General features: G+C 33.8%; 2 protein-coding genes, 1 long non-coding RNA gene and 1 pseudogene across 5 annotated transcripts; 3 read left to right on the plus strand and 1 right to left on the minus strand.

The window, feature by feature from the left end:
- Window positions 1-10,142: 10,142 nt before the first annotated feature.
- On the plus strand, window positions 10,143-12,849 carry LOC131636931 (serine/threonine-protein kinase RIPK-like; annotated as a pseudogene).
- A 425-nt stretch (window positions 12,850-13,274) lies between these two features.
- On the minus strand, window positions 13,275-16,738 carry LOC131636930 (pentatricopeptide repeat-containing protein At2g06000-like). Of its 2 annotated transcripts, XM_058907512.1 has the most exons (3): window positions 14,671-16,738; window positions 13,621-13,897; window positions 13,275-13,450 (listed from the first exon to the last, which is right to left on the minus strand). In XM_058907512.1, the coding sequence occupies exon 1, from the start codon at window positions 16,405-16,407 to the stop codon at window positions 14,866-14,868; it is 1,542 nt and encodes a 513-aa protein (XP_058763495.1). In that variant the 5' UTR covers window positions 16,408-16,738; the 3' UTR covers window positions 13,275-13,450; window positions 13,621-13,897; window positions 14,671-14,865. The 2 variants fall into 2 exon arrangements, with proteins under 2 accessions (XP_058763495.1, XP_058763494.1); XM_058907511.1 differs by having other exon boundaries at window positions 13,275-13,897.
- Window positions 16,739-30,163: 13,425 nt separating this feature from the next.
- On the plus strand, window positions 30,164-31,132 carry LOC131636932 (uncharacterized). The gene is made up of 4 exons (XR_009294219.1): window positions 30,164-30,304; window positions 30,540-30,629; window positions 30,799-30,895; window positions 31,025-31,132. It is a non-coding gene; the product is annotated as an uncharacterized LOC131636932 (long non-coding RNA).
- Window positions 31,133-48,564: 17,432 nt separating this feature from the next.
- LOC131636933 (protein FIP1-like) lies at window positions 48,565-58,339 on the plus strand. 2 transcript variants are annotated; one of them, XM_058907513.1, is made up of 14 exons: window positions 48,565-48,789; window positions 48,886-48,977; window positions 49,201-49,305; window positions 50,544-50,593; window positions 50,799-50,865; window positions 51,072-51,144; window positions 51,861-51,916; window positions 55,147-55,243; window positions 55,653-55,734; window positions 55,850-55,912; window positions 56,777-56,836; window positions 57,620-57,712; window positions 57,859-57,921; window positions 58,035-58,339. In XM_058907513.1, exons 1-14 carry the CDS (start codon window positions 48,734-48,736, stop codon window positions 58,146-58,148), a joined length of 1,071 nt encoding a protein of 356 aa, XP_058763496.1. In that variant the 5' UTR covers window positions 48,565-48,733; the 3' UTR covers window positions 58,149-58,339. The 2 variants fall into 2 exon arrangements, with proteins under 2 accessions (XP_058763496.1, XP_058763497.1); XM_058907514.1 differs by lacking the exon at window positions 48,565-48,789 and having other exon boundaries at window positions 48,886-48,973.
- The last annotated feature ends 13,750 nt before the right edge of the window (window positions 58,340-72,089 follow it).

Genomic DNA, 72,089 nt, shown 5'->3' on the forward strand with positions numbered 1-72,089 from the left:
ATAACAACTGCCAACTCTAAATCTTGTGACAGATAAATCCTTTCAAAAATCTTAACTTGCATAAAAGCATAAACCTCCACTTACCCCTTGAACATTCACTTCACTCAACCAAAAACTCACATAAGGAAACTTTGCAAACAACTTCTTCTTCCCAGCACGGACAAAACAATTCTCAAATACTTAGCATGATCATCTTCACACTGATGATACCTATACCTCAAGTCAAACTTGCAAAACAAACAAGATCCAACCAACTTGATCCGTCAAAATATCAATCCTCGAAAGTGGATACTTTTCCTTAACTGTCACTTTTCTCAATTGTCTAAAATCGACACAAAGCCTCATAGAACCTTCCTTCTTAACCAACAAAACACGTGCACCCTACGGCAACACGCTCGAACGAACAAACCTCTTCTCAGGAAATCCTTAAGTCGACTCCTCAACTCTTTCAACTCAAAAGATGGCATCCGATACGGAACCCTCGACACAACAATAGTTCTAGGAACTAAATCCGTCAAAACAGAACTCCAAGACAGAATTCCTCCTTTCGACGATGAATCACTTAAACCTTCAAGAAACACTTATATGAATGCACAACTATCCGCAATTCCCACAATTGCTCTTTCTCAAGAACATCTAAAATCGTCGACAACATAAACAACGTCGTACCACCTTGCACTGACTCATTCACTTCCAATATTATCAAACTAGCCAGATAAGCCTATCACATCCAATACGATTCCGTCTACTATCAACAAGAGATTAAGGGTGATCAAGTCCTCAATTTGTCAGTAGGTAGCCGACAATCATAATAGAGTATAAACTATCAGTACTAATATTAATAATATTCTTTTCCAACTTTTGCTCATAGCACAGAAGCACTATGATTCCATAATTCACAAACCTCTCAAGATCATCTGAACCAGCCAACCCGACGTCTTGTAGCTACGTACCAAAACACTTCAAACAATATCTCAAAACAAAATTCCTGAGATCCTACTCATCTCTTCATACTCCTAATTCTTACTCGAGTTTCAAAACATTTCCAACAACGTCAATAACTCCTACAACAAAGTCTACCACAATACTTTCCTAAATCACTGATCCAACAAAGACACCTCACTCAAGGCTACTCAAACAACAACTTCACAGTCCATCAATAGCGTTAGAGCATCACAACTTTCTAAATTCCATTCTTTAGAAATAACCAAAATATACTCCGAGACACTCCAACTTGATTAACAACCAAAGTCTTAAGTCCAAGTCACCTTCACTTCAGAAAACAACAAATTCCAACAACACTAGTACTGCTGCCCTCAATAGCATACTAACATCTTGCAACTGAAACATATCCGAGAAGCATATCTTCTCCCCCACTTAGCTTCAAACCATTCCTGCATACAACCGGCTAGAGGCACAACAAGTACTGACAGTGCTCCACACACTTATCACATACTGAGGAATTAAACAACATTAGACAACACTGGCCGGACAGACCGACCTGCTCTGATACCACTAATGTAACACCCCAATTCTACCCAAAGCATTTAGGCAAGAAAATATCAGAGTATTAAAATTTCATACAACACAATTAGGATGTTACACTAAGTAACCAAACAAACACCTAGAAAACAAACGGACATCAACGATGCCAAAAGCATACACACCTGCCAATAAAATGATACATAACACACGGAAGATATGAACATATATATATATATATATATATATATATATATATATATATATATATATATATATATATATATATATATACGTATAGCTCTCACTCTCAAAGAGGAGTTTTCCACAATAAAGTGTTTACAATATACAATGGCACGTTATCACATATACATGTTCAAAAGAGTCATATACAAATAAATAACAACAGACTCCCGACTACCCAGTGTTACATATCAGAGCGACCGACAAGACCAACTGGAGAACTACCTCTTCCAAAAGACTCCCAAAGCGGCTAATCTGCAGGATGCCACTCAAGCATCAAATCAGCAGAAGGGTGAGAATATAATTCATAATGAAAGCATGACAATTATAGTAATGCCAACAAGTATCATCAAGAATCATACAACAAAGTATTGCACTCATTCAACCACAATCAATATATAAGTAATGTGACACATGAATGATAACATAAAATTATACAGACAGACAATGATGAATGAGACTCGACTATGCATATGCATGTGGTACCAAATCCGGAGTAAAACTCCTCCTTGTCATTATGACAAATACACCTTTGCCGAGCATTATGCTGGGACTTCTTTCCCTCAGGAAAATACACCTTTGTCGAGCAGTAAGCTACGACTAAATGTCATCGAGCATTTAGCCCCCACTGATGACCTCTTGCCACTCGGGCAAATACACCTTTTTACCGAGCATTAAGCCCCCATTGGTAATAATTGCCAATTCAGGCCACCTGTTAATAGCATTCCGCCATTAACGTAATGAAATGTTATGCTGTGCAAATATATGACTCTATTACACGACAACAACATCATCAACAATATAACACGGTCACATACTCACGTTACACCGTTTATATTCTATCCAAAAGGATACATCACCAATTAATAACATCGTTATCAATTATATCACACCATAATTACCACACAGGCATTAATAAGCACACAGCACACATTCAACGTCAAAACATACTAGCCACATCGGCATAAATGATCGCATAATTGCATCACATCAATTAATATTGGCCATTGGCCCACAACTCCATCAATACATCATCAACAAGTTGTAATAACAACATTTCAACAATGATAATACATCGTTTTCATAACAACAATTACTTGCCATAAGGCCACACATCATGTTAATAACAAACAACCAAACATCGTCACATATCAAGAATGAACATTCATTAATACATAACACATATGAACATGATCTCATGTTATCGACAACTAATCACATACCTCGTACCAATACGATAACATTCACACAACACATCATCATGATTTATCATGCACTAGTTCACAAAACCATTTATGAAAATCAACCACCCACTACTACATCCTACATCATTAACAATTACCACCAAGCACTAGGATTATTTACCAATCATATCGCGTATATAAACAATTATGTGTTTTTCATCAACAACACCTCATAACTAATTAATAACAAGCTAACCAAGCCTATACTATCATATAGAACATCCAACTAGCTTCCTAACACTTCGAACGGCGTACGAAACGGAGCTACGAATCAAAAGTTACAAGGTTTCAAAGTTTGGATAATTGAACATACTACACAACTCATCACTTGATCCTAATAAAAATAATGGGATACTACATACTATTAATCATTTAATTAGATAATAATATAGTTCATTGCGTTAGCTTTCCAACGCTTCGAACGGCGACAAAATCGGAGTTACGGTTCAAGAGTTACGAAGTTTCAAAGTTTTGGAAAAACAGAAAATGCTGTTGTCCGCTTCAGCTCCGCTCAGCGGACCTTCGCAGAGATTTTTCTGCAAAAGAACCTCCGCTCAGCGGACCTGCGTAAACCCAGAAAAAACCAGAACGAACCAGAACGGTTCCAACCCTCTTATACCCACCAAAACCACTCCAAAACATCATTATAACACCAATACAACACATACAAACCATAGAAACAACCTAACATCAAACTTTTCATGGTTGATTCAATCTATCTCAAAACCTAACATTTTATCCACACTCAATCAAGCCATAGAAATGGAAAACAAACATGATCAATCACCATAACACAACAAGGATATCATTTAATCATCATACAATCATTCTCAAACAAACTTAGATCAAACAAAGACCACACAAGAAAATTGTGGAAATTGGAACAAGAAGAACAAGAACAAGAACAAGAACAAAAACAAAACTATAAGAATCATACATCCAAGATAAATTAGATTCACCCCCTTACCTTGCTATTGTGACGATCGGCAATCGATTCGGTTGAGAATCCTCCACTTTCTCTTGTTTTTCCCCTTTGCTCTTCTTCTTCCTCTCTTCTCTTTCTTTCTCTTCTTTTTCTTTCCATCCTTTTTCCTTTCTCACAAATATCTCTTTCTTATAAAGAAAATATTTATCCCGCGGAAATGACCTAAATGCCCCTATGCTCAAATATCGTTCAAACGCCCCAAAACGCGGAATATTACCTTAATGATATTTCTAGTACCAAAAATATGAAAACCTTCAATTAAATATTAGTCCGCCATCCCGAACTAATACCGACTGAAACGACTCCAAAAACGGTAAAATTCCAATAAACGTCACAAACGTCCAAATTAAGCATATACTTATTTTTCCGAGCGTTACAGGTGACTGCTCCATACACTCCACAGCATAATGGTCTTGCTGAAAGAATAAATAGAACTCTACTTAACATGACAAGAAGCATGCTGAAAGAAAAGAATCTACCTCACACATTATAGGATGAAGCCATTGCCACTACAGCATATGTGTTAAACAAATGTCCAACAAAGAAGTTAAAAGAAGCATTTCCTCTAGAGAAGTGGACTGGAAGAAAACAAAGTGTGATCCATTTCAAGGTGTTTAGTTTTGTATGTCACAAACATGTACCTGATGTTACTAGAAGGAAATTAGACGATGGGAGCAAAGTCATATTGTTTATAGGTTACCAATGTACGAGTGCTTATAAGTTTTATTTCCCTACCACCAATAGAGTTGAAGTCAGCAGGGATGTCGTAGTTAAAGAATCAGAAACATGGGACTCGAACAAGTCTTTGTCTTCCTCTGAAGATGATCCTGCCTTTGATGGTGAACTTGCCTCTGATGGTGAACCTGCCTTTGAAGGAGAATCTGATGGTGAACATGTGCAGTTTCAGAGACCACAGAGAATTAAACAGGTACGAAGGAGATTTGAAAATTTTGATATGTTGCATGACAATGAAATTGATAGTGAAGGGGGGTCATTCATTGTGTCATGATGGTGGATGTTGAACCAGTCAGCATTGATGAGGCTCTTAAGATGAAGGTGTGAGTGAAGGCCATACAGGAATAACTTGAGGCAATTGAAAGAAACAAGATATGGGAGTTGACTGCTTTGCCAAAGAATAAGACCGCCATTAGTGTGAGATGGTTTTTTAAGATAAAGCTGAAGCTAGATGGGTCAATTGTTAACCATAAAGCAAGGTTAGTAGTCAGAGGATTTCTACAAAAACCTGGGTTAGACTAATTTGAAGTGTTTGCACCTGTAGCTAGACATAAAACAATAAGATTGGTGATTGCTATAGTTGCAAATAGGAATTGGCGTGTGCTACATTTAGATGTAAAATTTGCATTTCTGAATGGTCCATTGCAAAAAGAAGTATATGTATTACAACATTCTGGATTTGTGATGAACCATAAAGAAGGGATGGTGTACAAGCTACATAAGGATTTGTATAGGCTTAAACGAGCTCCAAGGGCTTGGAATCTGAAGATAGACTCTTTCTTTAAGAAATAAGGGTTCGACAAGTGTGAACTTTAGTATTGAGTGTATGTGCAACATACTCTTAGTGGCAATGTGATATTGGTGTGTCTTTATGTTGATGACATGATGCTGACAAAGAGTTATATCAATGAGATGAACAAGTTCAAGAAGGTGTTGATGAATACATTTGATATGAATGGCCTTGGCAACATGGTATAATTTCTAGGGATTGATATTTTACTCACTGCTACAGGAATCATTCTGCATCAACTAAAGTATGAGTTTGAGTTGCTAAAGAGATTTGAGTTGATGAATTGTAAGTCTGCAATCACACCTGCAGAGACAAACCATAAATTGGATATCCATTATAATGGCTAGGAAGTAGATGCAACCACCTTCAAACAGTTGGTTGGCTCTCTAAGATATCTGTGTAACACTAGGTCTGACATATGTTATGATGTTGGAATGGTGAGTAGGTTCATGAGCAAACCAAAAGGGTCACATTACCAAGTTGTAGTAAGGATACTCAGGTATGTAAAGGGAACACTAAGGCATGGCATTATGTTTCCATCTGGTATGATAGGTGATGTTGAGCTGATATGTTATTCAGATTCGAAATGGTGTGTAAGCATGGTAGATAAACGAAGCACCGCAAGATACATGTTCATGTATCTAGGAGCTCCTATTTCATGGTGCTCAGAGAAGAAACTAGTGGTTGCACTATCAACCTGTGAGGCAAAATACATTGTTGGAGCATTGACTGCTTGTCAAGTTGTCTAGTTCACTAATTTGTTTCAGGAGATAAAGTTTAAGGTGAGAAAGCCAGTGAAATTGATGATAGATAACAAGCCAGCAATAAGCATTGCTAAGAACTTAGTGCTACTTGGAAGGAGTAAACACATTGACACAAAGTTCCACTTTTTGTGAAATCAAGTTCAGAATGGAGTGCTTGAGGTTGTTCATTTCATCATTCAGAAACAACCTGCAGATGTGCTAACCAAGGCAATCAAGACTGAACAATTCATCAAATTGAGGGATAAAATTGGTGTTGTTGATTTTTAGTCTTGAATAAGAATTAAGGGATGGTGTTAAATATAATTCAAATTCAAGACCATATATAACTGAATGTTAGTTGTAATAGTTAGTTACAATTGTAAAAATTTTTTTTTTTTTGCTAATCAATTCTCCCTCTTTCTGCATCTTCCATTTTCTCCCTTCTTGTGCTTATATGGAGTCTTGAACTTGAACAATATCATGTATCCCTATATCAATATCAATATGTTGTTAGATAAAAGATAAGGTCACTTCCATTAGTTATTTGGGTGACTAATCAAAGCATTAGTAAAAGGAGGAACCACAATAGTTGGCATTTTCAGAGTGTGGGGTGAATCATTAATTTGGTTTTGAAAAGTGTAACCTTTTTATGTGAATGGTTAATTCACACTATTAATTTTTTCTATAAAGTATATACGCCAATTAAAGGTGTGACATGACAAACTGAAATTTTTAGTTATATAAATCATAGTCTCTTATTAGACTATAGTCTTCTTAATTTTTTCGGAAATCCTATATAAATTAGTCATAATTTAATTATGAAAAAATAAATAGAAATCATATCTAACCACAATTTAACTATTATGAATATTTTATGAGACTCAATTTAGTCACATAAAAGCTATGAAAGTTTTCAAATTATATGCAATAGTCCGTTTTACATCCCTCAAAGACGATTTTGCATCAGACATATCAACTTTATTGTCAAACTTAAAATTCACCTAATAGATCTTAAAGGTGGATCTCTTTTTACATGAAACAATTATACAGAGAAATAATAAACTCTATCTTTCAATTGTGGATTACTAACTCCTCCAAAAATGATATTCACGTTAGGTATTGGAAAGTACAATTGATTGTGACTTATTTTCATTCAAGCCCTCTCTAGCATTTACATAGCAACTACGTTTACCGCGTGGTGTACTGTAGTATCATAGCATTGTCCAAATATAAACCACATGTATTAGTCTTTTTTCTAGAATCATAATTTAATTATTAATCCAAGTCCTCGTGTTAATCGTAACCGAATGCAAATCTTCCGATCAATCTGCTTATTGATGTTGATTAGTATCATTTTATATACAACAACTTGATTGAATAATTTAAATCATATTCCATCTTCTAGAAACTAATCCAACCAAGCATTAACTACTTTATTTTCAATATCTGAAAAATAAACACGTTAGAAACTAATCTATCAAATAACAAAAATACCCCTAACTATATCATCATGTAATCATCGCATAATTCTTACATAAGACAGACAAGACTGCTGTGTAGGATTTTAAATTTGACATGTCATTTTTGTGTGAATTTAATTGATTTTGTAGATTAAAACTTCTACTAGAAGTTTGCTTTATTATAGAGAAAGTGTTGATTGATGTGCACATCCAAACAATAACCTTGTAATATAAATATTAAATGTCAACGCTAACCCAACAAAACCTAGAAGAAAATGATAGTATTAGAAACTATTTTTGGTTCCGTGTGCATGAAATCTTCAAATTTAGAAATGAAAACTTAGATTCTTGGATGTTATATAAGTTCCAAATATGACATGACAAAAGTTTCATTTTTTCAAACTTGTGAAACATAAATGTGCTAAAGTCAAGCGGTAAAGGGTAGTTATGTCATTTTTGTTTAACCAACTTGTTAGACTTAAGATAACCGGTTCTCCATTAATCAAATTATTTAGATCTTTCTTTGTTTGTTTCTTGTCAAACAAACAACCACTCCCTCTCTTCCTTTTTACATGGCATATATATATTTCAAAAAAATTTAATATTTTTTAATATTATTACTTTTCTTTTTCCTATATTATCTTTAATTATTTATCATTTCATTTATATTTCTCTTTATGATAAATAATTAAAAGTATTGTTAATAAGTTTATAATTAATAATATATTGAACTTTAAAAATAATAAATAATTAGAAATAAAAAATTATGCAAATTTGATATGTAAAAAAAAAAAGAAATGAGGTAGTACAAATCAACTACTAACATGTTTATACAAAATTAATAACTAATATCAATTAGTTAAAAGATTATTGAATTTCTTAAGCATTTGATTAGAGATTGATATTTAATCAAAGCACATTAAAATAGTAACCTTTTATCAAAGAACATTAAAATCTCCGTACTTCAATGAATTAGTTTCTATTTTAAGTTAATATACTCTTAATTAGGTTAGGCCAAAAAGTTACTTTATATAATTATTATATTTAAAGAAGAAGAAAAATCTCAAATGAATTGTCAATATAGCTTTTATTATATATTGACTAATTGTTACCTCTAGTTAATATTTTATTTAATTATATTTTGATTCTTCTATTTTATTTTATTTATATAATTAAGGTCTCTATTTTATATTTAAATATTTTGATTTCTTTCACACATGTTGTTTGTTCTTAAATTGATTATCTTTTTATTTTTAAATGGCATATCACATGTGAAATTTGATAAATTATTATGTAAAAAGATTTATAAAATTTTAAAGATAAAAAAAATATAAATTATTAATTATAAAAAATAATTATATCGTTAATTTTTTAATGCAAATATGTGAAAAGATAATTAAAAAAATCGTTGTGAAAAATTGATAACTAAAAAATAAAAATTATAAGACATTAAAAAATAGAAAAGTTGTTACTTTTCAATGAAAAATGTGAGAAATAATTATCAAAATTGTTTAAATTTAAAATATATGAATTAATTTTGAATTTAGATAAAATATGAAAACTAAAATTATTTGAATTTGAAATAAATAGAATAATTTCGCAACATTTATATTATGTGCATCCTCTTTTAGATTTTTTTTCTTTGTATTTAAAGTATTAGTTTAGAGATTAAAGGTAGTGCACTGTCAGTGTAAATTTATATACACGGTCAGTGGATCACAACCTTTAATAATAAATATTTTATATGTGATTTAAAGAAAAAGTCAAACGTTTACACAAATTAATAGTTTGAATTTTATTGACAGTGTAAAACTACTTTATACTGTCGGTGTATTTTCATTAAATCCATCGGTTTATCTATTTCTTTTATTTATATTTTTTTTAATTTGTGCGAAATTAATGGGAGAAAGAGAGTTAAAAAAATAATCTCTTTATTATTTTTTTTATATGTCATTTTCCGGTTACTTACATATCAATAAAATTAACATATTTTATCATTTTTACCTAATTCTTTTCTAAAACACCCTTAACTACCAATAATTACCACATTTTTTATTTCTTTCTCTCTAATAAGTAGTTAAGAATACTAATAACAAAATATTAATTTATTTTTTAATTGATCTTTAATAATAATAATAATAATAATAATAATAATAATAATAATAATAATAATAAAAATATAAATATAAATATATGCTTGAATTTTTTATCCATAAAGTGCAAGAGTTTGATTTTATAACATTAAAACAAAGTTCAAATTTTATACAAATAGTTATAAAATAATCATTAATAATAATTCTTTCTTTCCCATTTAAAAGAAAAAAAATCATTATATGGTGTATGTGTATGAACAAAGAATAAGATTTACATCGCATAGATGACCAAGACAACAAAACAAAAGAAAAAAACTACAAGAAAAATTCAACGTAGGGAGATATAAAAAGAACGTGAATTCCTCTTTTCTCTTCCAAACTCTTTCCAAATTTTTCATCATCTCTCTTCCTACCTAATTCCTCACAAATTCTCACCAACAAAACCTTCCTCAAATATCTATATATACACCAAACACAAACTACTATATGATTATAGATTAATTCAAACTCATAATCATCAACAACAATGACAATGAAATCCATACTAAAATCGATTCTCCCTTCAACATGTTTCCATGGAGAGTATCCATCACCAAAGCCAAAGAAAGTTGTATCAACAAAGCCAAGAAACTCATCAACCTCAACCTCAACTCATAGGATTTCTATAGAAGATTTGAGCTATCAAAACACGACTTTATCCGAAGAGTTAACTAACTCTCTTTCTCTAGCAGGCTCTAATCTCTATAAGTTTACGGTTGTTGAACTTAAGGCTATAACACAGCACTTTTCTTCGAGTAATTTTCTTGGCGAAGGTGGGTTCGGACCGGTTCATAAAGGGTTTATCGATGATAGGGTTAGGCCCGGTTTGAAAGCGCAGCCTGTTGCTGTTAAACTCTTGGACTTGGAAAGCAAGCAAGGACATAAAGAGTGGTTGGTAAGCACTTTTTTTTTAGCATCATGGTTTAACAATAAGTGCTTTTTATAACTATAAGTTCTGATTTTGTAAGTTGTGATTATTATTATTATTACAGACTGAAGTTGTTGTTCTTGGACAATTAAGGCATCAACATCTTGTGAAGCTAATTGGATATTGTTGTGAAGATGAACATAGGCTTCTGGTCTATGAATATTTACCTAGAGGCAGCTTGGAAAATCAATTATTTAGAAGTAAGATTTTTTTTAATCACTTATCTTCTTTAGTTTCAATATGTTTGTAAGTAGAAAATTAACCATTTTTTTATTTTTTTCTTTTTGTAGGATTTTCAGCATCATTACCATGGTCAACAAGAATGAAAATTGCTGTTGGAGCTGCAAAAGGTTTAGCATTTCTTCATGAAGCTGAGCAGCCTGTTATTTATAGAGATTTCAAAGCCTCAAACATCTTGCTAGACTCTGTATGTATCACATTTCTTCTCATTTTCGATTATTCGAATGTTTTTTTTTGTCTAGTAACCTAATGGTCTGGAATGTTGCATGTTCGAATCTGCACCTTTGCAATTGAATGTCTCTGCACTGTTATCAACTGAACTGGTTTAAAAAAATTACACTAATGGTGTAGGACAATTAGAAACTCTTAATTGAAGCATCATTTCATAATTATTATACTTATTGTTTGAATTTATTTTTTAGGACTATAACGCAAAACTCTCTGACTTTGGGTTGGCAAAAGATGGACCTGAAGGAGATGACACCCACGTTTCAACAAGAGTTATGGGTACTCAAGGCTATGCTGCTCCAGAGTATGTCATGACAGGTAAAAAAAAAACACATTTAGAACCAAATTTTACTTAAAATAAAGTTATTTTTGTTGGATATCAATATAATTAATAATGATAATGTATGATATTAATGATGATATGTGATTAACTCAAGGGATCTTGAGCTGGAATTCTTACGACTAAATCAATTTTATTTTAATAATGTTTTCTTATAGGTCACTTGACAGCTAAGAGTGATGTGTATAGCTTTGGAGTTGTTTTGTTGGAATTGCTAACAGGGAGAAAGTCAGTGGACAAAAACCGTCCTGCAAGAGAACAAAACCTAGTTGACTGGGCAAGACCAATGTTAATTGATTCAAGAAAACTTGTTAAAATAATGGATCCAAAACTTGAAGGACAGTACTCTGAAATGGGTACTAAAAAAGCAGCTTCATTGGCTTACCAATGTCTTAGCCATAGACCTAAGAGTAGGCCTACCATGAGCAATGTGGTTAAGATTTTGGAACCCTTGCAAGATTTTGATGATATTCCAATTGGACCCTTTGTTTACACTGTTCCAGTTGAGAATAATGAAGTTGTTAAAGAAAAAGATCAAGCAAAGGAAGATGAATCGACGAAGGAGAGGAAAAGAGAAAATGGTCAATATCGTAGGAATGGTCATAGGCATCACCCGCTTAAATCTCCTAGGTCGCCGATCGCAATCACGGCTGCAGTCACAGCCACGGCCTCGTGTGCGGATAGACAGGCATCAAAATTATAGAGGAAGTGCGTTGAATTCTCCTTCTCCTTCCCCTTCGCCACAGCCACATAAAAAAAGCTATGAAACTTAGCTTAATGGAAACAAAAATCATTTTGTATATATATACAAATATTTTTCAAAAAATGTTTAGTGATTTTATAGTGTACAAACTACTGTAAACTTAGTGTGATGAGCTATATCAATTGTACCCCAAGAGAGAGTACATAAATACATTGGACAAAAGAGATATGAGTGGGAGTGCAATTGTAGTGGATCTCACATGAAAGATATGTTTGTTAGTTTTATTTTTTATTCTCCAATTAAAAGAGGAAGTTATAATTATTTTCAAGTTGTTTAACATACAAATAGAGAATAATACATTTTGGTTCTTGGTGAATGAAAAGAACAGTTCAACAAATGGACAATGACTAGTTAAGAATTGTTCAACAAATTTAAGATCTTTCAACACTGAGGATTACAGCTATGTGATTTGACCAAAGGTGTAAATGAGAGAATTTGAGAATAGTGGGTATAATGGCACTAGCCACTAGGTATATATATGGTTTGACTTTAAGTGAAACTCATTTAAATAAATGAACCTAGCTTAAGTCATTTGTTTTGTTTTTTCACAAGTCAACCTCAAATTTAAATTTTTCAGTAAAATCCACATAGTTAAATGTTTTACTTCTTAATTTCAACTAATAAGAAATTCTGTAAAAGAATATATTGCCAGAACCTTTGACTATATATAATCAAAACTCTTGCGCTACACACACAGGCCCAGAAATTGATCCATCAATATACAATTTCCAAGGTTTTACTCCCCCATTAAAAAATCTACAATTACCCACCATTTCATGGCCTAAAGAGGCACATAAGATTACATTACTGAATTGGCACTATAAAACTAATTTATAAATTGTCAAAACAACTAATGAATAAATAAAATTTCCAGTAAAATTGATAAATCATTATAAAAGTTTATAGCTACCTAATGTGATGATCCACCTCTTTATTTGACCAGGTGAGTTTGGATAAATAATTGAAATACAAAGAATTAATCAACATCTGAAACAAGACAAGAGTTGGCTGCAGAGTTTTGAGACTTGGGAAATAGCAGCCTTTTTAAGGCTCGATATACAACTCTTCCTCAAAGATACACTTTTATCAAATCGGCCATATGTTATCGCTACTCGCCTTCTATTTTATGTGAAACTCCTGTCCAGAAAGAATAAAAAAATTCATATATGGTTGAAACTTCTTCACATTACATGAGCCAAAAAGGATGCATAAACCTAACTCCACGGAAGAATTCGAACCCAAAGGCCAGATACTTTGCCAATCATATATTGAACTTCAAGCATGAAATTTTGTTCAACATAACTCACCTTATCTCTTAAACATTTTACTAGTTACATCCAGTGAGTTTTATTAAACTTGTGAAGAATCATGCTATACTCATTGACTGACATTCTTTCAAGTCCCGTGTAGGATTTACATGGTGAATCGTGAAACTTGAGCCTCTCCGAGTAGGGCAAAGGAAAACTGAGAAGTACTTTGTCTCTGAACCCGCAGGGTCAAAAAAGTCTAGGTTTAGGTGATTCACACAGCATGGGATGGGATTGTTGGAGTTCACAATTGCAATTCAAAATACCAATGCCAGACCTGTCAAAGGAAAAATATGCAACTAACTTTACAAATTATGTAAATCATCATTTCTGCTGATTCCTATGTCTTATTTAAAGTGAGAGTGAGAGAGAGAAACTGAAGAATATTTTGGGGAAAAAAAGCTTGACTCTTAATCCAACACTTGTAGTGCAGTTACTTTTTATCAAAAGAAACAAAGAATTGGATGGATGCTTATGAAACAAATACAAGGTATATCAAAGTCAATTCTAATTCACCAAATTGACAGTAAATATTAGGCAAGAATGGACATATCCCCTTGCAGTATCGGCTGCAGAAAACCTCCTGATTATTAAAAACTCAGCAATCTAACTCCCTAAACTCCCAGAATCTTGCAAAGTACTGTAAATTTAACCCTTTGTGCATGTAGTACAGAAAACCACTAGGTTGTAAACATGCATACCTAGTTAAGTCAAATGAGTTGAAATGCAGGGTTTGAAACCATAAGGAAATTTTCTATTATTGGCATGTAGACAAGGAGAGTTCCTTACATTTTGGTCTAAATCTTTCAAGACAACTTATGTATTCAAGAATAAAGAAATTTCCTTGTCCCCATTTCAATTGTTGCTGTATCTGTTAATGTTACCTAATAATCTACCTATCTTCTTTACAATAAAATTTAACACATTAATGTTACACAGGTTTGGTTGTTGTTGTAATGTTACACAGTTCATGTTATTCCATAAGACAAAAAATGTTTTTAAGTTATTGAAAAAATTATCTAACCAAATTAACTGGAGAAGAATATATACCTAGCTTCAGCTTAAAAAACAATCAGCAGAATCTTGGAGGGAACGGCCATGCAAATGTAAATGTTGGTGATCTCCAGCAAACAGACACACTCAGTCTGATTATAGCATTCCTTTGTACCACGAGCCAGAAACATGCACAATTACAGAATACAAAATGGTGGAAGCATTGTTTAACCACTAGATTGCAATAGCACTTCAATAAACAGCAATGGGTATATCTGCATTTGTACTTTCATGAAAAGATTTCTTCTTCAATGAAGTACTCAATGTGTTGTCCTGACATAGAGCTTCCTTAACTCGGGCAGCTTCAGCAGGCATTCCAGCCTTCAAAAGACACAATCTTAAATTATTTATAGTGATTTCATCAGGTGTACAACATACTGCCAACATCTTATCAAAGATAGCGATTGCTTCAGCCATTCTCCCTTTTGAACAATGTCCAATAATAAGAATGGTGTATGTCACCTTATCCGGCTTGCACCTCTTCTCCTCCATCTCAGCAAGAATTTTATTCGCCTCGTCGACATTCCCTGATTTACAATATCCATCAATAACAGGATTGTAGACAAATGGTTGTGGAACAACATCACTCTGCTTCAGTTTTCTCAAAACGTCACGAGCCTCATGCAATCTACTGTTCTTGCAAAAACCATTGACAAGAACAGAGAACGTATACAAACTTGCAGCAATTTTTCTGCTATTCATCTCATCCCACATTTCCATGGCATACTTCACTTGGCCAATAACAAAATAGCCGTTAATAAGAGAAGTGAAAGTAACAACATCGGGATAACAGCCATGAAAAAACATCTTCTGGTACAAGGCTAACGAAGAACCAATGTCACCCAACTTAACAAATCCATCAATAAGAACATTAAAAGTATACGTATTAGGAGTAGTTCCCGATCTAATCATTTCATCGAACACCAAAGATGCCTCCTCCATCTTACTCATCTTGCAATAACCTGATATTACCGTCGTATAACCAACTACATCAGGCACCACTTCCCCTTTCACACAAACCTCATTTAACAAACTTCTAGCTCTATCAACCTCACTAACTCGGCACAAACCATGAATAATAGTATTATAAGTAATCACATCAGGCGAACAACCAAACCTCCTCAAATCACTCAGAAGCTTAAAAGCCTCGTCAATTTCTCCCGCCCTACACAAACCTCGCATCAAAATATTAATCGTATAAGTCACCGGACGATATTTCAATTGAATAAGCTCCCAAAACATATCAACAGCATCCCTTACTTTACTCTGTTTAATCAAAACATTAAACAAATTGTTGTAAACAACGGCATTCACTCCAATATTACTACACTGCAAATCAGCAAGCAATTCTTTCGAAACATCAAATCTACCAATCAACGCATACGACGAAACCAAAAACCCTAACAACCAATTATCAGGAACCTGTCCATCAAATCTCATCCAATCGTAAACCAATTTCGCCGAACCGTGACAATTCGATTCGCAAAGTGATCTCAACAACATACTATAAGTCCAATAACTATGATTCATCTGCAACTTCTCCCTACTGAATTCAACAACCTTAAAACCTAACGAAGGAAAATTGTTAAACCTATAATGAACAATCTCTGAAACTAGGTTTGGAGTTAAATGCTTCTTGAAATAAAACAAAAAACGGTCGAATGAATTGTAACGAACGAAGACGGTGCAAGCGATCTTAACGAACCAGGCTTCAGTCCGATTGATGGAACCCATAGGGAGAAACGGTTGGTGCCGGCGACATCGGAGAGTGTCACGTGCCAAGAGACGGCATTGGTGATGGAGATTGTTGGTTGAGCACGTGCGGGATTGGGGTTTGAATCACGATTTGTCTTCATCGGAGCGGGAGAGTGCATGCGGTTGGAGCATCGTACGGGAATGTGTATGGGGGATTTTGAAATCGGCGGCGGTGTGAGGAAGATGGTGATTCTCTGAGAGGAGGTGACTGCGGGGACGATGCTTACTCAGCGTTAGGGTTTATGAACTGGTATCATGTGGGGTGTGATAGGAATTACTGAACTTTGTCTAGTAGAAAGTAAAAAGAAAGCAAATACACAAAGATTCATTTATGAATTAAATACATAATTACACCTGAGTTCTTTAAATTAGCTATTTTATTCTAACACTTTGGTCCTTTAAAATTATTTTTTTAAAGTTATATACACTATTGATGATATAGAATTGTTTTAACATTTTCTTTAAGTAATTAAACAAAATGACAATTACATAAATTTTAACCGTGAAATCCCTAATTAGTAAAGTGAGAAACGGAAGGAGTGACAAACACCTAAACAAGAACAAACGCAGGAGTGACGAAGGAGGATAGCTACACAGATAGTAACCAAGAAGGATTTGAAGGAGAGAAATGCATAAGCAAAGCATCTGAAAGATTGAGGTATGTGTTCACACTATCAATATTGTTAGGTTTTTAGGGTATGTGTTCAAATTGTCGGTGTTCTAAATTTTAGAATTTTAGTAGTATTGTTCCATTGTGTTGAAGGATTAATGCTGCTTGATTGAGTAGCAATTTCCTTATATCCATATGGATTTCTACAGCGTACATCTCTCTCAAAATGGATGTTTTTTATGTTGACTTTCATCACGGAGGATAGTTTGATGGTGATAGATGGAGTTATTTTAAAATTTTGGGTGTTGTTAAGAAAATGGGGTATCATGGGGTACTTGAAACATGGTACGATTTTGTTGGTACATTAAAGTAGTTGGTCAATGACTTTGGTGTTATAGAACTGCTAAATTGGTCTAAGACTGAGGGTATGTTTGGATTGATGGAAAATGATGGAATGGAATGGAATGGAGTGGAATGATGTTATGTTCCATTGTTTGGTTTTATAAAAAAATGAATGGAATGTGATGGAATCCATTCCATCCAATACCACTACTTTAGCTCATTTTTCATTCCACCCAAATTGGGGTGTATCCATTGGAATGAAATAAATTAGTAGCGCAATTCCTATTTTGTCCTCCAAAATTTTACATTAACCATATTAATATTTTTGAAATAAAGGGTAAAAATGAAATAAAAATGTTATAATACTTTCTGCTCCGTCCAATTTCCAAACAAGGGAATGGGATATTAATTCCGATTTGTCGTAAAATATCCAAACAATGGAATGGAGTTTATATTCTGTTCCACTTAATTTCGCTTCATTATATTATGTTCTGCTCCGTTACGTTAGTTTTAAATTATCCAAACAGACCCTAATGGTAAGGTAGACTCATTCATAGTCCACCCTATTTCCCAACCTGATGTAATATAGGTAGTTAGTGTCCAACCTCTCCAAAGTGATGTTCAGCTTGTCTAAACTAAAACCCAACCCACTAAAGCACAAATTGAGGGCCTGCCTGAGATACTTGAGACCCTGCCTGGGATACCTGAACAAAATGCTAAAAATGTTAAGAGTGGCCATAATGAGCTAAGTGGTTGATCAGTGGTTTTCACACATATATTTACCATTGTTTTTAAGTATCTTCAAGTTATGTTATTTAGTGTTTTATTTCATTATTCGTCATTTTATGCTTTGGTTGTGTGTTTTAATGTTTTCAGGCTCATATGGATAAATCGGAATAAATTAGTGCAAAACTCGGAGTTTCGAGGAAGTTCAGAAAGCATGATTCAGGAGGCCTGACACGGGTGGCCGTGTTACCCAACACGGGCCGTGTTAGGAAGAGCGCTAGAAAGAAGTTTGGAAAGAATGAAAAACAGTGGTGCAACACGGGTGCCCGTGTTGCTCAACACGGCCCGTGTTGCTAAGCCTGGGACTTAAAGCATGAAAAATAAATAACAGAGGGCCAACACGGGTACCCGTGTTGGGTGATGACGCTGATTTCAGTGATTTTGTTCAGTGGTTGGCCTGCAAGGGTGTTTTTGGGGTTTTCAACCAACTTAAGTGAGATTGCACTATTTAGGAGGGTTTTCAAGATGAATTAGGGATCTTTTTGCCACACGAAGAATTGGAGGATTGAGAGAAGAAGCCTATGCAATTGGAGAAGAACAGAGAACTCTCATGAGCGGAAGCCATTGAAGATCAAAGTTCATCATCTTTATTGTAATGTCTTTATTTGATATCTTTGTAATTTCTTTGGATAATATGAGTAGCTAAACCCCCCAATGCTAGGGGGTGTCCCTGATTAACATTTGTGATGATTTTGAATTCTGAATTTCAATAACATATTTCTCTTTCACGTTAATTTAATGGTATAAGGTTTTTAATGCTTTCCTCGTCGGACCAACTGGATTGATTTATGACTGACAATTAGGATTGACCTCCATTGTTAGGGTTTTTATACCATTATACTATAATAGATATCACCTAGGACTAGGGATACCCTATAGTAACCGGAACATTCTTGATAATAATAATGTTTGAATTCATCACTAATATCAAAGGACTTTGGGATTAGGATTGAATGTTCAAAGGTTTGCCCACTAAGGAATTAGGAGCAAACACCCTTAAGAACTGGTAATTGATAAGTTGAATTTTGTTATGAAACAAGGGTTCAGAATTGTTACATGTTAATGCACACACCTACCCTGGCAGATTACTCATATTTAGCCAAATACATCTTTTACTTTTATTTTATTAGCAATTATAATTTCCAAACCAAAAACCCCAAGGCTTTTTGTTTAATTGAATTCCTACTAACTTTATAATATCACGCAGTCCTTGAGATCGATATTCGGGAAATTTTCCCTTTATTACTACAGAGGCAAAATAGTACACTTGCTATTTTACCGATCAGTGATGATAGTGCATTATGGTGCAGGTTTAATGATTATGATGATAAGGTATTAAATGATGGAATTGATGAGCAACAACATGAGGACTATGTCAGCAGGCCATTATTTCCAAGTTTCTAGAGACTATATATGTGCCTTGATGCATGTAAGAGAAATTTTCAAGTATGTAGACCAATTATAGGAGTTGATGGATGTTTTCTCAAGGGTAATTTTGGAGGGCAAATTCTTGCAGCAATAGGTAGAGACCCTAATGATCAAATAAGGCCCATTGTATTGGTTGTGGTTGAAGCAGATACTAAGGACTCATGGGTTTGGTTCCTTGATCTCCTAGTCCAAGATTTAGGAGGGCCAGAGGTTTGCAAACAATTCACTTTCATATCAGATCAGTAAAATGTATATCTAACTTGAACTATTATTTTATTATCAATAGCATATTTTTCATTTGCTAACTTAAACTATATATCTAACTTTGTTTCTCTATGTTGAGGATGTTACCTGCATTAGAAGAGTTGTTACCTAGAGTTGACTAGAGATTCTGTGTAAGACATTTGTACAACAATTTCAGAAAGAGATTTCCTGGCAAGCACTTGCAGGAAATGATGTAGAGGGAAGCCAATGCAACGTATGCGCAAGTATGGGAAAGGGAAATAAAGGAAATGAGAATGGTTAATGAAGAGGCCTACAAATACTTGTTGAAGATTCCTCCTAGATATTGGAGTAAGTCAATGTTCAAATATAATAATAAGTGTGATATTGATCAGTGGTTTTCACACGTATTTTTACCGTTGTTTTTAGTTATCTTTAAGTTATTTTATTTAGTGTTTTATTTTGTTATTCGTCATTTTATGCTTTGGTTGTGTGTTATAGTGTTTGTAGGCTCAGGTAAATGAAATGGGAGAAATCGAGGCGGAAAAGTGAAAAATTGAAGAAAAGTGAATAAACTGGCAAAACGCGTTCCCAGACGCGTGTGGAAGAAGAAAAATGCAATCAGCTGCCAAAACGCGTCCCCACACGCGTTTGGAAGTGAAAAGTGCCATATGCTGCCCAGACGCGTCCCGGGACGCGTCCTGTTTGCCCAAACGCGTTCCCACACGCATCCCAGGATGTTCATGCATGCCACACGCGTCCCCACACGCGTCCCACTGGCCCAGACGCGTTCTGGGACGCGTCCCAGGAGAAAGAAATACAAAGGAAAAATGCCTGTCTGCCCAAACGCGTCGCCACACGCGTCCCGTCTGCCCAAACGCGTCCCCACACGCGTGTGCACTTACTGTCATGGGCCTTTTGGTCTGAAAAGCCCAGAAACGCTGGAATAAAAGGACGAAAACACGTTGGGACAAGGGTTCGACGAATTTGGGAGCGAAAATACACTGTAGAAGGCTGGAGAACTCTGATTTTATGCAAGGATTGAAGATTTCTATGAGCTTTTGCTATTGAAGATTGGATTTCCTTCATTTATCTGTAATGTCTACAATTTACACTATGGTTTTTGTTATTTTTATGAGTAGCTAAACCCCCCATTGCTAGGGGGGTGATCTTGATTCTGAATGTGATAACTTTATTTCTTTGATGCAATAACAATTTGGTTTTCATATAATTGGTTTGTTTTACATCTGTTCTTTATGCCTTAACCGTCAGACAAATGGATAATGAAATTGTATGAATAAATTTAGCTGGACAGCAATTGTTCATTGACATGAGTAAGAACATAGGATAATAATTATCACCTAGGACTAGGGATATTTTATCTTAACCGGAAATTCTTGGTATTGGAATGCTTGATCATAATTATAATTATCTATGGACATAGTAATTTGGTTGTGACGTCAAAGATCTTTTCACTAAGGCCTTAGGATTAGAGATTCTTTAGAACCGGTAACCAATTGTGAAACTATGTTATTGTATTGAGAAGGATAGTTGTTACAGGAAGAATCATTCATCGACCCCTAGCAACCTACTCATCTCTGTTCATCGTTCTATTATTCTGTTTATTTACTTTATTTGCAAAACCAATCAAAACAACCTTTTGAACTTCTGTTTAATTGAAACACTGCTAAAACTCTGTATCGTCAAGCAGTCCTTGAGATTCGATACTTGGGATTTTCCCATTACTACTACATAGGCAAAAATAGTACACTTGCTATTTTACCGATCAGATATGTTGGTAAACAATATGTAAGAAACATTTAACAGTGTTATAATTGGACCAAGCCAAAAGCTAATTGTAACAATGCTAAAGGAGATAAGAGGGTGCCTTATTAATCGTTGGGCAACAAAAAGAACCAAGATTTATGTTTATGATGGTTTTGTACTTCCAAGAATTAAGAAGGTTCTGGAAAAACAAACTGAAATCTCAAGGTTCTTTATGGCTAGGTAATTTAAGACTCATTTCATTTAACTCAAAAGTCTGATTTATGGCTCGCAACTAACTCAATGAATTTTATCTGTGTACAACGCTTGCTGGTGAGATGATTTATAAAGTCAGACACCTAAATATGACATGAGATAAATTTAAAGTTGATCTCAAGCAGATGCAGTGCTCTGGTAGGAGTTGGATACCCATTGGCATTCCATGATATCATGCAATTACAGGATGAGAACTCAAGGTTATCTCATAACAAGTTTTCAAATTTATTTCCATATTCGGGAGACTTAAGGTGTTATAACGACACCGATCTTGTAAATTTTTCCCAAGTCTTCACAATCTAACCTCAAATTAGGGCCTGTTTGTTTCAGCTTTAAAAAAATGGATTTTTTCTTTGTATTTTTGAAAATATATTTTTCAAAACCGTTTTTCAAAATATTACAAGTTTTTTTATGTTCGTTTTTTTTTAAATGAAACACTAATTTTGACATCCAATAACATAAACACACATTATTGAAGACCAAAATTTAGTCAAAATCGCAATTTTTTCAAAAAGTTGTATTTCAAAAATGATTTTTATGAAAATCTATTTGAAATAGCTTCAAAATTAAGTGATTTTTTGAAATTTTGATATCCTAATTTTGTCCTCATAAATAGATGAAATACCTAAAATTACATTTTAAGAATAACTATTCAAACAAAATTTTCATTCGAAGCTTTTATAAGAAGTTTCTTTGTAAAAAAAATTTTCACAAAATTTTGTAACACTATAAAAATCATTTTTAATAAAAGCCAAAACAAACGGGCCCTTAATCTATAGCCTAAAACTTTAAAAAGATGCATTGTGTTTCTAAGTCAAAAAAATTGTTTTGTTATGGTTCAAGGAAATGAAAAATAATCAATAAATAGCATAAACCATGCAAAAAGACTCGACAACACATGCATTAACTTGATTAAAAATATTTAAACTAGAAATATTAAAGTCCTAATAATATGAAAATAAACTAGGAAAGCAATAAAATAGTAAAGAAAAACAGTAAATCCCCCCCCCCCCACACACACACTTAAAACTTACATTGTCCTCAATGAAAGAACATAAGTATAAAATAAGGATGAGAGAGGGGAATGAATACACCCGAACAGTCAAAAAGGGGAAATTATTTTTTCCCCTAAACCCTGCTCAAATTCAAGCTTTGATGAATAATTTAAATTAGGAAGTGGTTCAAGCTCTAAAGAAGGTGGTTGTTTAATGGACAGTATGTTTGGGGCAGCCGGGCTGTCAAGAGCTTCAACTGCATAAACAGCTTCATTTACACTGTCACCCTGCAAGGCAGCATCAATCTCAACACAAACAGCACAAAGGTTAGCATTAGTACAATCATCACATGAGTAAACATCATCAAAACCAGATAAAGATGGAAAATAAGCCGAAAACAAATCAAAATAAGCATCATCTACCAACTCAGAAAGCAATTCAATGTGAAAAACATAATGTTCTTCCACGGGATGTTTCATAGCATCAAAGATGTTAAATTCAACAATGATATCACCAAACTCCATGGAAATTGTTCCATTATCAACATTAATTTTTATTTTTGTCGTTTTCATGAACGGTTTTCCCAAAATGATTGGTGATCTTCTTGAATTTGTTTCTCCTGCCATGTCAAGGATGTAAAAAACTGCAAGAAAAATCAAATCATTAACTTGAACAACCACATCTTCCACTACTCCAACAGAGCGAGCATTGCTCCTGTTCGCAAGCTAAATAGTAATACATGTATGCTGCAAAGGAACAAGATCAAGATTGTTAAAAATAGAAGTATGCATAACATTAATAAAAGCTCTTAAATATAACATGAAATTTTCGAATTTACTATGCCCAATGGTACATGGAATAGCAAAAGTTCTCGAATCCTTGCATTTTTGTGGCATGACCTAATTGAGGGCTGAAACAGTAGCCTTTTCAGGTGAAGGTTTAGGATGAATAAAGGCCAAAACATTTTGTCCTAAATTGACTCTCTCATTTACTTTAAACCTCCTCTTGTGTGTACATAAATCTTTCAGAAATTTTGCGTACTTTGGAACATACTTAATCACATCAAGGAGCGAAATATTTACCGCAACCTTTCTGAATACATCCAAAATATCTCTCTCTATCTATCTATCTCTCTCTCTCTCTATGTCTCCCTCATCCATCTTCTTATTTTTCAGTACTCTCAATTGGAAAGGGATTAGTGGCACATACTATTTTTCAACCTCAATAACAACAGTAGGTTCAGATGTTACCTCAATTTTTTACTTTTTTTAGGGCTGGTTCTGCAACTTTTTCGTATCTCAAGGATATTGCACTCACATTAGGATTCACTATTGTTTAGACAGGTAGTAGGTTTGATCCTTGAACTTGCTGCATGGCATTCATTAAAGTGACAAGCTGTCCAATATGTGTTTGCAAAGTCTAAATACTAGAATCTGTTTGTTGCTGAAATTGAAGATTATTGACATCCATTTGCTTGACAAGGTCCTCTAGTGAAGGTCCGGAAGGTTCAGAGGTGGTTACTTGGGGAGGGTTCCCATACCAAAGATTTGGCTGGTATTTGTATTGTTGTTGCTATAAGGATTATAAATATTTGTTGTTTATGCTTGAGGCAAATCAATAATTACACCCTTTTTCAATATAGGACATGTATGTGTTGGGTGTTCATGGGAAGTGCAAATGCCACATAACCTTGTTGTTTGAGTTTTTCCTATTGCCAATTGTCTCACAATGAAGTAAGCTCATCAATTATGGTCTCTAAAGCCTTGTTGAAAGAAGAAGCTAGAATCTCATTCACCCTTTTTTTCAGGACCAAATAAATATTTCTAATTGTGAACTGTTGGGAGTTGAGTGACATGTTCTCAATCAAGGATCCGGTAGCAGCTTGAGTCTTATCAACAAAATATTTATATCCATTGGTAACAACCCCTCATAAAAATAATGAATAAGCAACTACTTGGTAATCTGGTGTTGAGGGCAGTTGGATACTAATTATTTGAACTGCTCCCAATACTCAGCCAATGATTCATTTTATTGTCTAATACCACATACCTCTTTTCTGATTGATGCAACTCTGGAGGCAAGGAATTATCTCTCTAGGAAGACTTTCTTCAAATTATTCCAGGTCGTGACAGAATTCGCCTCAAGAGAGTATAACCAATCCCTAGCAACAGCGCTAATTTGATTTGTTGTCACGCACAAATCAAAACAAGTAATTTTAAAAACTGTAGTTAGCCACAATGGCTCAAGTCGTGTCACAAGGATGAAGGTAGAGAAAAACACAAGAAGGGAGTTTGAATTGGGTTTTCAAAAATTTCCCCTTTAGAAATAATATTCATACAAGATAACCAATAACAAATGCGATGAAGATAAAAATGACACGTTCATATTAACCAGGTTCGCCTTAGAAAAGGTTAATCTTTTCCACCCACCAAGGTGATTTTGCCTTAGAAAAGGACTTAATCTACTATCATCAAAATTAATACAAATGCACGGGCTAATCGCCGGTGACTAACTACCAAAGCAATGATCAACTTTTAGTGATCTCTTAATAATTATGACCCACCTAGTCCCCTAAGAGATATAACGATCATTGAATCCTTAAGAATTCTGACCCAATTGGTCCCTTAAAGGATAATTCTCCACAGTGACAAATTGTCAAAGTCTTCTTGAGTCTACAGACTAACACTAGTCACTCAAGGAACAAACAACTACCATTTGCTTAATTGTTTGTGTTTACATGGTTGCTTCTTACAAGCTGATTACACAAATGCTTAAATACAAGAGATAATAACACAAAAGTGTTAAGCAAGTTATGACCAATAACTCCTTGCTTTTACATAATTTTAATAAGATGTATTTGATAAGTATTTGGGTATCATATTGTAGTATTCTTCTTTCTTCTTTCTTCTTCTTCTTTCTCGTCATTCTTTATCCTCTTTTCTGTTTTGCTTCAGCTTTCAGCTTTGCTTAAGTATTTATGGCTTCTTCAGCAGCAACAGCATTGGTAGCTTCAGCATTAGCTTTCGGCATTCGCAACATAAGCACCTTTCTTCTGAAATCTTGATCTTCTTTTATAGCCTTCAAAAGAGACGTTGAGAGGATAGAAAAGTCCTTTCCAAAGCCAACGGTTACTTTCCAATGGATAGTATCAAGTGTAGATGTTAGATAGTACAACACATTACTTCCTATGATTGTAGCTTGCAGCATTATCATGAAAACATGGAAGACAACTTCTGAATAGTATAAACATCTTTGTAATAATGGATTTTTTAAGTATACCGTTGTACTAAATTCTTCTTGAGAAAGTTTCTTGATCTTATCTTCAAATGATGTACTTCTGATGTGAAGTAATAAGCTTGGAAGAGATCAACTTCTTTATCTTTGTTCTTCTGATAAATTTTTTAATGAGTAGTTCAGAAACTACTTTGTTGTGATATCATAAGATCACCAGAGTCATTGGGAACAGAACATTGTCTTTCAGAAATAGTAGCAACAACTTTTCTGAATACAACGCATGACTTCTGATTTGAGACTAAAGTATATCTGGAAGATACGTAGGATATTTGATTTAAAATATGAGAAAGAATCCATATGAGGTTTCGTGCAAAGTATCAAAGTAGAACAATGTTTCAAATATATATATATATATATATATATATATATATATATATATATATATATATATATATATATATATATATATATATATATATATATATATATATATATATATATATATATATATATATATATAAAGCAACAACTTTTCTAAAGACAAGTCTTATTATCTGAACTTTGAGTCGTGACAATTGATCTTCATTTTTGATGTTTGATATTCATATTTCTGATCTTGACCTTTTTCACTTGAAACTTGACTATACTATCAGAGTTAGAAGCAACATCTCTACTGAAGAACACATTTTGATTGTTTATCTTTTGAAACAAAAGCTTTTATCTGATATAGACTTGTTTTCTGATCTTGAAGCTACATCTTCAAACAGACTTATTTCTTTTGTAGACACTTGAGACTTCTGAAGCAACAGCTTATTGAGAAGTACATAGGAGATCCTCTTTTTGGCTAACATTCAGCATTCTTCAACTACTGATGTTTCTTCATGAGTGAATATGAATAGTCTTTCTAACATGCTAAGCATATTTCTGATGATTCTTTAGACAACAGTCCTGAATTAATAAGAGCTTTTGATCTGCACACTCAAGAAACCATTAGAAACAAAATTGTTTACATATAAAATGTATGTGTTGTTATCATCAAAACTTATAGATTGAGTGCAGAACCAAATCTTGTTCTAACAAAGGATTCTTGTATGAATTAACCAACCAATTGAAACAATGGGGATTTGATTTTCGATTATAATGAACAGAAGCGATATCACGAGTTTAATAACAATAACGACTAAAAGATTAACCTACTACATTCGGTCTCCTACTTATCATCGATCCAAATAATTCCCAATCCCCAAGTGGACTCTATTCCATTTTCGATTATAATATCAATCAAACAAGCACAATTGATACTACATGATAGATGTTCCTAATTTCCAAACTAAGTAGATGGACGAGATATATCAATCGTAGATTAAGCAAACACGATAAAACAAACGTGAATCAAGCAAATACAATTAAATTATAGGAACATACAATTGTCAAAATAAATCAATCAACTATAAGATAAGTCGAATTAAGCAAACAATATATCAAGGAGAATAATTGAAAGGAAAATAGATTAACTGGGAAATATAAAAACCTCAAAGTATGATAGAGGCGCAATTGAGTAGATCAATCGTGAGAGGATTAGTTCTCTATTACAATCGTTCAAACAAAATTATGTTCTCGTGAATAGTGTCTATTGAACAGTACCGCGGTTGAATGCTCTTAAACAAAATAAGGATTCACAACTCTAATTAAAACGGGGTCGGAAAACATAAAACTGACTCAAAAAATGGCCCAAAACTAAATATTTCTTAAGTCTAGAACTTTAACGAATTATTTGAGACTTCTTCACTTCGAATCAGCTTTTGACTTCAACACAAAACTTGTAGCTCTTTCCCTACGCAAGTTTACCTTTTGAATTTAAAAAGGGGATATTAGAATGACATCATGTCTAGCCTTATAGATTTGATAATTGTATTCTCACTTTCGCTACATCATTTGACTATTCAAATATGGTGTAACTATGCACTCGCAAGAAAAAAATCAATAAGACATATTTAGACTTCCACTTTTGCTACTTCAAGTGATTGTATTTTAAAGTTGGACAGTGGACTTCCATTTTCATAACTTCTTCCAATTATCTATTATGATGCAAAAATACATAATTACAAGATTGAATAATGATAAGACTAGATTAATCTTACTTTACCCAACAAAACAATATTTTATAAATAACTCACATAAGACCCCATGATTAGAGTCTCCATTATCTGAAGATGAGATACTACTCAAACATGGTAAAAGGGACAATGTACGCATAGTTAACCTATTTACAATCATGTGTTTTTTTTTTGTGCATTGCATCAAGGGGTCGCGTGCATGGGAGTATCTTATTTTAAATATACTAGAGGAATTGAATAGACTCAACATTGTTTTCTAATCTTATTCCACATGAAAATCTCCAACAAATTCTAGCATCCACTTCTTATTTATCACACCACTGCGAATTATTGAAGTCATCATTAATAATTTATAATCCTTGATCGTGGGTGACTTATAGGAGGTTAAACACATAATTTTTAACCATTATTACACTATCATCGCCTTTATTAGTCACCTTCATCTCTTTTCACATTACTATTTAACTCTTGAGTTGTACCATCATCTGTGGTTGTATCTTTATTTCTTACTTGAAGGTTATATTATGTATGAGGAAAGAAATGTGTCTAGATAAACAAAAGTATCTCACCAAGATTATTTTGTGTCATTGTTTCTATTGGCGTAGGTAAAGTCTACCATTTTATTGATCTCAAGTTCCTTTTCTTTTTCTTTTCAAATAATGATCTTATTTTGTTTAGTTTTGAACTTTTCTCTGAAAATTCTAATTTATTTTGTGCCAAAGGGATATTTAAGAGACATATTTCTTCTATTAAAATTATTTCAAGCAATCATTCTCTATAATGAAGGTGATTTGATGAATTATATGTGTCATTGGTATAATAAGTCTAAAATGAACATTAAAGACATTAAAAAGGTGTTTAGTACTCTTTTATTCACACATGGTCTTTAACCGTAATGAAATTTAAAAGCATATTTTTCGTAAATTTGGTCAAAATACAATGTCTAACATAAAAGAATGGAAAATTTATGACTTTTAATACCCCTAAAATAGTATTTATATTGTAAATTTGTATGCATGTAAGCGTGTACAATAGGTTTTATTCTTCTATTGGTTCAAATTGCACATTTGAACTTTTCTGTTAAACGACGAGCTCGAGGAATAATGTAATAGAATTTGATGTCTTCATAATAAATATAGATATGGATGTTATAAGTTTAATGGATATATTTTTTCACTAAAATACGGGTTATGTGGCTCAATATATGGTCAAAATACTGAGTAAATGTCAAGCACAAAATCTAATGTAGAAAGTTTTGATTAGTCGCTTATTTAGATGTGGAAAATGGGTGAGTTAGACTTTATTTTGAATATAAATGTTGAAGGTAATTACATTAGATTTATAAATGTATCGGTATCAAATTGATTTAGTTAATATAACTAAATATATAGTCCAAACAACACACAAAATTTACCAACAAAACTATAAAAAAAATGATAACGACATTCGCATCATAGTTCAAAATCTCCTAAACATTAAAAGGTAGAGGTTTTCATAGTAACCAAATCACTTATTACTCTAATGAAGTAATGAGCATTTAGCATATAGAGAAATTGGAAATATTGAGATTGTTGCATCAATCTACTTCGTTTCACTTTTTAATTAATATATGTAGTACCTACATTGTTCCATTATTATTCCTATGACTAATATTATTATAAAATATTATTACTTATTCTTAAGATTATAGTCTCTCTTTATCATGAAACGATAAACAATTATGAAAGGTTAGTAAAAAAAATATGACACATTTACTAATGTGAGGTCGAATGATTTAAAGAGTAAGCTAAAGGGACAAACAGTGGATTTTAATATATTTAGGAGACATTTAAAACGATTATAATTTTAGGAATAATTGCTTGAAACTGTATAAGAGCTAAAAAGTTATTAATTAATATTAATACAACTTTGGATTTTGTTTACTATATAAACCGTAGATTAGTTTTAAGTTTCTAACATTTATATGATTACAAATATGGCTAATTTTCTCAAGATTGTTTATGTTATGATCATCTTTGTTTTCTTGTTTCTTGTTGTAACACCCGAACTTTCAAAGGCTACCTGTGAAGTTCTAAATGTAGGAAGCAAAGTACTTTTAAAAGGTGATTACTCTTTTCTGTCTTTGCAAAATAATTCTACCATGAATTAATTTAATTTACTTAAAAGACAAAACCATTGTGCAAAATATATAATTTACAGACATAAGTTTTTCACTTGTTTTAGTGCCAACCAAAGGTAAACAACTTTCCTAGTACTTTTTTTAGTAATTTTTCTCTTTAATTTTTATATAATTTTTCATCTTGATTTAATAATATTAATTTATTAATTTTTTTATAGGATGTATTTCTGATGATGATTGCAAATTTGACGTGTGTATTCCTCCTAATGTTCTGGAGTGCTATAAGAATGAATGCAAATGTACTTGGAGTTAAGTTTCAATATAATTTTATGTTATTTTAAAGCTTATACATTTATATGTATGTTATTATGTTGTTAATATTATAATTTTTGTAATACTTTGATTATTTTCTTCTTTACATATATACAACTTTTCTAGTCCTTTTAACAACACTTATTTATTACTTTTATTTCACAGAATGTATTGAAGACTCTGATTGTAAATCTTTATGGTGTTTTCCTCCATTTAAATATGCTCCTAAGTGCGATGGACATGGATGTAAATGTGTTTAACAGTTAAGTTGAAAAATAATTCTTTTATTTTAAAGCTTGTAATTTTATTTTAAGTTTGCAATGTTTTTAATCATATGATTTCTCTAACACTTTAATTTATATTTATAAAAAATTTCATTTATTTTTTATAGGCTAAAAAGACTTTTACTTTTGGAAGACATGAAGATCTATAATGTCACTCTATAATTACCGTTATTTATTTAAATAAATAAAGGAATCATGGTTATGTAAAGTAATATATATATATATATATATATATATATATATATATATATATATATATATATATATATATATATATATATATATATATATATATATATTCTACTCAAGAATTTATCATAAGAATGACATGTGATATAAAGTTCTAAACCATTTTAAAGACTAACAAACTAAATTTTAACGATTAAAAATAAAGTTAAGGAAACTTGGTTATATACTTTAAAAAATACATACACGACCTTTTATCGGCGCAGAAAGCCATGTAGCGCTGGGCCTCATTCATGTGGGGGCCCAATTTTTTTTGTTATTATTATTACATTGAAAATGAAAAAATATATTATAAGAGAATACAAATAAGCCAAATTTGAAACGTTTTTATTCTTCTTTGTTAGTTTGTTGCTACTGTACACCTACGTCAAAAACAAAATTGTTGATCCTGAGCCTTTTTTTTATTTTCGTGTATTACTCTTATCTTCTTCGCGGTCTCCTGAATCACCCCTGGTCTAAGAGCGCTTCTATCTCCTACTTTTACCCAACATAAGGGTGTCATACACCTCATTCGTATAATGCCTCATGCAATGCCATTTCTATGTTGGAATTGTTGTACCCCAATTTTTGACTACTGAGATCCCACCATATTCTAAATAGTAGGATCATCATCATCATCATCATTATCATCATGCATAAATCATTTGCTAACAAAAAAATACCAAAAAAATTGTCGTTTGTTGCTTGTGTCCTAAGACATGAGACTGAACAAATTAGGGTTTTAAGGCCCACAAGGAAGTTCAACATTCTCCTATGATTCAAAGGGTCTCCCATCAATATCCAAGTCTAAGGATGGCCCAATTCAAGATCAATCACTTTCAAGATCACCTGAGACCCCAAATTAATGTTTTGACCTAATTCCACTGGAAGATTGACTTTTAATCAGGACATGGCTCCAAGACTCAAACCATGATTCAAGGGCATAAAAATCAACATTTTAATCCATTCACATCATTCACTTGAAGAGGAGACCTTGATTCATGTGGAATCCACAAAATTGCAGTTCATATGGAAAAGTCAATTGTGTGGGTCAACCTTTGACTTTTGAGAAAAATGGTCAACCATGAACTTTTAAGGATTCAAATCATCAAAATATGAATATTGAAGATATTTGACCAAGAGAAATCAAGAAAATTCATCAAGAATAAAAAAGTCAACAAAAGTCAAAATTAGGGTTTTAAAGTGATTTTGACCTCATATTGGGAACTTCAAATTTCACCTACACACTCAAAAATCTCCCAACATGAAATTTGTAGATCTTGATCAAATAAAAAACTGTCATTTATCTTATTTCAACAAAAAATTATTATTTTGAGAGATATGGAATTATGAAGATTATGTTCAAAAAAACTTGGAGATTTTTTAAGTGTTTTCACTTGAATTTTTCCTAACTTTGTGGCCATTTTTCTCCATGATCCCAAAAGAGTTTGAGGAAACTTTTAGCAAGTGAATTGAAGTATATAGAAAGGGATTTCCAAAGATACCATTAGAATAAAATTTCATGGCTTGTGCTAGGAGATATGATTTTGCAAACAAGGCTCCATAACACTTGAAAATGAAGATGAACATGAAGAACAAAGTTTGAATTTTGATTCAAATCTGAAGAATCTTCAAAGTACAGGTCCTCTTGCTTGTTTGCAACACCATAATCAGAGGTTTACACACTCTTTTGAGCTATGATCCACATTCTTAAGCCATTAACCATTGAATCATTCCATTTCAAGCATAAAGATCACACTTCCATTCTTGTAAAGAGGCTTTAATCCAACCACTCTTGCATTGAGCCTCTAAATTGTTTCCTTTGCAGCAAAAGCAAGTTAAATCTAAAAAGCAAGCTCTCTATGATCAAATCAAAGCCTCCCAAGCATGCTTAAAGTCTTGTACCATGCTATGGAAAACCAAACTTTCTCTTTTCTTCATGAATAAGCAACCAAGTACAAGTATCACATGGGAGCTCAATTCAACATGGTTCTTCCCTCCACAAACCCTAGTTAATGCCTATAAATAGAGGGTATCACTCCCTTAATCAAACACACCAGAATTCTCCAAGTCACTACCCAACTTGAAATTCTCATTTTTCACCATTTGCATTTTGAGAGCCACTTTGAGTTAGAGAAAATCTGGGTGTTAAACAACCTTTCAAACAGTTTCTAATCATCATATAGAAGTTTTACATCACCTCCACTACTTCCAAAAGCACCTCAAACACAAAAACATAATTAAACCACCATTAAGAGTCACCTTCAAACCATAAACTGAGATTTTTCATTTGGCTCGAGCATTCTTTGATCTTTCACCTCAGATACCTTCTAAATCACATATAGAAGCTCCCCAAATACTTAATCCAGTACTGTAACATTTGGAACCAAGAGTTCCATCCATAAAATTTTCATTGTGTAGGTACTATCGGGTTTGAAGTTCTACAGGAGTTCAATTTATTCCAAGCGCCCAGATAGCATCCTTGGAGGTCACTGAAATTTTCCAGACCATTGTGGCATCTCTGTAACACTTACATTGTTGAATTCGACCTCCATTTTCAGAGGTAAGAAGCTTGAACTTGAGCTTACTAATTTAAACATCATTCTGAATAAAACTTGTTGCCAATCCACTCAGAAATATGTAAGGATCAATAACCCTGAGGTTTTTGGGCTTAATTTTGAGTTTTAAGGATTTAGTTTGAAAAACTATTTTTAGGGTTCTTCCTTATTTTCCAGAAATTCGTGAATCTTAGTTTGAATAAATGTTAGTTGATTGTATGGTTAGGTTCGTGGTTGAATACTGATCATGTTAGTGTCTTATTTTGTCAAAATTGATTGAGTTTGGATGAAGTTCAAATATGTCGCCATTGTTGTTTTTCACGAAAAAGATGAAGTTTGAAAATCCCATTTATGACTTAATTTAAAATATAATGAATGGAAGGCGTGTATTGTTTGAATACATCATATAGCTCAGTTGGTAACTTGTGTGTGTTGCGCGCGTGTCCCAAGTCTGGGGTTCGAATCCCCTCGCCCCAGGCCTTTTGCCCTTTTATTTTTTTTCCATTTTTCATTCACTTGCTTTGCTTTGTATTGATATGGGATGGGCCTTATGATTAGCGCAACCACCTGGACCAGTGGCTAATATTTTGAGTTGCAATGTGAAGGGCATGGGTTCAAACCCCATCAGCAATAAAACCTTATATTTTTTAGCACTTATTTATTTTGATTTTTTTATAAAACTTTGAAAATTCACCAAAAATAGTAAAATTAATCTTTTTGACTTCAAATTTTTTGTGCTATTTATTTATATTGCCTATTTTATTATCATGATCTAAAAATCCAAAAATATTTATTATTTCGTCATTTTAAAACTTAATCAAAAATATGACTTTTATGTATTAAAAAATCAACAAAAAATCATTCCTTTTTGAATATTTTCTTCAAATCAATCTTCTATATTTTTGTGAATATTTTTATAGGGTTAAGATCATGTCCTTGACTTTCTCATGTACCCTTAGACCAATTCTGTTTTAGAGTTTCATATTTAATCATTAAAAAAATCAATTAGGTTTAGGTGTTAATTTCAAAACCCTAATTCAAAAAATAGTTTAATCTTTATTTATTCATGTTAAGTGTGACTTGTTTACCTTGATCATTATCTTTTATCCATGTACATTTACTTATTGATATCCATCCTTATGTTTTTTACTTATTATCCATTATATTATCATTTGTATATACTTTGTTTATCTAACCCACGTGCATGAATTTCATATTCATCATCCACCATTCATTCATATATGAATTCATCCAAAGGTACAAACATCCTTGTTCATTATCATTGATGATTATCATACTTACTTGTTTGTCTTTTGTGACACTTGTTATCACACACACACACACACACATACACACACACACACACACACACACACACACACACACTTGAGATATCCATTGATTGCTTGCTTAAGTTGTTGTTGAAAATCCAAAGGAATGAGAATAGTATTGACTAAAATTGTCAAGGTACTCAAACTCTTTTCCAAATCTCTTTTATTTTGTGTTAAAGTATTGTTAAATCTTTTCACTTGTTAAAAATGGTTTTGTATTGTTAAAGCTCAACCTTTTTAAACCCACTCTTGGTTTTGTATTGTTAAAGCTCAACCAACCTTTTGTTTTGAAACCTTGGAACTAAGAGGAGAATTATTCCCGGTAAAACTACTCTTAGTCCATTGACCTTGTATTGTTAAAGCTTGGTCCTTTTTTCATTTGGTTTTGCATTGTTAAAGCTTAACCACTCTTTTGTTTAAAAACCTTGGTACTAAGAGAAGAATTATTCTCGGTGAAACTACTCTTAGTCCATCAACCTTGTATTGCTAAAGCTTGGTCCCTTTTTATTAAAAACTTGTTAAGTATTGTTAAAGCTTAACACCCAAAAAGATTTTGGACACTTTGGCCCCCTTTTATTTTCCTTTTAAGAGGAACTACAAAAGCTCTGACTCCCATTTTCTTTAAAAGAGGTATGTAGGCCTAAGATGCGATGTCTTATCGAGCTCACTTTCCAAAACTTTTTTTCCCATCCCCACACTCTATTTTAACAAATTCACATATGCTTTTAAAATAGGTGTACACAAAAACAATAACATTTTCAAAGAGGTTCCCATGGGATACCATGGATATGAGAGGTGCTTAAAACCTTCCCCTTGTATAATAAACCCTCTTTACCCAAATCTCTGATAAGTTTATTTGTTTTGATTTTAAAAACTTCTGTGAGTTTTATTCACTCTTTCTCTCATTCATTTTGGAAACAATAAAGTGCGGTGATGACTCTGTTTTAAAACAAATGAGCTAAAACTTTCCCATGGCTTTAGTCTCACCAATTTCAACGCTACAGGAATGGTAATTGATTATGTAAGCAAATTCAAGGGTAGGTGATCCTTCTAATACCTCCATTCTCCAAAATATAAGCTTGTAGCATATCCCCAATGGTTTGGATCATCCTTTTTGTCTGACCATCAAATTAAGGATGTTTGTTCAACTGAGTTCCCATTGCACGGTGGAAAGCCTGCCAAAATCTCAAAGCGAACTTTGGATCTCGGTCGGATACAATACTAGTAGGAACACCATGAAATCAAACAATCTATACAATGAAAAGCCTCCCCAAGTAGATAATCTTGTGCATGGTCTTAACGGGTAAAAGGTGAGCTAATTTGGTTATTATTTCTACGAACACCCAAATTGAGTCATGTCTGCCAAGGATATGAGGCAGTCCCACTATGAAATCCATTGATATACTTTCCCATTTTCACTATGGCATACCCAATGGTTTCCAAAAGCCACCCGACTTCTGGAACTTAATCCTTACTTATTGGCACACTACCCATACATCTATATACCCTATTATACTTCTCTTCATACCAGGTCACCAATAGTTCTTCTTCAGATCCTGATACATCTTTGAAGAACCAGGTGAGTGGTAAAGTGGCCTTTATGGGCTTCCTCTAAAATTATCCTCTTCAACTATAGATCCCCAAGCACACTCATCCTCTAGTTATACAAAGAATCACATCCATGGATTGGGAAAAACATGGATGGTCCTCTTTTGATAATAACCTTGCATCACAACACTAAGCTTTCCTTATTCTTTATCTTAAATCATAACTGATGCTCAAATGGCTAAGCAATAGTCCCACTGATGTTCAAGTATACTGGAGATCAAGATTCCTGAATCTTTCCAAAAGATTATACTCCAACATCATCAATTTTAATGTGTGCGTCTGTTTCTTGCTAAGAGCATTTGCTACCTTGTTTTTCTTACCAGGATGGTATTTTAGGTCAAAATCATAATCCTTTAAAAACTCCATCTACATGTGTTGTCGCATATTCAACTCTTTCTAGTCAAACAAGTACTTCAAGCTCTTATGATCGCTAAACATCTTAAAGTGAATGTCATAAAGGTAATGTCGCCACAATTTAAGTGCAAAGACGATCATTGTCAATTCAAGCTCATGTGTTGGATAGTTCTCCTCATGAGTATTCAATAAGCGAGATGCATTAGCTACCACTTGTATCTTCTACATCAAAATAAACCCAAGATTTTTCTCGGACGCCTAATGAAATTCTAGTTACAACAGACTCAGATGTCATATATGGATGTCTTGACATCTGATCTGACATTATACAATCAGACAAGGTAGGAAAACAATTAATAATACAGAAAACAATAAAAACACACCAGAATTGTTAACCCAGTTCGGTTCAACCAACCTACTCTGGGGGCTTCCAAGCCAGGGATAAATCCACTACTAGTAGTATCAATTCAAAGCTAAACTCCCCCGTTTACAACTTCTCACTTAATCCCTACCCTCGTTAGATTTTTATCTAAGACTCACCTAGATATGAGGCCCCCCTCAATCCCTTCACTCACAATCAACAAAGAAACTGAAGACACTCTTCAAGACAAACAACTTGATCTTGCTTAATAGCTTCGATCAAGAAACAAAACTCTCAACTCTTACCTACAGGATTCGAGTGAGAACAATACTTCTCTAACCTACAGGTTTTGAGAAGAACATGGCATCCATCCCACAGTTCGGGTGGTCTACCTTAACAAACCCTAATGTTTACATCTTTTCAATACTTGGCTTGCTTAACAAACTAGGTTACATAGCTTCCTATTTATAACCTATTCCCAACTGGACTTGGGCTTACAATCACAGCTTTGTTTGTTGTTACAAATATGCTAAAAGAAAGGTCTTTAAATCATAAGTTTCATAAATTGTCTCCATAATTGGAAACTACACAATCTTCAATGTTCTGACTTGATTCTTTTGACCTTTAAATTTGCGCCACATAGGATTGCATAATATTCTCTTGAATATTCTGCATCTGTTAATTTCAAACTGAATCTTCATATATTCCAGCTTCAGCAGGCGCAATGTCACATAAGACATGATGTCATAGAGCATGTCTTAACATTCCATACAACATCTTGTTGTTGTACCTGTTTTTTTCATAATTATATTTGCAAGTTCTATAGATCCTATTACATATTGCAGCTACTATGTTTTAGCCAAACATAAATTCCAATCACACAAATCAAGGCATTAACAATCTCCCCCTTTGACTTATTTTGGCTAAAACTATACATTAAATTGCAGCAATATAACAAAAACATAAACTGCAACTTTTAAGACAATAAAGAAAAGTTGCAACCTTCAGAAGAACAGATCTTTTACATTCTCAGAATTGGATCTTCAATCTCTTCTGTTCCTCAATCCAGTTTGCCTTCGAACCACATTGCAGCAAAACACAAAAAACATAAACTGCAACTTTTAAGACAATAAAGAAAAGTTATAACCTTCAGAAGAACAAATCTTTTACATTCTCAGAATTGGGTCTTCAATCTCTTTTGTTCTTCAGTCCACTTTGCCTTCGAACCAGATCATGACATCTTCAATCCATACTGTCTTTAAATAATCCTTTGTTTCTTTTGACAGTAGTGGACTTCAGAATACGTTTGGATAATTCTCCCCCTTTTTAACCATAATATGACAAAGATAGGACCGATGTCATAATATGCAGTGTGACTTTAGCACTTACTTCCTCTGTCAAATACACACACTGTGGTGCACATGAGGAAGAAGATAAGGGATATGTCCCGTAGCAAGAGTAACCAATTCTTGTCACTGAGGACCAATGGTGGAATAAGAGAACTCTTATACACTTGTTGAGGAGCATAAGAGAAAACTCAAGTTCAGCACGTCCACCATTTCTTGTAACTCAGAACACAAATCACAATTGTGTTCATAACTCAGATCAAAAATCATAACTACAACAGTTCTTATGCCTGACTATGCATATGATCAATCCCTTTTTGATGACCTCACACATGAACTCATGACAGAAAAACACAGTAACCCTAATCCTTGTTTTTCCTTTTCTGGACAATCTTTGGCGTAGCAACCCAACACAATACCAAAACCATACATAACTTGTTTGTATACACACGAAAAACATATTGAAATAAGTTGTATGTGGTGACTGAAGAGATAAAATGTTACCATTATATAGTTACTTGAATTCATAGAAATTAACGATGGTCATGGTCTTGGTCATTGGTCAAACGCATCATAAGGAAACATTCCTAAAAGTAATTAATCCTTCCAAAGCGGTTTTTGACTATTACTTCTGGAAAGAGGTATCTTTAAAGCCAACGCATGCATAGTCAATAATAATGCTTTACATCGTCCACCGATGTGTATAGATAGTATAAAGGAAAATTTCTTTATTTGGCTCTATAAATACTATGTCTTTACACATGTCATGACATCTTGTCAGACATTCTCACCTTTTCACTACACATGCACACAGACCAAGCCTCTTCATTCAACTTTGCGAAACAGTCCCAGTAAATGACCGCCCAAAAGGACTACTAACTCCCCCTGTCACAGACACACTTTTCCTGTTGATCATAATCACCTCAGCACACATAGATCCACATGTATCTCCTCAACTTTCTCCACTAACACAACACACATGTGACAATTCTTCAACTCCTGCTGACACAGAACGGTCTCTTTCAAGCTTATTTATTAAATACTGGAGAGAGATGTGGATTCCAGCTTCACTTAAAATCAAGAAGTAACTCCCCCTATACAAGATAACATGTGCTTCTTCAAGCAAAAACTTGCATTAATGAATGGAAAACATAAGACTCATCTTCATGTCTTCAAGAGCCTCACTCTCTGTTCAGCTAACCTGTTGAACACACTTATTTTTGCACTCTTTCACCTACTAACCACATATGTTATTCACACCTTCCTAAGGATCCTAACAACACAAGTCAGCTTCACAAATATCCACAAACAACAGCCTTAATTCCCCCTAACATGAACAGACAATGCTCCTTCTGTAGATGATCACTTGTCACTAGTTGGAAAACACAAAAGAGATTTTCAACTCTTCGAAAAAGTCCACTTGATCACATAATGACAGTCATAACCCCTTATTTGCATTAGAAGATCACTCCTTATCTTCAGCCACTAACACTAGTTCAGACAGACATCTACACCAATTGAAGACTTCACCATGTTAGTAGTAATGTATTGTTATAACATACCACTAACACCTAGATCAGAATCTGCCCATTCTCATCCACATTATGTCAAAACTGCCTCTTTAGACAATAATGTTGCTTTTTCAACCTTCATATGCACGGTTCCAGACATTCTTCCAGGAAAATAGCAAGCAATGATGTTGTAATTTCATGTAGGATATCAGCTTTACACCAGCGACAAATGATCACACCTTTTACTTTCTCTTCATAACATCCAATTAAATCAGTGGCTTGATCTTGTACCTCATCCTAGTCAACACAAACCTTCTTTGGTTGAACAAACACGAACGTCAAAGATGATGTTCCAACATCCTTTTAGACATCAGACCCAGTCACGCAAGTTAAGGTTTTGTAGACAATCTACACAAACTTTACACAATTTCCTCTTCTAGAACAAATAAGGAGACTCAACAGATAGGTTCACTCACTTGAACCGTCCATTTACCAATATGAAGAACCAGGCCTCTATATTGGATGACTCAGAACACAAGACACAATTTGTGTTCATGACTCGAAAACAAGACTCTAAACAGTAAGACTGATTGACTTAGACCTATTAAATATCTTTGCAAAAGCAACTGCAAAGAAGGACCTCAGGCTTAACAATGTCTGAACACTACCCTTATTCCCTATGTTTGACACAAGTTAACAAACATAACCTATATAGACTCTAAAATAACTCATACAAAAGAAGAGCATGAGAGACTCAAACAAGACTTAAGAGAAAGGAAAAGGAAGGTAAAGGAAAAAGATTACTCTAATAACCTGAGCAATGGAAATAACATACTTAGACTGTGACATATGTCTTGATCAAGAGATGTTATTTGAATATGGACTGCATCAAGTGAATTTGTGCATTGGTTGGAGCATGCACTATGTCAGAGCAAGTGATACACACCATCAATATATGTTTACAGATGAACATTTTGAGAATTATCCTTGCTAGTCTTCATGTCTTGAGTTATGTTCTGACTTTTTATATGACATTGTTCTTCTGGCTTGAAAAGATTAGTCTTTGAAAGACTTTCCATATGACTAGGAGCAGAATTGCACTGTCCTTGCTGATCTTTATACTATATACTCCCCCTGAGGTATACAGATTAAGGACATCTTTGATGTTGGTCCTTGAAGTATTCTTTATTTGGATTTTGCCACAATTTCCAAATTAGGAATCCTTAGTTTGCTTGCTACACAAGATTCAGATTGCCACACTCTGCAACTTGTAATAGGAGAAACCTCTTGTGTGTAGCCATAAATTTGTCTTCAACAGATAAGTCTGAACCTTATCTTTCTGGTGTCTTCAATAGTTGTGATGTTACTTCTTTATGTAGAACATTCTCTTCTATACATCACATACTTCTTCTTTTGATTCAGATTTCCACACAATTATTGTTAATATCCAGCTCCCATCAAGATATTTAACAATACCTATATGTTTCTTCTTGCTTGAATCAACTCTTCAAATAACCACTAGACAATATTGCCATACTTGCTAAACTTGTGAAGATAATAGTGAACTTTAATGCTTAGTTCACACTAGTCCATGAATTCTTTATAAGAATACTCAGCTCCCGACAGAGTATATGAATCTTGCATTCAGGCTGCACATCTAATAAGTACTAAGTCTCCCGTCAAAGTACCTATCAATTAGTCAGTTATAATTGACTACTCACACTAGATCATTCTGACTGATTACCTCTTCACACTTATATACTTTCCTCTTGGCAATAAACTAATTTCAACTGACTGAAGACAATAAGATGATGTTTTAACATTTGATATGACATCATCCATTATGGTTCTTGGTAAACATCTCTAACATCTTATTACTAACACTTGGAGGGAACAAAAGATGCATAGTGACCAGCAACTTTACTTCCAGACATATCAAGGATTTAGTATATGCCACATCTCAATGACCTTTTCTTTAGACTTTCATTCTGATTTTAAGATGATGGATGCCATAGTCTGTACCTATAGAGGAGATTCCCTCATTTAGGTTTCTGGAACAGATTACTTATGGCATAACATTGAAATAGTCAGATTCTTCTGAGCAATCTGATTTCCTCGATTCACATTGACACTACCCTTTCTGGATACAAACAATGGGGCATTCAACATTCAAAACCATATTTCACTATGGTTGAGGCACAATATTCAACTCCAACAACTTTATGAGTTTCCTTTTATGCATTGAGCTTTACTTCTACACTCCTACAAGCTGATATCTAGGGCAGAAGTACTTGTTGATCGTGTCCTGATCAACTGATAAGCAAATGTCTCCTCTTCTAGATTAGGAGTAGGCTCCAAACATATGTACTCACACTACATTAGTTTAGCACCAGAACATCTGTTTTTCAAATGGTAGTTGCATACCAGAGGTAATAATGTTCTAACATCCAGTAGGACGTCCGTTCCATCTTCTAGAAACACTTCAGCCTTGAACATCTTCTAGGAAAACACTTTGCAGATAAGTATGAGAATCATTGATCAGTTGATGCTCATCAATTCTATTAGTAAATGTCTTTATGAGTGTACTTGAGAATGACTCAAGTATCTTTGACACTTTTAATATAGTTGAGAAATCTGCCAAAAAAAAATTTGTTGATAAAAGTATAACCCTAGACTTCTTCTAGCACTTTGAGGGTTGTATCAGAAGCTATGCAGCGGAATATAGCCATATTTCAATAGACTTTACATAATGCTTACTCCATAATTCAAATGTAATCATGACATCCAAGGATTGAGAGTAAATCAAACCTACAATACGCTTGCTTCTTCACTAAGCAATAGACTATACCTAACCAATATCTTGACCAGATGGAAACGCATAAGCACAAAAGTTACCTTATCAATATCTTCACTCCCGCATGAAGGTTTTGACAATCTTCTTCTCTGTGCTAAATATAAGTTGAACAATTCAATTCAAATTCTTCACTCCCGCATGAAGTTTTTGAATTTAACTCTCTTTATTCCAACTTCATTATCTTCTTTCATCAAGAAGGTACAACGGCTCTGGTCAGGTTGGTCTAGTCTTTCACAAATAGGTCCATCCTCCACTTCAAGGGACCATACAGTATGAACACTCTTTGTTCAAACAATCTTCTACCTTGTACACAACCAAAGAGTATCCCCCATGGATCTCATCCAGAAATAGACAGGATGCCTGCTCTGATACCAATTGAAATTCTGGTTATAGCAGACTCAGATGTCATATATGGATGTCTTGACATCTGATCTAACATTATACAATCATACAAGGTAGGAAAACAATTAACAATACAGTAAACAACAAAAACACACCAGAATTGTTAACCCAGTTCGGTTCAACCAACCTACTCTGGGGGCTTCCAAGCCAGGAATAAATCCACTACTAGTAGTATCAATTCAAAGCTAAACTCTTCCGTTTACAACTTCTCACTTAATCCCTACCCTCGTTAGATTTCTATCTAAGACTCACCTAGATATGAGGCCCCCTTAATCCCTTCAGCCATAATCAATAGATCATTAACAGACTAATTATTCTAAAGACTTTATTATGTCATATACAAATAACATAATAAATACAATGCGTAATAAGTTTGTATATTAACATAATAAATACAAAAGCATATTAAGTTAATATTGATTGGCTATTAGGACTTACTCCAACATAAATCATAATTTTAATCTTTGGTAATCAAGCTAAGAAAACCCTACTTGTCTCATAAAGTCTTAAGTTTTAGATTCAGGGGGAATTGTTTAACTCAGGGGGAGTTTTCTAAATAATGCTTAGATATCCCTTCATTTAAAATTATAAGTCTTTGACTCAGGGGGAGCTTATGCTAAAACAAGGTAAGTTTTCTTCCTTACTCTATTTCGATTATGATATTACCTTGTAAAATTGATACATCAAAATACATGGTTTAGTTATCATAAAAAAGGGGGAGAATGTTAGAACAAGATTTGGTTCTACACTTCATCTCTAAGTTTTGAAGATAACAATACATATACTACCTCCGGTCCTATTTATAAAAAAATATTCACTTTTTAGATACATTGAATAAATAATGTATCTGGACAATATGTTGTCTAGATGCATTATTTATTCAATGTAATTAAAAAGTGAACTTTTTCTTATTAATGAAACCGGAGGGAGTATTTTATATGTAAATAATTTTGTTTCTAATGTTTTCTTGAGTGTGTAGATCAAAAACTCTGTATGATTTAGGAATGTTGTCTAAAAGATCATCAGAAATGCTGTCGTCAGAAAGACTACTCTCTTTCATTTCTGAAAAAAATCAGTAGTTCTATGGAATATTGAATAATAATCAGAAACAAGATCTTCTGTATAAATCTCAACAAGATGCTGCTTCAGAAGTCTCAAGTATATCAAGATCAGATAACAAAGTCTACATCAGATATCAGTTGTTGCTTAAAGATCAGATGTCAAGATATGTTTGTCAGAAGAGTTGTTGCTCGTTACTCTAAAGACACAGTCAAGATCAACTGACAAAGATCAAAGACCAAAAATACCGAAATTTTTATGACTCTTGTTCAGATATCAAGACGCGTTCCTCATATACGTTGTTGCACTATTATCTGAAGACATTATTCTATTCTGAAAGATTATAATACTATTAATCGTATTGTTCGTGTTTTCTCACTCTCAAATCAATTATCTTTTCAGATACAAATTTGATCTAGGAAGTCTTGCGCTGTACTTCAGAAAGGTTGTTGCTATTATTTGTGAAAGACAAAGTTCTATTCCTATTGGTTTTAACATTCTCATGGAATCATAACAAAGTAGTTTCTGAACTACTCATCAGATACATCATCATAAGAACAAAGAAAAGAAAGTGATATCTTTCAAGCTTACTACTTCAAATCAGAAGTACATCATTCAAAGATAAGATCAAGAAAAATCGAGATTTAAAAAAAAATGAACAATCGAGTATTCAGAAACACGAAAAGTCGAGTTTTTTCAGAAATACAAAATACCGAGTTTTATGGGAATATAAAAAATCGAGTTTTTTTGAAAAAATAAAAAATCAATATTTTCTTTGAAAAATTGAGTTTTTTCAAACCAAAAGTTGAATTTTCGGAAACACAAAAATCATTTTTTTTTCAAAAAACGAAAAAAATCGAGTTTTAAAAAAAACGAAAAACATCAAGTTTTTTTCGAAAAAATAAAAAAATGAGTTTTTTCGAAAAAGTGAAAAAAATCTAATATTTTGGAAAATTCAAAAAATTGAGTTTTTTTAAAAATAAATGAAAAACATTTTTTTTGGAAATATAAAAATCGATTTTATTTTTGAAAACGTACAAAATTTGAATGGATGGATATCTATCCATTAAAATGATGTTAATGGATAGATTTGATGAGTTTTTATTCAATGGATAGATTGAATTGGAATTTTTTTACTTAAAATTTAATGGATTAATGAATTGTTTTGATCCATCCATTAACAATCTAATCCATTATCCATCTCATCCATCCATTTTGCCACCTCTAGTCTATTCTAGTATAATATAATTACTTAGGATATTTTTGGATTGATGGAATACAATGGAATGAAATGAAATAAAATTAGAGAAATTCTTTATGGACCTCCCTTCTTTCTTGGCCACCCTCGCTGAAATTCCCTAAATGCCCCTTTACTTCGGAAATGCATTTCCGAAGTTAAAAAAAAAGACTGATTTCGGAGATGCATTTCCGAAATCACTTTTTTTTTACCTAAAAAAAATTATTTCGGAAATACATTTCCGAAATGCATTTCCGAAATAATGCGTGTTTTGCTGTTTAAACAAAACAACCTCCCCCCAAAACACATTTATCCTAAATCACTTTCAATCTCAACCTCTCTAAGATTTTCAGCAAACCAACTTACAAGGCTACTTTAAAGGCTCCATCTACTTGTTATACTACATTTTAAAGCATCACAATCACCTTCAATTTGTAAGTTTCTAAAACTTTAGATCTATCATTGAAATGCATAATAGAGTTGTTAGAAATTAGAAAAATGATATAGGGGTAGGTTGTTAGTAGTCTCTAGGGTTGTTTAGAAGCATAAAAACTGGTTTTGAAGTGTTTAGGTTGCCTGCCATGAAACCTGCAAAAATGGTGTTCGCAGGGGGTTTCGAAAGTTCATTTCTGAAAACACCTCTCTCACCAGTTTCGGAAATGAACTTCCGAATGAGTCAGAATTGTATTTTTTTTAAATTTTCTTGATTATTTGCAATTTTTTATTTTCTTGATTATTTACTATGATTATTTTTCCTAACCGATTTAATTTTCTTCAGGACTATGGCAGGCAATCCAGCTAGACTCAGACAGAGGAGAGAGACACAAACATCGTTGGCTAGACGCGAGCGGGCGGCGCAACTGGCATCGACGCAGGGACGGGGTAGAGTACGAGTACCCGTGCAAATGGATGAGGTTGGTTCCTCATCTGCATCGAGGAGTCAGCTGACTCGGGTGTCTTTTTCCCATCAGGAGGAGGTACGGGAGGAGGAGGAGGTGAGATACCAGGAGGCGGATGAGGAGATACCTGATGCTGATCCTCCACGCGGGAAGGAGGAGGAGGGCTACCCGGGAGGAGTATCGGCGTATGCAGGCCACCCAGGAGTGGCATTGTGTAGAGGGGTATGTGACATGGTTCTATCGGGTGTCACATTCTCTGATGACACCCGACGCTCCCGGAGCTCCTAGGCCAGCATATGAGGAGATCTTGGAGAACCAGCAGGCCGAGGATGACCATGCCACTGATCTTTTGTCGATATGCCAGCGGATACAGATGCTTGGGCGGGACGCATTGGACCGAGGTATCATTGCGCACGACAGTCCAGAGGCGGTTGCAGTCGTGGAGAGGATGATCGGTGACGTAGGCGGCGCGGCGGCATATACTAGGAAGAGGAGGTCCCAGGGTGTTAGGGTTAGACATACCCAGTAGGGGGTTCCGATTTATTTTTCTTTGACTTTATATTATTCGGCTTGTATTTATTGACATTTACATACATTTTTGTACACTATTAGTTGTATATAATATTAGTATTTTATGCTAATATGTCGCTTATTTTATTCGGGTTATATTTTATTTATATCAAGCACTATTTACTGCAAGCGTAGTCGTTTAATTAAAAATACGTGACTAAATGTTATTTAGAAAAACACAAAACAAAAAAAAACAATTTCTGCATATTTAGGAGATGTATCTCCCAAATCACCCAAAAATGTGGAAAAGGTGATTTCGGAAATGCATATCCGAAAACACCCCCTATTTGATGTTTTCGGAAGTGCATTTCCGAATTCTGGAAAAATTTTGAAAAAAAATTACTTCGAAAATGCATTTCCGAAGTAGGGGTATTTTGGATTTTTCGCTGGAGGTTCTCCCCATAGGGGGGTTTCCAAAGAAATTCTCTAAAATTATGTTCAATCATTCGGATTGATTAAAAAAGGATGGAATGAAACGATAACAGATGAAATGCATTCCAATCAATTCCATCATTTTTTTATCCTCTGATTTGGGTGGAATGATAAAATTACTCTTTTTCATCAAGACATATCCAAATAATAGAATGACATTTTTATTTCATTCCGCTCCATTCTATCTCATTCGGTTCCATTCCATTATGTTGTTTTTTACGTATCCAAACATACTCTTAATGTCATTCACTATCAAAGTTATCTATAGTCCATTAATAGAAAAATTATGGACTTCCGAGAAGAATGACCAACCATCTATATACAATTGGTACTACTTATAGTCCATTAATAGAAAAATTATGGACTTCCGAGAAGAATGACCAACCATCTATATACAATTGGTACTACTTATAGTCCATTAATAGAAAAATTATGGACTTCCGAGAAGAATGACCAACCATCTATATACAATTGGTACTACTTATAGTCCATTAATAGAAAAATTATGGACTTCCGAGAAGAATGACCAACCATCTATATACAATTGGTACTACTTGTTATTCTTTCTCTCATTATTGAGTGACAACTTTCTTATATGATACTCCATCTATCCTTATTATAAGAGGAATTTCACTTTTTAGATTCATAGAGTGATTAATGTATTTTGTCTATATATAAACTAGATACATTAATCATTGAATAAATCTAAAAAGTTAATTTTTTTCTTATAATAAAGACCAGAGGGAGTACTACTAGATTTTAAAGAAAAACTAAAATATAAATAAAAGAATGTTAATAGAATCACAATATAAAAACACTTAATCATTAAATAAAGTACATAAAAATATAATTAAAAAATTAAAATTTTTGAATAACTATTACAAGTTAGTTTGATTATACTCAATGATCATGTTAATAGATCAACATAGCAAATAACAAAATCCAGATTGCTAACCAAATTCACAAATGACATTACTGGCTTCATTCATCAACAACACCCTTCTCAACTCCACCTTCCTTTTTCCAAACCCTTGATTTCAATTCACCGATTCCCTCACTCATCACCGCGATGGCGACGGAGAGATTCTCTTCTCCGCCATCCACATCGCAAGAGGAAAACGCTCTGTAAGTAATCAAACACGCTCCGATTTAGTTCCGATTTTTCAATTTGTACCAATCAACCTCTCCGATTTGATTTTCGTGTTTCGCATTTTGATGTAGCTTTCTCGATATACTTCATGAAGCTCCTTTGTTCGCTCATCGCAAGCCTGCAAGAATCGTTGGGAGTGTTATCTATTGCATACTATTGGCAAGTTGATTTGATAATCTTTGATATTCTTTGGTGATGATTTTTTATTTTTGTTGAATTTGATAGTTTGACCTGACGATAATTCAAGAAAATTAAATTGATTAATTATAAATTTATAATGATCACGCGCGCCTTCAATCTGAAGTGTCTGTGTTACGTAGGTTTGTTGTGTTGAGAATGGTGTAATAGTGTGATAATTTGCTTATTGTTTGTTCCATTTTAGGCAGGTTATATTACTTTGGCTGTTGGAGCTCAATGGATATTTCGTCCCGTGCAAGGATTGATTTCTCCGGTGTTATGTAGTTGTGATGTTCTTCTTATGCTGTTGACAGGTGCGGTTGGAACTGAAACTAATGTGTTTAGTTATTCTTAGTTCGTGTATTTGGATGTGCATAGTTTTTTGATTGGCATATTGCGTTTGTTGAGTTTTTCAGAAGAAATTAGTTCATAGTTCTAGGCTGATGTTCGTTGAATTTGGCTTTGGGTAATGGAATAATGTTTTCTGCATTGTTGCTGTTTTATTCTTGAAAGAATTTCCACTGTTGGTAAAGTGTTTTTTCATAAAGTTCAAAAAGTTGTTTCGTTTTGGAACAATGAATCGGAATGCTTGTTTGACAATGTTCCTTCTTTCTGTTAATGTGTGTTGTAAATTTTGTTCTCACAGTTTCAGATAACTAATAATTGTTTTCCAGTTTTAAATTTTATTACTTTGAAATGTAAAAGAACTGCTGCAGAGTCTTTTACTTACTAAAGAGTGGTGATGGTGATGGAGCAGTCTAGCAAATCGGTGTCCTAATGCACCCCCTGACCTCAAAAATTTAAAACTATATTTGTATCTTTCTTCATAGCTTGAATTTGATAAAAATATGTAATTGTTATTCATTGCTTAATACATTGATATGGCTGCCGACTGGTTGTACCCTTGTTGCATTTTTTAAAAGAGAGAAGCTAGTAATAAGGAGAAAAATTATATAACTTTATGATTGATTTTCGCTATAGCCATTTTGTCCAATAACTGAACGTGAGGGTGAATATCTTCCCATGGTTAAGTAAGAGTGGCACCTAATGAATTTGATGAGTTGTTCTTTAGAAGGTAACATAGAAAAAAGGAAATAAGTATGAGAATATACTATCACCCCATCCTCTCACCCGTAGTTTGCTGCATATTTCACTTTGGTCCCTTAAAGATTGGGGAACCCAAATTAGGTCCTTGTAGACTACTGAAAATTTTCAATGTATTGACATGTTATTACTTAATAAATCTAATATTCAATGTAGACACTTTGAGATTTGTAAAACCTAATTAAATCCCTATGGAATCCAAACTCAAGTGCAAACAATGCTTTGGAGTTTACGTTTTTTGGGGTGGATTAAATGGGCTAAAAGCTCCTTTGGAGTTTACATTATTGTCTTTGTCAATGGTAATATGTAGAATTAATACTATTTATGTAGCTGAAATAATCTTAATAAGTGTTATTTTACTAAGCATCAAAAGCTTCTGCAGTTCTGCTAGTTAAGATTTAAAGCACTTTTTTATTGGGGTTCATATGCTGTGCCTTTACTGTTTCAGGAATCTTTCAACAATATCTAGTTTATCAAGTGCATAAGATACGGTTGCAGGTAATTCATTCACTTGCTAGTACTTTTTTGTCACTAGTATCTTAACTGATAGAATAGAACTCTGGAATCTGAAAGTTCAATTTAGTTAGATCTATAAAACATTAAAATTACCGAAAGCAATTTTTCTACAAAGATCTTTGAAGGTTTCTTTACATTTATCTTTTCCTGTTTAAATTTGTTTTTAATTATTGACGTGATTTCTCAGGGCTATTATAGTTTCAGCCAGAAGTTGAAATTTATTGTTCGCATACCCTTTGCCATTACAGCTTATGGTACGCATTTCAGTGCTTGGACTTTTTTAACTTTTAGATGATACTTACCTTGTTAAGTCAATTGATACATGTGACAACTTTGAAGTTCCAAGCCAACCAAAGAGCTTAAGATGTTGGAGGCACATGAATGTTTTCAACATGCATAGTTTATATTTTGAGTTCTTAATTATGATGCAAATATTCTCAACAATTTGATTTAATTCCAGGTACTGCTGCAATGCTACTTGTTATAGTCTGGAAACCTTACACTGGTTTTCTGTCAATCTCTGCAATATTGAGGTACTATCATCATTTGGTCATACTTGTCCATTTAAGACATTTTCTATGGGATATATTCAATGGAATTAAGAAATGGAATATCAGCAAGAGAATGTTGCTTCTAAATATGAAGGACTGGTTAATGTGAATCTTTAGCAATAGAAAATTGCTTATAAATTTGATTGATGATTAAATGCTACAAATTATACTTTTTGTTGGAGACGGCGCATGTTGTCATGAAGTACAACAAAGACAACGAGGCTTTTTTGCATGTTTGATTGAATGAGTATACCTAATCTTATAATAGTATTATAGTAAGACGGCTTTGCTAGTAGACAGTGATGCTCAATACATTGCAATTTTTGGAACTTTTAGACGCAACCAATTTGGTAGGGGATCAAGAGTTTGGTTGTTTACTTCCTCTTGTTTAGGCTTTTTAGCAGTTGTACTTTTAACTTGGCCGTAATCAAATGAAATTTGATTTTTCATATCATGCAGTGATTTTTTTAATTAATATTGTCTGTTCTTGATTTTTCTTATTTATTTAGGATTGAGTATATGCATCCCTATAAATAGGGATTAGTTTAGTATTTTGTATGAAGTTGATATCAATCAAGATATTATCAATAATATTCAAAGTCTTTATATTTATCTGATCATTTTATCTAAAACTTCACCACTGCAACATTTACCTTCTTAGGTGTTTGTCTTATTTTGGTTGTCTGAAACCTCTGCAGGATTATTATGGTAGTCGAAGCATTATGTGCTGGATGTTTTATGAGCCTTTATATTGGTAAGTTATAATCCTTTTGTATTTTTATGTCTTAGCTAGAAATTTCCTATTAAGATTAACTTTTATGGTGCAAAAAAATTCTATAAAAAATAGAAAATGTTAAACACGTATAAGAACACTTAAAGGAATGTTTTCAGCCTTCAGGTGCCACGGCCGATCAATTGAATGGTAAAACTAGGAACATTTATTGATATGCAGTAAATTATATACAGAAACATTAAACAATTTTAAGGTTTGTTCTGTTTGAAAAACGGTAATATATTGGGTGAGTCTTGGGGAGGGGAGGACAGCACCCTAATTGGCCGAAAGATCTGGAAATATTTATTGCATTATACCCATCTACCATCAGTGTTGTCTATGGCGGATTGCGGAAAATAGTGGCGAACCAAAAATCCGCCATAAAAATATGGCGGATGGTGGAATGGGAAATTGCGGAAGCATGACGAACAAACAAAAAACATTATATATACACACACACAAAAAAACAGTGACAGCACCAAAAATACCAAAAAACTGACTTCATAAAACTTAAAAAACAGAATTATATAGGTAAGAAATTAGAATTCATATCTCAGTTTTTCAAAATAGACATTATAAGGTAAATAAAATAGATGGGGGCATTTCTCAAATTCTTAAAAACAGAACTAAAAAATAATAGTAATAACAACGTAAAATAAACACGAAATAAAAATTGTATACACTAAACAGAAGAAAACTTAAAGTAGTATTATTTGAAGTTCTATCCGCGAGATATGGAGATTTGAAGTATTATTTGTTGGGCGGATCCTCAAGGAATTCTTTGAAATCCAGTTCTGATTGGTGGACTGATATGGTGAAGTTGGAATCTAAATTGTCTACTCCTTGTTTGTCGGATCTCTGCGCGTTCAGTTTAGGAGACGGAAAAGGGATTCCGTTTTGGAATTCTTTATGGTTAAATGCTGGCAGAATCGCAGATTTGTTTCCTAATCTGTATAAGGAATCCTCTGCTAAAAAAGGAAATGTTGAATCAATGGGAAGATGGATAGGGAATGTTTGGGTCTGGGGCTCTTTTGGCATTTATACTACAGATGCAGCTATTTTACAGGAATTATCAGCCCTTCGCGGTATTATCGTCAATATTGCTCCTAGCAGAACCGTGGCAGATGTTTTAAAGTGGAACAAAGACAAGGAAATTGGATACACTTCTCGTTCTGGTTACTCGGTGTTGGTAGACTCTCAGGCTGAACCTCCCTTGGAGGATTCTACCAAACTCAGTCTCGCGGCGTGCTGGAAGGCAAGTGTTCCTTTTAGCATAAAAGTTTTTGGATGGAGAAGCATCATCGACAGGCTCCCGTCTAAGGTTGCTCTGATCTGCAGAGGCGTTCAATTGGACCCTTCTTGCTCTTTCTGCCGCGCCGGTGATGAAGATCTTAATCATCTGCTCATGGACTGTTCTTTCTCTAATCAGGTGTGGAAGGACATAGGATTCTGGCTGGGTTTCGCGATCGTTTTAGAAGGAAACACAGCAGCTCGCATCCTGGCTTGGTTGGGGGAGTGTAGGAATAGAGGTATTGGAAAGGAAAGAGCTTGTGGGATCTGGTTAGCGACTGGGTGGTGCACTTGGAGGCACCGCAACGATGTCGTGCTTAACGGGGTTGACCTTTGTTACTCTGATTTAGTGTGGAATATTAAGCTGAAACTTTGGAAGTGGTTGTGTGTAGGTAAAATTTCTCAATCCAAGTGTAACTTTTACGATTTTTGTAAAAATCCGGTGGGATATTTAGGCTAAGTTTCAGTTGGTGGGAAATATTACTGTTCGAGTTCAATCTCAGTTTTTGTAAGCGGGTTCGAGTACCCCTAGTACTCGGTCATTAATGAATCTAGCTTATAAAAAAAAAAAAAGTAACAGAGCACTAATAAAGAGAGAAATATAGAATACTAAAAAAACCAAGCTTGAGAAAAAATTAGAACTAAAAAATAAGCAGCAGTAGCATAACTTGCAACCGACACAAGAAAAAGAAGATCATTAGAGAAGAAGAGATACACAAGTGGAACATAAGAAGAACAACATAGTAAAACAGATGAAAAAATAAAAGAGAAAAAAAAAACAGAAGAATACACATAGGGAGAAGAAGAAACGTGGATAATAGAAAGGTTGCAGCGTGTTTTAGTTTATAAATATTTAATCAGAGTAATTATCTGTATTCTATGAAGCCCAGACTCGGACACGGACACGGGATACGACACGGACACGAGGACACCGCTAATGTAAAAAATATAGGATATGGACACGGCTATATATATTTTATATATTAATAAAATAATACAATTTATGAGCATAATTTATAAAGAGTTTAAAACGAGAACCAAAATTTATGTATAATTAAACTTAGTACTCTCGATCAACAAAAAAAAAAAAGACTTAAATCGAGTATTTTCAATTAAGAAAGAAAAAAGAATGAGTATCGGAAGAAAAATAGTGAAACACGGGTGGGGGCGAAGGTGGAATACCGACGTGTGGCGAAGCGGCATGCGGTAAAGATGAAAACAATCAAAGAAGATGAAAACAAACAGAGAAGATGAAAATACAAGGAATACGAGTTGTTTTTATAGTAGGGGAAATAAAATAGGAAAGATAAAAAACATTTTTATTTTTTAAAATTCTGAGAATTTGAGAGGTTGATATTTCCGTTATTTGAAATAGTGTGTCGTATCTGTGTCCGTTACATTTTAATTATTTTTTTCGTTGGACACTTCAAAAAAATGTCTAATACGTGTCGTACATGAGTCGGTGTCCGATACGTGTCCGGTGCGGGGACACGCCTTCTGATTGGTGTGTCGGCGCTTCATAGTCTGTATTTAATGAGGCTTATTGGCATTTAATCAAAATTATCATTAGGGTTGAGTAAATAAATACCTAGACAAAAAATTTTAGATTTTTTAAAAAAATAACCTGCAATATCCACATATTGCCGTGAACCTTAAACTCGTGGCGGCCGCCATGGCGCCGCAATGCAAAATCCGCAACGCCATAAATTTTCCATGGCGCTATTTTGAATTTCCGCAACCACAATCCACCATGGCCGCAATTTGATAACACTGTCTACCGTGCTGGTTGAGTTGAATATTTATGTATTTTGTTCAAATTCACTTTACTTTTATAATTATAAGATCTTATTTTTGTATAGTAGTTATCGTTGTATAGCTTTATGTAATGTAATCCTTTCTATGTGCATCTTTTGTACATGCAGGCTACATACACCAGTACAATTCATTAAACTCTCATCCTGATGTTTTGAAGTCCTTATATTCACCACTACAACCAGCAAGTTCTTTGGAGGGTCTAAGGCAAACATTTTGTAATTTAGTTTCTTTCTAATTAACTTCATTGTTCAATATCCATGTTTAATTCTCAAACTACAAAATTAGAATTTTGTTTGGCAAACTAGTATTTCTGGAAGCATGGTCTACTTGGTACCTTTTATGCACTCCATTCATGTTATGCAAAAGTCCGAATGCAAATCACATTTTCAAACACGTCATTCATTGGGTTCCTACTTCCTGGATTGTGAAGAACCACAATTAGAAACTTTGTCTGGCAAACCATAGTAGTATTTCTGAATGCACAACAATCTACCTTTTATGCATCCATTCATGTTACACAATAAAATCCAAATTACATTTGCAAACACATATGAAACACTGGGTTGATCGTGAAGAATGTAAACTGTGTAATTAGTATATCTTAATGCAACAGGTACCATGATGGTAGGCTCTCTGATCAGCAAATGGCTTTGTTGCAATATCAGCGTGAAAATCTTCATTTTTTGAGTGAGGAGGTATCTCAGGATTTGAAGCGTTCAATAATTATTTGATTTTATACACTTTAATTCGTACTGACAGTGTAGATGTTTTACTGCACATAAATTAGTTGATTAACATTTTGTCTTGCAGATTCTTCGTTTGCAAGAGTCTTTAAGCAAATATGAACGAACTGAGGATCGGAGCACACCTCAGGTAATAATGGATACAGAGAAACTATTTCTCTTTCTAGTCTTCTTTACTAAGTCAACTTAACTTTAAATTCTTATGTGTTATGTCTCTAACAACGAGCATGTGTTGTGGCTTATTCAGCTAGAATATTCAATATGAGATAGAAAAGGTCTATTGAATTATTAGATTTTAAGCGATGCACTGCAATCTGAATTCATCTTGTGATGTAAACCAGAGTACCATATTGAATTTTAATTAATTTCTATTCAGAATCCTTCCTGCTAAAATACAGTTTTTATATTTAAAATTGACAGTTGAGATCTTGAAGATTGGTTAGCATCTAGTTTTCAATTGATACTGCAGGCCTACAACCAATTTTTCCATTTATAGGAAGCAAATTGCTGTTATTGCTCTTTGACCATGCTCATTTTATTTATGACTTTTGGAATATATGTATAGTGGAGAAATGTTGTAATTCTTGTTTCAAATACCTTTAAACCTATTATTGTCATCTACTCCATTGATAGTTGAAACATTATTTTCCTTAGGAAGGACAGGGTCTCAAATTTAGCATAGCCTAGACTTGAGAGACTTATGTGTCATGTCAGGGTAAACCTGGTAACGTTTGAGCCTAACTGCTGAACTTGAGCCCATAAGCCACTCAAGCTTACTGAGCCGAGCTTGCACCCTGTTCATTTTCAAGCCTTGAAGGCCAAATCGAAATGAGCTAGGTTTGAATTGTATAGTTTAGTCAAATCAAACATACAGTTCACATAAGCAAGCAGTGGAAATCTCTATACATGCATAGTTGTTAACAACTCTTTGCTTCCGTAAACATTTGTGGCTCCATATTTTTCTTTTTGAGGAAACAAATTGCTGATATTTCAGGTTGACCTTGCTCATCTACTAGCAGCTCGTGATCAAGAATTGCGTACAATTTCTGCAGAGGTAACTATTATCTGTTTTAATTTTAAATGTTCTTGCAGACAACTACAAGTACCCAGCTTACTCTCCTAACTAGGTTGCAATACGTTTACATTAAGATATCTCTAGTAACTGGGTTGGACAGTTAAGTGAATTGTATAGCCTAAGGTAGGTTGGACAGTTAAGGGATGAAAGCTAAGGTGGTTGTTTGAAGTTGATTTATCCAGGTTGTGATCTTTTTTTCAATCCCAGCCTGACAATGCTGGCTAATCTGCAATGTTCCAAGGACGCCATTTATCATGAGATTATATGAATTGTGAGATCCCATATGTGCAAATAGAGCAATGAGTTAAATATTTTGCTCTAGATATTTATGACCTCTAAGTTTTTTTCAGAATCAGTTTTACTTATGTTAACTTCCAAAAGAAATGATTTTTTGCTGCTACATCAAATTCGGCATACTTAACATTATGATCAATCAGATATTGATATTTATTTATCTGAGAAGTTAGTGGATTGTTAGTTTAACACTGAATCAATAAATCAGTGATTTGAACGACATCTCTTATCCCATCCCACCATCTCATTTTTTAAATATCTACATGAATTAGCGGAGTTCCACATTGGATGAGATATAGCATGATAAAGTGTTATTAAGTGCGAGACATCTATCATCTTACAAATTGATTTAGTAAGGTTGAGTTGGGTCCCACCCAAATTCTAAGAATTTAACAAAATGAATCCAGTCATCAGATATTCAACTCCGTTTACTCAAAACTAAAGGTATCCTTGCTCGAAATTTTACAGATGAACCAAATGCAATCTGAACTAAGGCTTGCGCGGTCTTTAATTGCTGAAAGGGACTCAGAGACCCAACGTGTCCGCATGACCAACAATCAGGTATCTTGCAGGTTTAACTAATACTGAAAAGGAGTTACTATGTTTTTTTTCCACCAATTTTATGGAAATTAAAAATACATTTAGTCCTGCTTTGAATGATATATATTAGATGCTCATAGTAGAATCTGGCTATTATGATATAACAGTATGTAGAAGAGAATGAAAGACTCAGAGCTATTTTAGGAGAATGGAGCACCCGAGCTGCCAAGGTATTATTCGTATTAAGTGTACACGAATATCCATCAAATGTTAGAATAATCATTTGAGCTTTATGGTTGTTAAGATATTCTGCTAAAACCATTTATTAATGATATTTTGAAAGCTTGAGCGAGCACTGGAGACCGAGCGAATGTCAAATATTGAATTACAAAGGAAGATTTCAGCTCTAAGAAGCCAGACACATATGTCAGCAGAAGCAAATGATCAAGGCGGTTAATTCACTAAGTAGTTCATGTGGAGCATTTCACTTCGTTCTCTCTGTTAAAAACATGCAGTGAATTTGTATCCGCAGAACCATCACTCTTGTGTGGAAATCCATTGTACATATACTATATCAGTTTCAAACAGGGTTTAACTTTTGTAGTCATTGAGGCAAATATGTTCATCTTTTAATTTCTTTTCTTTCTATTATAGGTGTTCAGTTTAGTTTTAACTTGAATGTGAAAAAGAAAAAATCCACAGCTTAATGTAATTTTTTAAGTGATAATCCCATAAGTCTTTAAATTGTTCTCAACGTAAAATATTCTCAATGTGAATATTTTAAGTTCTGCATAGCACGAAAAGCACTTAAGTTTTGTTGTTAGATATTTTTTGTGTGGACTATTCCCAAAAATAGTTTTTTAAAAAAAAATGTATATTTTGAAAATAAAATAGTTATTTTAAATAAGCTTTTGAGGAAGTCATATTTAATAAAAGGGAGAGAAATATCTTTATAGTTTATATTTCTCAACTATATTAATAAAAAAAAATTAACATGTATAATTTTTAACTTAGATATTTTTTCAATTATAATTTACTTTTTTTTTCTTTCCAAAATCTATAAAAAAAATAGTAAGAGGCATTCTAGCTCCATTTTTTGGGTCTCTTATGCACTATGCGTGTTGTCAAAAATGTCTTCTGTAAATATTTCTTTGAAAATCTTTTTTTTTTAATTTTGTCAAGTGGTTAAGAGATTAGATTTCGGGATGTACTGACATATTTAAAAAGTAATCTTCAAATTATTTACATTAAAAATAATTTTTAGATAATTTAAATAAATGGGTCGTGAGATGTTGTCATGTTTGGATCAAAAATTGATTGACGCTACAATTAGTCATTAAAGTTATTGAGTCTTACAATTAAAATTTAATGATTTCAGTAGTGATATATAAAGGGGAATATTTTTATGGAAGGAAAGAAAATAAAAGGAAAACGTGAGTAGAAAATTAATGGGAAGGAAGAAATTTTTTTGTTTGTTTTGATTGAAAAGTGGATAAAAAAAAGTAAAAGGAGAGAAAGCTAGATAAAAGGCACAAATATTTTTCAATCAATATTTTCAATTAAAATATCTAGTTTTCTGTCCTTTGGTCATAAGTTATGTATGTTTGCTTCACTCATGACGGAAGGCACAATTTCTTCTCTAAGCTCTACTAAAACTTCTTTCCACGCTCAATCAACTTTTCTACTTCAAAATATTTGTTTGTTTTTTTACATCAAAATGAGTAAAAGAATATGTAATTTAAGGTAATGTCTATGTATTTAATTTCTCATTATTCACACTAATCTGGTTTGTTGTCTAAAAAATTAACGTTGCATTCGAAAATACATTTTCGAATTTTTGTTGAATGTCATCCAGAACTATATTTTCGAAAAAGTTCAAGTTGAACTTCGTCAGTTTTTGTTATGATTGGCTTTAGATATGATGCACTCTAATGTTGTCCCTAAAGTTATTATGTTTGCGGATGCCAAACTGGTTCGTGTCGCGAAAGATGTTGGAAAACAATTTGCAAATGAACATGAGTTTGTTGTTCGTGATCATATGCTCCAAATGATGCACACTAAGGCTACCAAATTGGGGTTCAATATTGTAATCGAATGGTCAGATATAGGTTCAGATAGAATAAATGCATTTGTGATACTGACATGCAAATGAAGTGGCAAGTACACAATCATGTCCGGAAGTTAAAATGGGATGACACCGATATAAGGAAATGTGAGTGTCCTTTTAAAACGGGATGACACCGATTTAAGTAAATGAAGTGGCAAGTACACAATCATATCCGGAAGTTAAAACGGGATGACACTAATTTAAGAAAATGTGAGTGTCCTTTTAAGTTTCGTGGATATCTTATGGTGAATAACACATGGAGGTTTAATGTGATTTGTGGTACACATAATCAGGTCATGTGTCACAAGTTAGTCGATCATACCATTGCATGTCGCCTTAGGACTGGGGAGAATGAGATTGTTTCTGACATGACATTGAACATGGTGCAACCTAAAAATATACTTGCAACTTTAAAACAAAAAAAATCTCAAAAAATCCCAAATATCAAGCAAGTATACATTGTTCTGGCTGAAACAACAAGGTGATAAGAGAGGATATAACTGAAATGAAACAATAGCTTAAGCTTTTAGATGATAACCATTATGTATCTAGGTACAAAGTGTACAAGGATGGAGAAAACGTTTGAGATATATTTTGGATTCATCCTGATTTCATAAAGTTGTTCAACACATTTCTTACTGCATCCATTTTTTATTCAACATATAAGACCAGCAAGTACATACTTTCACGATTGGAAATTGTTGGTGTTACTTTTGTAGAAAAGACTTTTTCGGTTGGGTTTGCATTTTTTAAAAGTGAAACGAGGACAATGTTACTTGGACTTTAGAAGTGTGTCAAACTATGTTGAATAACCAAGAAACACGTCTAAGGTCATTGTCATCGGTCGCAATACCGCACTGATGAATTTGGCTGCAAAGGTGTTTTCTACATCACATCCATTACTTTGTAGGTATCACATAACAAAGAATGTGAGAAGTAGATTTAAGCCTTCAGTGGGGACCAAGCAAACAAAAAGGTGAAGATGAGAAAATGGTTAAAGCAGACGTGATATTGGAATGCATAATTGATGCTTGGAATGTTATAATAAATTCTTATTCGAAAGAGTTATATGTTGATTATGTTATACATTTCAGGAAGGTGTGTGAGAAATATTCAAATTTCTTGAAATGTGTTAAAAATACAATTCTAGACCATGTGAAAAAGGAGATTGTTTGTGCTTAGACCGATCAGGTTAGACACTTTGGAAATACAAGAACTAACTGAGTTGAATTTTCCCATGCTACATTGAAGAATTAGTTGGGAAATAGTAGAAGTGATTTATGTAGAGATTGAGACTCAATGAATTAAATTATCCAAAATCAGCATAGTAAGATACATATATTTTTTTGTCGCAACATTACAGTTTTAAAACACAGATTTAGAAACAACAATGTTTATTCACAGTTGGTGGGAAATATAACACGAACAGGATTGGATTTTATTTTTCACGAAGCCAAACAAATTAAGAAATTAGGTTCGGATAGCTCAAAATATGATTGTACACTTACGAAGACATACAATCTTTTCATGTGCTTGTTTAATTTCAAAGAAGGTGAACTTGATAGTCTAATACGAATGGATGATGTTTACACCCACTAGAAAAAGCTCTGGTTTGATGATGATGGTGTGATGAAGGGCGGTAAATAGAATAAATCTATCTTGATTGAATGGGAAGTGATTAAAGAGAGATTTTTGAAAGTCCATGACAACAAGAAACTCCACATTAGAGTGCCCCTCCTCAAAATTCAACCGATCACATTATGTGTATTGCGTGGCTTTCAAAATCACTTTATTTTGTTCAAGTTTATTTGAAACCGAGATACCCTATACCACAGACATTGCTGAAGTGGACATCTCATTCAACAAAGGAAGTTGAAACTTGGCCAATTTTTGTGTGGATATGATGCAAGAATTCACCATTTTGAGCGAGATTGAAATAGAATCAAATAACCAAAAATCAAAGTTGGAACTACCCATAGATATCGATTTAGAAGGTGACACATGTTTTGATTCATTGATATTAACGATGTAGTCTCTATACATTTTCATACATTAAATGTCTATTTTAGTTGTTTGCATTTTTCAATATTTTTGTGTTTCATAATAGGTTTTGTTTGAACAATTATTGGTGGATCATAAAACACATTTCCGGATGCACCCCAATTTTTTTTAAACTGAGTGATGTTCAGGTTGATGTTGGAAACTTATTTACCAATAAACAAGAGTTTTCTATACATGAGCATATGCTTCAACGAGTCCACATAGAAGTTGTCAAATTATGGTTTGAATTTTTTATTGGGAGGTTAGATTCTAGTTCTGATAGAACACAAGTATTTGTTATGATGAGATGCGAAAGAAGTGACAAGTATAAAGAATCTATCCAAAAGTTGAAATGTGATGACACTAGATTGGGAAAATGTTTATGTCCTTTTAAGTTGCTTGGGTATATGAAGACAAACAATACATGGACATTTAATGTGATTTTTCATATACATAACCATGCTTTATATCATAAGTTAGCCGGTCACCTAATTGTATATCGTATGAATTCTGAAGAGAATAAATTTGTTTCTGACATGATTTTGAACATGGATCAACCCAAAAACACATTATACACTTTGAAAAGGAAAAGAGAAAAAATGTCTCAAATATTTAGCAAATATACAATGTTCGCACCTAAAACAACAAGGCGATAAGAGGTCTAAGATCTGAAATGCAATAATTATTGAAGATATTGGATGATAATCACTATATGTATCAAGATAAAGAGTGTGTGGGATGTAATACTGTTCAAGATATACTTTAAAATCATCTTGATTATATCAAGATGTTCAACACACGGTTCATTGTGTTGATAATTTATTCAACATATAAAACCAACAAGTACATGCTTCCACTGATGGAAATTGTTGGTGTTACTATTACAAGATTCCATTTTTATTTTTGTGATAACATGGTAGAATTTGCATTTTGAAATCCAGAAAAATCCTTTAACTTTGATTTTATTTGGTTATGAGATTGGGTGTAGAGTGGTCTGCCGAGGCATGTCCGAATTTTAATTTTTGTATGTTGTTAATCCATATTTCAAAATCTCAACATATACTTAATTATGATTTGGCTTACTGTAGAGAGAGAGAGAGAGAGAGAGAGAGAGAGAGAGAGAGAGAGAGAGATTGTTGCGTATTTTGTATGTCAGAATTTCAAAACCAAAATTCTAAGGTTTTTTTAAATTTCGCTCGGGTGTGTGAGTAAGGCATGAAGTGTAATGAGTAATGCTCTAATTCAAGGTGATTTCTCACTACACCTTAAGTATTTCTCCTAAACAATATAAATGTTTGAAAACGCCCTTGTTTGAAAATTGATTTTCGGATGCACCATGTATTATGTTGTTCATATAATTTCACTTTAAAGATGCATAAAATAATGTGTTTGGAAGTTAATATCAAGATACTATTATCTATGGAAAAAACCTCAAATAAATCTGCAGAGAATCGTAAAATTTTGGTATTACTGCAAAATTTACTACGAAATAACAATCTGTAGGAAATTGCATGGTAAAATCTATAAGAATTTTTGCAGATGTCGAGAAGTTAACTTTCGGACGCACCTTATATATTTTGCATGTCTGATGTTATTACCTACGGAACATTCCGCAAGTATATCCGTAAGGGATGTTGAATATCAACAAAACTTGAGGAATTTATTTTGAAAAAATCCAAGCTGCATTGGAATGGGAATTTTTGAATTTTCATAGAGTTTTGGAAAAATATATAGGATGTATTGAGCAACCTCCAACTTAGTTGTCCAAACTCGATCTTTTGTGAGTTACGATTATTCAGACAAGCATGAATTATATTTATTTATTTAATTAAAGAAGCGGTTTTTAAAAAAATACAAAAAAAAAAAATGATAAACCATGTACTAAAAATAAAAATATATTTGAGTATCAAGTACCAACAAAATAGATTTAATTGCAACTTTGGTCCCTCTATTTTTCTTGTTTTCAGTTTTGGTACATCCATTTTTAAATATGGGTTTTTAGTATCTTTTTTTTAAAAAATCCTGGATTTTAGTTTCCCTTCAAATTTGAGACCAATTTTTGATGACATGACACTAAGCGTGATAACGTTTCATTGTCACATTTACCAAAAACAAAGCAAGCCTAAAAGAAATACATTTTAAATCAATAGAAAAACATCATCAGATTTGGTGTCATGTCATTAAAAATTGGTCTAAGATTGGAAAGGGGGCTAAAATTTAGAAGAAGAAAAATTAAAAAGGGGTTAAAAACCCAAATTTTAAAATAGGATGACCAAAACTGAAGAAAAAAAGGAGATCAAAGTTGCAATTAAGTCAAAAATATAATTCAACTACATGTATAACAATTACTATAAACTATTTCGACCAAATAACAGAAGATTCAAGTTGAGACAACTACTCACCTGGTCAAGGGTCAGTAGCATTTCTCTGCTCCCAGGTGAAGACTTGGTTTTAGGTTGATGTCATGAGGGTTCACATCACTCTTTAGAGTGACTAACTATCAAGAGGGGGATAAACCCTTCATTTACTATTTTACAGTGTGTTTCTTTACTCGTGCACTTGCATTGTGGGTTTTAGTGCTTTGGTCATACGCTCAGAGCATTCGCGGACTCATTCAGTTTCCGTGGGTGCCCTTAGTGATCTTAAGGAAAAGTGTTTAGTGGAAATAGTCCGGTTTTATTGTAAAATGTATCATTACATAATATTGACAACTTGCAGATAATAAAAAATACAGCTCAATGGGTTATCCCTTTCTTATTATCATCAGACTCGTTGAGGTGAGTAGCTACGACTGACTAAAATTTTCATCTAGAGTGATCCCCTGCAACCGTTAGATGAATATTACCCTTGGCGTATCAATTAGGATCCATTTTCTTTAGGGTGTTTAATAGCCATCTCCCATAACTGTCTAATGAGATATGACACATTGATCTTTATGGCCATCTCCTTCCCTTTATCATTGTGTTAATTTTTCAAGCTTGTATGTATCCTTTGTACTCCATTTAGGCCAGTATAAAGGGTAATTGGATCATCATGCATGTTGTGATACTTAAGCTTGGAGTGTGTCGGGGAGACGGGTGCGTCCAACATCGTGGCAAAAGATCTTTCCAAGATGCAGTTGCACACGTTTCAGTAGTGGACTACCAATAACTGAAGGTTGACGATCCTTGTGTTTTTCCCATCTCCTAGGATAAAATTAACTCAACGTATCCCCCACTCCCACCGATGAATCATTGTATCATAGTAGGCTTGTAAATCAGACTTCTCGTAAGGCCACCACTTATCTTTCTTTAGCCCGAGTTTTTTGAAGAGGTCAGCGTATATATCAAAAAAACTATCTTCATTGATCAAGAGTTGGAACACGTCACAATTGTCCATAGTGACAATTATCTTAAAGGGGAATATGTCACTTGAGATTCCTCTCACTTTTCACAGTCCAAAAACCCCAAGACAGGTCTTTCAGATTTTACGAATGATGTTTCTCTTTCTTCTTTACTGACAACCATCAATTTAGAATCACGTCTCTTAATTATGCTCTTGGAGGGATATTTTGGTCTCTGGATGTTGCATGTGATTGAGCCAATATACTAGTGCATCCCTCTCAGTTTACTTTTTCTTCGTTGCTCCTGTTGCCTTTCTTTTCTCTTCCTCGGGCCACGATTTTTATGACTTTATTGGGGGATGGCTTCTGCCTTCAAAGGGGTCGTTTATACCTTGACGACTCCCCACGACTCCAAGATTTCTTCCCTTTTCGACTATCTTCGTTATCCTCTTCTTGAGTGTATTCAGACATACGACATTTTTTTATCAAATTTTTTATTGCATCTTTTAGATTAAATCAATCATGTGTGTTATGTTCGTGACACTTATGAAAGTGGCAAGACTTAGATCTATGTTTCCTTTGTGATTCTTTTAGGAACTCGTATTCCCCCTTCTTTGAAAATTATGTTGGCGCATTTCTTCTAAATTTATTCCCTAATCATGTTCAGAGGGTGTAAGCATTGAACCTAACCCAAAGACCACATTATCCTTTTTCCCTATAATGGCCACTATCTTTAAGTAATGAATTAAATCTGTATAGATCACAAATGGAACAACGTTGAGTTATTTTTCTTTTTAAATTCATTCATAGGTATAAAAAAATCCCTTCAAAACTAAAGAATAAAAAACTCATATTTCATGACTTAAATAATAAAAATTGTCATGTATTTTTATTACAAGCGCAAAAAATAAATTGTAGCATTCATACCTTCCTCTATGCATATTTGTTAAACAGATGATATATGAGACATGTCTCTTTTCTACGAATAATCAACTCTCAATCTAAATTTTGATTTCAAAAATCATTTTTTTGTTTTAAAGAATTTTATTAGTTTTTCCTATTTTAATATTAGCCATTTTATTATTTTGAACAACCTCTCAGGAGAGGTTTAGCCCAATAATATGGTTTCAAAATAAGGAAATTTCTTTTTACACCATGTTTCATTCTTCGAGGCCTCTGACGAAATGTCAAAAGTGTCTCATATATTTTTAGATACATCTTCTAACGCACCATTTCTTCATTTTACCTAAATTAAATTCGGAGATGTATCTACGAAAGTGTTTTAGGATATGTTCGTAGATAAATCTCTAAATTAACATTTTTTAATTCAAAAAAATTTATTCGGAGATGCATCTCCGAACTAGGTAAACGTATTTAAACATCACATCAGACTCTCCTTCTTCAATTTCATCTCCTTATCATTCTTCAGAAAGTTTTTCTTCCCCATTGGAGCTCGTGAGCAACATTGTTTCGGTATCAACATAAAAGTCTCTACTTCTATCTTATTAATCTCATCTCACTCTACCTATTACATTCAACATTTTTCATCCTCATCAACATTTTTTTAATTAGTTTCTCTTTTAGCATGTTTTGAATTTTGATTTATGTATTAGGTAATTTTTAATGCATCGGGTGGTATTAGCATTCGGAATAGGTAATGTATAGTAGCATTTGGGTGATTTAGATGATTTTTAGATGGTTACGGCAAGTGAAAATGATGTTTCTGCCATTGAAATAAAAAACGAAGTTTTTTTGAATATGTATATCCGAAATGGGTCCTTTATATTGTTTGTAGATGCACCTCTGAATTCTTTCCTTCATTACGCACTAATGCCTTTCTGTGATGATCTCCCTCCACTTGCATACCGTTTTTCAAGAAGGTCCACTGACATGTCATTACTGATATATTTTGGAGACCATGTTACTCCGCTTGTCTAGGTCGGAGAGGTATATTTCTTAACAGTTCTTATTATTTTCATATTTTAACTAAATTTAATTCGACTGAGATTGTTAAATTATCTTTTTAACATGAATGGGAGTGTTTAAAATTTTTTAACCATGCCAGAAAGATTCACATACTTCCTCGGCCCCAACAATAGTGCTTCCTAAGTGTGCTTCGGTACTTCAGTCTTGTCAATTTGTGTTCTTCCGGGTACAACATCATCGGCCATGGCATGCGGGGGTCAGTTTCTAAGAGATGGCATAAAGAAACTTCATCTTTCCCCTTCCCCATTAGTGAGATGACGATTGCATTAGATGATGTTGCTTGCCTCATACACTTTCCCATCAGAGGGAAGTTACTTGATCATTCTAGGATCAGGCGCGATGAGACATTGGATATGATGGTGATTTATTTGGGGGTTGACCCAATGGAAGCCCTGATGCAGTGTGAGAACACCAGGGGTGCACATGCCAACTTTTCTTGGTTGGAAACGATGTATACTAAAAACTTGGAGTTGGTCGACGATCTTGACGCCAATGATCTATAGGTTGAATACCATAGGGAGTGTGCATTGATACGCTAATTCATATTCTTAATTGGCACATCCATGTGTGTGGACAAAAGTGCAACCTACGTGGATATGGAATACCTCAAGAATTTCATCAACTTGACAGTCATTAACGAGTGGAATTGGTAGGCTACATGCTTGGTATACCTATACTCCAAGCTGGGCGAAGTTTCTTTTTGGAGGACAAAGCAAATGACAGGCTCCTGCTAGGCATGGTAAATAAACCCACCCCCGCCCGGCCCCGGCCGCCTTCGCATCGAAATTAACGAGGAAAACCTAATTTAAACGGGGGCGAGTGCGGGGAAAATTTGGTTTTTATTTACCGGGGCGGGGAGATGTTAGTGCTCACCCCGCATCCACCCCCGCCAACTCTATTTATACTTCATTTATTTATTTTTAATTTTGTTACTCATTTACATTTTTTAATCTTACAATATCATGTTTATTAGAATAATTTATTTTTTAAAATATAATGTATCTAAAAATTGTCAAGTATTATTGTAACACCCTTCTAAACCCCGCGGCAAATTAAATAAATTTATTCAGAGTACATGAAAATAAGGGTGCCACAATTCAATAATTAATTAAAACATCGTTCAGTTATGTCATGCATTCACTGAGGCAATCATCATCAATTAAAAACATCTCATGTTAACACAACGGGAATTAAATCATACGGATTAAGTTTAACATCTTTAAAACTTATCCTTCAAAACATCAAAAACATAACCAGAGTCATAAAACATAAACTCTAAATATCGCGTTCCCAGTGTTACAAATATCAGAGCATGACACCTGACGCTAACTAAACAACTGACTCATGAGCTAATCCTCACCGAGTCGAACAGCCACTATCCTCAATCTGAAAATGACAACATGTAAGGGTGAGTCTCATCATAATTAACAAATGTTATAAGGTTATAAAGCAATAACACATCATAGTTGCATCATTCACCCAATCGTTTCATAAACAGACATTCAGACAGATGTTTATTGATTTGTCCACAATCAATGTTTCAATGTTGTATATTCTGTAGCATTTAGAGCATTCAGAATAATCAAGAATGAAACATCAATGCTTTAGAGACAAACAAAACAGATGGTTCCAAGACAAATAAACTTTCTTTTCTGAAATCCTACAAACAAAGTTTCTTCAACAGATTTAAGAACCAGAACTTGAAAGACAATCTTTCTTCCCTTCAAGTGTTGAGACCAACTTGAATCCAGGTGTCATGTCATGTTGAATGTAGTCTTCTTTGTTATCAAGAGAATCTGCAAAAGAAATAATCTTTTTCTTTGGTACCCACATCTTTTTGGGTCCTTTCTTGTTAGATTTTCTCAAGTTCTGATTGAACTTGGATTTAACATTGTAAGCAATAAGAGAAACAGCATGATAATTTTTAATATGAGTTTCATGATATTTCCTAGGTTGTGTCACATGCTTCTTGGTGTGTGTTATGTGAAAACTTTGTGCATGTGAGGTGTGCCTAATATCATGTGAGTGGCCATACTTGAACTGATCATACAATGGCTTGTATGTGATTTTCATTTCATCAACAGGTTCAAGTTTGTATGGGGTTTCACCCTCATAACCAATGCCAACTCTTTTGTTTCCAGATACGGCATATATCATAGAAGCTAGCTGACTTCTGCCAATACTTCTAGATAAGAACTTCCTGAAACTTAAATCATATTCTTTCAGAATATGGTTTAGACTAGGAGTGGATTTTTCTGAATCAGAAGGAGATCCAACATTATTGGATAATTTTAAAAGTTTTTCTTTTAATTCAGAATTCTCCAACTCAAGCTTCTTTGTTTCAAATTCAAATTGCTTTTTCAGCTTTTTGTATTTGAGACTAATCTGAGACTTGAGTTCCAGAAGTTCAGTTAGACCGGAAACTAACTCATCTCTAGTAAGTTCAGAAAATACCTCTTCAGAATCTGATTCTGATGTAGATTCTGATCCGTCATCTTCTGTCGCCATCAGCGCACAGTTGGCCTGCTCATCTTCTGAATCATCTTCTGACTCATCCCAGGTTGCCATAAGACCTTTCTTCTTATGAAACTTCTTCTTGGGACTTTCCTTCTGAAGATTTGGACATTCATTCTTGAAGTGTCCAGGCTCGTTGCATTCATAGCACATGACCTTCTTCTTGTCAAATCTTCTTTCATCAGAAGATTCTCCACGTTCAAATTTCCTTGAACTTCTGAAGCCTCTGAACTTCCTTTGCTTGGTCTTCCAGATTTGATTTAGCCTTCTGGAGATCAGGGACAGTTCATCTTCTTCTTCAGATTCTGATTCTTCAGGATCTTCTTCTCTGGCCTGAAAAGCGTTAGTGCATTTCTTGATATTTGATTTTAATGCAATAGACTTACCTTTCTTTTGAGGCTCATTTGCGTCCAGCTCTATTTCATGACTTCTCAAGGCGCTGATAAGCTCTTCCAGAGAAACTTCATTCAGATTCTTTGCAATCTTGAATGCAGTCACCATAGGACCCCATCTTCTGGGTAAGCTTCTGATGATCTTCTTCACATGATCAGCCTTGGTGTATCCTTTGTCAAGAACTCTCAATCCAGCAGTAAGAGTTTGAAATCTTGAAAACATCTTTTCAATGTCTTCATCATCCTCCATCTTGAAGGCTTCATACTTCTGGATTAACGCTAGAGCTTTGGTCTCCTTGACTTGAGCGTTTCCTTCATGAGTCATTTTCAAGGACTCATATATGTCATAGGCCGTTTCCCTGTTAGATATCTTCTCATACTCAGCATGAGAGATAGCATTCAGCAAAACAGTTCTACATTTATGATGATTCCTGAAAAGCTTCTTTTGATCATCATTCATTTCTTGCCTTGACAGCTTTACGCCTCTGGCATTCACAGGATGTTTGTAACCATCCATCAGAAGATCCCATAGATCACCATCTAGACCCAGAAAGTAACTTTCCAGTTTATCTTTCCAGTATTCAAAGTTTTCACCATCAAATACCGGCGGTCTAGTATAACCATTGTTACCGTTGTATTGCTCAGCAGAGCCAGATGTAGATGCAGGTGTAGGTGTAGTCCTTTCACTTTCATCAACCATCTTTTAAATGAAGCGTTTTTCTCTTCCTGAATCTTTTCTAAACACGGTTAAGTGCTTGCACCTTAGAACCGGCGCTCTGATGCCAATTGAAGGATAGAAAAACACTTAGAAAGGGGGGGATTGAATAAGTGTGACTTAAAATCTTGGACGATAAAAATAAATTGCACAGTTATTTTTATCCTGGTTCGCTGTTAACGAAGCTACTCCAGTCCACCCCCGCAGAGATGATTTACCTCAACTGAGGATTTAATCCACTAATCGCACGGATTACAATGGTTTTCCACTTAGTCCGCAACTAAGTCTTCCAGAGTCTTCTGATCACACACTGATCACTCCGGGAACAACTGCTTAGTTCACTCCTAAGACTTTTCTAGAGTCTACTGATCAACACGATCACTCTAGGCTTAGTTCACTCCTAAGACTTCCAATCTGCTCAGCCAACTGCTAAGACTTCCTAGAGTATACTGATCAACACGATCACTCTAGTTCCTTACAACTTAATGTAATCAATTCAAGAGTTTACAAATGCTTCTTAAAAGCGATAATCACAACTGTGATATTTCTCTTACAGTTTAAGCTTAATCTCACTAAGATATTACAACAGCAATGTAGTGAGCTTTGATGAAGATGAAGATTCTGAGTTTAGATTTGAACAGCGTTTCAGCAAGTTTGATATAAGTTGTTTTGGTGCAGAATCGTTAACCTTGCTTCTCATCAGAACTTCATATTTATAGGCGTTGAGAAGATGACCGTTGAATGCATTTAATGCTTTGCGTGTTCCGTACAGCATCGCATTTAATGTTATACGCTTTTGTCAACTACCTCGAGCCTTGTTCACGCTGTGTCTACTGACGTAGCCTTTAGTAGCTTTAACGTTCCTTTTGTCAGTCAGCGTAGTCTGCCACGTGTACTTCCTTCTGATCTGATGTTTGTGAATACGACGTTTGAATATCATCAGAGTCAAACAGCTTGGTGCATAGCATCTTCTGATCTTCTGACCTTGAAGTGCTTCTGAGCGTGATACCATCTTCTGATCTTCAGTGCTTCTGATCTCATGTTCTTCTGATGCTTCCATAGACCCATGTTCTGATTCTGCTTCGACCATCTTCTGATGTCTTGCCAGACCATGTTCTGATGTTGCATACTGAACCATTTTGAGATACAACTTCTGAGCGCTGAATTATGCGTACTCTTTATATATTTCCTGAAAGGGAAATTGCATTGGATTAGAGTACCATATTATCTTAAGCAAAATTCATATTATTGTTATCATCAAAACTAAGATAATTGATAAGAACAAATCTTGTTCTAACAATCTCCCCCTTTTTGATGATGAC

This window comes from Vicia villosa, unplaced genomic scaffold (genome assembly GCF_029867415.1).
Source record: "Vicia villosa cultivar HV-30 ecotype Madison, WI unplaced genomic scaffold, Vvil1.0 ctg.001862F_1_1, whole genome shotgun sequence".
In the NCBI taxonomy this organism is placed as follows: domain Eukaryota; kingdom Viridiplantae; phylum Streptophyta; class Magnoliopsida; order Fabales; family Fabaceae; genus Vicia; species Vicia villosa.

Excerpts from the sequence above, each read along its gene's own strand:
- LOC131636930 (XM_058907512.1), bottom strand. The coding sequence starts at position 16,407 with ATGGGTTCCATCAATCGGACTGAAGCCTGGTTCGTTAAGATCGCTTGC.
- LOC131636933 (XM_058907513.1), top strand. The coding sequence starts at position 48,734 with ATGGCGACGGAGAGATTCTCTTCTCCGCCATCCACATCGCAAGAGGAA. Across the intron at positions 51,145-51,860 it reads TCAATCTCTGCAATATTGAG|GATTATTATGGTAGTCGAAG; the intron begins GTACTATCATCA and ends AAACCTCTGCAG. Across the intron at positions 56,837-57,619 it reads TGCGTACAATTTCTGCAGAG|ATGAACCAAATGCAATCTGA; the intron begins GTAACTATTATC and ends GAAATTTTACAG.